The sequence below is a fragment of the Rutidosis leptorrhynchoides genome, chromosome 7, assembly GCF_046630445.1.
Source record: "Rutidosis leptorrhynchoides isolate AG116_Rl617_1_P2 chromosome 7, CSIRO_AGI_Rlap_v1, whole genome shotgun sequence".
NCBI classification, from domain to species: domain Eukaryota; kingdom Viridiplantae; phylum Streptophyta; class Magnoliopsida; order Asterales; family Asteraceae; genus Rutidosis; species Rutidosis leptorrhynchoides.
Genome location: NC_092339.1, coordinates 340,958,895 through 341,030,983, shown reverse-complemented (window position 1 = coordinate 341,030,983; position 72,089 = coordinate 340,958,895). Strand labels below are relative to the sequence as shown.

At 33.7% G+C, this 72,089-nt stretch overlaps 6 protein-coding genes and 1 long non-coding RNA gene across 8 annotated transcripts; 3 read left to right on the top strand and 4 right to left on the bottom strand.

The window, feature by feature from the left end:
* Positions 1 to 33,295: 33,295 nt before the first annotated feature.
* On the top strand, positions 33,296 to 35,977 carry LOC139857324 (probable UDP-glucosyl transferase 73B6). 2 transcript variants are annotated; one of them, XM_071846061.1, is made up of 2 exons: positions 33,296 to 35,071; positions 35,847 to 35,977. In XM_071846061.1, the coding sequence occupies exon 1, from the start codon at positions 33,419 to 33,421 to the stop codon at positions 35,060 to 35,062; it is 1,644 nt and encodes a 547-aa protein (XP_071702162.1). In that variant the 5' UTR covers positions 33,296 to 33,418; the 3' UTR covers positions 35,063 to 35,071; positions 35,847 to 35,977. The 2 variants fall into 2 exon arrangements, with proteins under 2 accessions (XP_071702162.1, XP_071702163.1); XM_071846062.1 differs by lacking the exon at positions 35,847 to 35,977 and adding an exon at positions 35,735 to 35,845.
* LOC139860352 (UDP-glucosyltransferase 29-like) lies at positions 35,689 to 37,110 on the top strand. The gene has a single exon (XM_071849118.1). It carries the CDS (start codon positions 35,689 to 35,691, stop codon positions 37,108 to 37,110), a length of 1,422 nt encoding a protein of 473 aa, XP_071705219.1.
* A 1,003-nt stretch (positions 37,111 to 38,113) lies between these two features.
* On the bottom strand, positions 38,114 to 39,853 carry LOC139860602 (uncharacterized). The gene is made up of 3 exons (XR_011763233.1): positions 39,818 to 39,853; positions 39,470 to 39,662; positions 38,114 to 38,596 (listed from the first exon to the last, which is right to left on the bottom strand). It is a non-coding gene; the product is annotated as an uncharacterized lncRNA (long non-coding RNA).
* A 5,136-nt stretch (positions 39,854 to 44,989) lies between these two features.
* LOC139858386 (uncharacterized) lies at positions 44,990 to 46,594 on the top strand. The gene is made up of 2 exons (XM_071847241.1): positions 44,990 to 45,374; positions 46,051 to 46,594. The coding sequence occupies exons 1-2, from the start codon at positions 45,028 to 45,030 to the stop codon at positions 46,544 to 46,546; spliced, it is 843 nt and encodes a 280-aa protein (XP_071703342.1). The 5' UTR covers positions 44,990 to 45,027; the 3' UTR covers positions 46,547 to 46,594.
* A 672-nt stretch (positions 46,595 to 47,266) lies between these two features.
* Positions 47,267 to 50,846, bottom strand: LOC139857760 (MOB kinase activator-like 1A). The gene is made up of 7 exons (XM_071846598.1): positions 50,803 to 50,846; positions 49,210 to 49,258; positions 48,884 to 48,992; positions 48,691 to 48,784; positions 48,021 to 48,154; positions 47,586 to 47,749; positions 47,267 to 47,498 (listed from the first exon to the last, which is right to left on the bottom strand). The coding sequence occupies exons 1-7, from the start codon at positions 50,832 to 50,834 to the stop codon at positions 47,427 to 47,429; spliced, it is 654 nt and encodes a 217-aa protein (XP_071702699.1). The 5' UTR covers positions 50,835 to 50,846; the 3' UTR covers positions 47,267 to 47,426.
* Positions 50,847 to 51,350: 504 nt separating this feature from the next.
* Positions 51,351 to 54,219, bottom strand: LOC139860351 (uncharacterized). Its single transcript, XM_071849117.1, has 2 exons — positions 53,048 to 54,219; positions 51,351 to 52,683 (listed from the first exon to the last, which is right to left on the bottom strand). The coding sequence occupies exons 1-2, from the start codon at positions 54,217 to 54,219 to the stop codon at positions 51,351 to 51,353; spliced, it is 2,505 nt and encodes an 834-aa protein (XP_071705218.1).
* A 14-nt stretch (positions 54,220 to 54,233) lies between these two features.
* On the bottom strand, positions 54,234 to 55,169 carry LOC139860350 (uncharacterized). The gene has a single exon (XM_071849116.1). It carries the CDS (start codon positions 55,167 to 55,169, stop codon positions 54,234 to 54,236), a length of 936 nt encoding a protein of 311 aa, XP_071705217.1.
* Between the last annotated feature and the right edge of the window lie 16,920 nt (positions 55,170 to 72,089).

The window sequence follows — 72,089 nt, the reverse complement described above, 5'->3', positions numbered from 1 at the left end:
AATTATTAAAGTATGAATTATTAAAGTTAAAGTAAAATAAAAGTAAAGTAAAGGTGAAGTTAAAGTATAGTAAAAGTATAAAACTATATACGTATAATACGCGTATAAATATATATAATATTAATTTAAATCGTTATATATATTTAATAAAATAAAATATAAATATCGTTATCTTTATCATACTGGTTAAGTAATGAGTTGTCAAAAGTGGTTCTAGATATTTAAAAAAGATATATACGTTTTAATAATAAAGTTCTTTTTAAACTGAAAACGTTTTTTTTTTTACTTTTGAAACTAAATCAAATAAATATGATAATTATGTTTTCCAAAACTAAATATATTTAAGAATCATTTTGTTAAAAAGTTAAAATAATGAAAATCGTTATATCACAAAACATTTTAGAAAAGTAGAATTATATATATTCATAATAGGTTTCAAGTTTTTAAATTACAGTCTGTTGGTGAAGCATGGGATAAAGTCCAAAGGTTAAATAAACGTATGAAATCATCTTAATGAAAAATGTCGAGTTACTTAACTTGTCGATATCTAACATCTAAGTTATTTACACTCCACGTTCTTATTTTCATATTAAATAAAATGAAAATTAACATAGTTATCTTATCAAGGTCACGAGGAAAATATTATAAAACATGCCTTGGAAATTAAACAGGAATTTCCACTAACCCTTGTCTAGTTCCCGTTAATTGACACATTTGTTCTTATTTATAAATCACTTTACCATTTTCCGAATGTTGTCAAAAAGAATAGATTTCTTAAATCACAGTGGACCTCATAACATAGGCCCGTAATCATATCATAATGTATCTGATAATTCAATCATTTGATATTATCTCTTAATTCTGTCGGTAAATATATCGAAACAAATACGTTCATGTAAAGTATCATATATCTAATACTTTGTTAATGTTTTCAGTTAATATTATATATTATATATACATATCTATATACTCATAATTGTTCATGAATCGTCGAACACGGTCAAAGGGTAATTGATTACATGAATGTAGTTCCAAACTTTTTGAGATTCAACATTACAAATTCTGCTTATCGTGTCAGAAACATATAAAGGTTAAGTTTAAATTTGGTCGAAAATTTCCGGGTCGTCACAAACTCTGAATCTAGCAATACAGCTAATGGCGCAAGAAATCGTGTAGGATGCTCCTACAAGGAATTCACTGCCTGCAAACCTTCAGAATTTGATGGGACCGAAGGACCAATCGAATTGAAACGGTGGACCGAGAAAGTTGAATCGGTGTTTGCCATAAGTAAGTGTGCTGAAGGAGACAAAGTGAAGTACGCTACGCATACCTTCACAGGTATTGCGTTAACATGGTGGAATACCTTTCTAGAGCAAGTGGGACAAGATGCTGCTTACGCGCTACCGTGGTCAGCATTCAAGCACTTGATGAACGAGAAGTACCGTCCGAGAACCGAGGTCAATAAGCTCAAGTCAGAACTTAGAGGGTTACGAACACAGGGATTCGATATTACTTCGTACGAAAGACGATTCACAGAATTGTGCCTATTGTGTCCGAGAGCGTTCGAAGATGAGGAAGAGAAGATCGACGCGTTTGTGAAAGGGTTACTGGAGAGAATCCAAGAAGATAAAGTTCACACGAGCCTGCCTCCATACAAAAGGCATGTAGGATGGCTCACAAACTAGTGAACCAGATTGAGGGAAGAATTAAAGAACAGGCGGCCGAAGAGGCCAACGTGAAGCTAGTCAAAAGAAAGTGGGAGGAAAACGGTGATAAGAGTCACCAAAACAACAACAACTATCCCAACAATCGCAACATCAATCGCAACTACAACAAACGGCAAAACAACAACAACAACAACAACAACTACTACAACAATCATCCCAACAACAATAACAACCGCAGCAACGACAACAATCAGAAGCAGCTATGCCAAAGGTGTGAAAAGTATCACTCAGGGTTCTGCACCAAATTTTGCAACAAGTGTAAAAGAAATGGTCATAGCGCGGCGAAGTGTGAGGTCTACGGACCAGGGGTTAACAGAACGACAGGAACAAATGGTGTCGGAACAAGTAATGGTGGAGCAAGTAGTGTCGGAGTAAGTTATGCTGATGTAGTTTGTTATAAATGTGGAAAAACGGGCCACATTATTAGAAATTGCCCGAACCAGGAGAACATGAATGGACAAGGCCGCGAAAGAGTTTTCAATATTAATGCGGCAGAGGCACAGGAAGACCCGGAGCTTGTTACAGGTACATTTCTTATTGACAATAAATCTGCTTACGATTTATTTGATTCGGGTGCGGATAGAAGCTATATGAGTAGAGATTTTTGTGCTAAATTAAGTTGTCCATTGACGCCGTTGGATAGTAAATTTTTACTCGAATTAGCAAACAGTAAATTAATTTCAGAAGATTATATATGCCAGAATCGAGAAATTAAACTGGGTAGCGAAATATTTAAGATTGATTTGATACCAGTAGAGTTAGGGAGTTTTGATGTAATAGTTGGCATGGACTGGCTGAAGGAGATGAAAGCAGAGATCGTATGTTACAAAAATACAATTCGCATTGTACGAGAAGAAGGAGAACCCTTAATGGTGTACGGAGAAAAGAGCAACGCGAAGTTAAATCTTATTAATAACCTGAAGGCACAAAAACTAATAAGAAAAGGTTGCTATGCTGTGCTAGCACACGTTGAAAAAGTCAATTCCGAAGAAAAGAACATTAATGATATTCCCGTCGCAAAAGAATTTCCCGATGTATTTCCGAAAGAATTACCGGGACTACCTCCACACCGATCCGTTGAATTTCAAATAGACCTTGTACCGAGAGCTGCACCAATAGCTCGTGCTCTATACAGACTCGCACCCAGCAAGATGAAAGAACTGCAAAGCCAACTGCAAGAACTATTAGAACGTGGTTTCATTCGACCAAGCACATCACCATGGGGAGCTCCTGTTTTGTTTGTCAAGAAGAGGGATGGTACATTTAGGTTGTGTATTGACTACAGAGAGTTGAATAAACTTACCATCAAAAACCGTTATCCACTGCCGAGAATTGACGACTTATTTGATCAACTACAAGGCTCGTCGGTTTATTCGAAAATCGATTTACGTTCTGGATATCATCATATGCGAGTAAAGGAGGATGATATTCCAAAAACTGCTTTTAGGACGCGTTATGGTCATTACGAGTTTATGGTTATGCCGTTTGGATTGACTAACGCACCAGCTGTGTTCATGGACCTTATGAACCGAGTGTGTGGGCCATATCTTGACAAGTTTGTCATTGTTTTCATCGATGACATACTTATTTACTCAAAGAATGATCAAGAGCACGAAGAACATTTGAGAAAAGTGCTAGAAGTATTGAGGAAAGAAAAACTGTACGCTAAATTTTTAAAGTGTGCATTTTGGTTGGAAGAAGTTCAATTCCTCGGTCACATAGTGAACAAAGAAGGTATCCAGGTGGACCCGGCAAAGATCGAAACCGTTGAAAAGTGGGAAACCCCAAAAACTCCGAAGCATATACGTCATTTTTAGGATTGGATGGTTACTACAGAAGATTCATCCAAGATTTCTCCAAAATAGCAAAACCCTTGACTGTATTAACGCATAAAGGGAAGAAATTTGAATGGAAGGATGAACAAGAGAAGGCGTTTCAGTTATTGAAGAAAAAGCTAACTACGGCACCTATATTGTCATTGCCTGAAGGGAATGATGATTTTGTGATTTATTGTGACGCATCAAAGCAAGGTCTCGGTTGTGTATTAATGCAACGAATGAAGGTGATTGCTTATGCGTCTAGACAATTGAAGATTCACGAGCAAAATTATACAACTCACGATTTGGAATTGGGTGCTGTTGTTTTTGCATTAAAGACTTGGAGGCATTATTTATATGGGGTCAAAAGTATTATATATACCGACCACAAAAGTCTCCAACATATATTTAATCAGAAGCAACTGAATATGAGACAACGCAGGTGGATTAAACTGTTGAATGACTATGATTTTGATATTCGATACCACCTGAGGAAGGTGAATGTGGTAGCCGACGCTTTGAGTAGAAAGGACAGAGAACCTATACGGGTAAAAGCTATGAATATAATTATTCGTACTAACCTTACTACTCAAATAAAGGAGGCGCAACAGGGGGTTGTAAAAGAAGGAAAGTTGAAGAATGAGATACCCAAAGGATCAGAGAAACATCTTAATGTTTGAGAAGACGGAACCCGATATAGGGCTGATAGAATTTGGGTACCAAGGTTTGGAGAAGTGAGAGAAATGGTACTTAAAGAAGCACATAAAACTAGATATTCAATACATCCCGGAGCGGGGAAGATGTATAAAGATCTCAAGAAACATTTTTGGTGGCCGGGTATGAAAGCCGATATTGCTAAATATGTAGGAGAATGTTTGACGTGTTCTAAGGTCAAAGCTGAACATCAGAAACCATCAGGTCTACTACAACAACCTGAAATTCCGGAATGGAAATGGGAAAACATTACCATGGATTTCATTACTAAATTGCCAAGGACTGCAAGTGGTTATGATACTATTTGGGTAATAGTTGATCGTCTCACCAAGTCATCACACTTCCTGCCAATGAGAGAAGATGACAAAATGGAGAAGTTGGCGCGATTGTATTTGAAGGAGGTTTTCTCCAGACATGGAATACCCGTCTCTATTATCTCTGATAGGGATGGTAGATTTGTTTCAAGGTTCTAGCAAATGTTGCAACAAGCATTGGGGACTCGTCTAGACATGAGTACTGCCTATCATCCACAAACTGATGGACAGAGCGAAAGGATGATACAAACGCTTGAAGACATGCTACGAGCATGTGTTATTGATTTCGAAACAGTTGGGATCGACACCTACCGTTAGCAGAATTTTCCTACAATAACAGTTATCATTCTAGTATTGAGATGGCACCGTTTGAGGCGCTTTATGGTAGAAAGTGCAGGTCTCCGATTTGTTGGAATGAAGTGGGAGATAGACAGATTACGGGTCCGGAGATAATACAAGAAACTACCGAGAAAATCATCCAAATTCAACAACGATTGAAAACCGCCCAGAGTCAACAAAAGAGCTACGCGGACAGTAAAAGAAAAGATATAGAGTTTGAAATTGGAGAAATGGTCATGCTTAAGGTTTTACCTTGGAAAGGCGTTGTTCAATTTGGCAAACGGGGGAAACTAAATCCAAGGTACATTGGACCATTTAAGATTATAGATCGTGTCGGACCAGTAGCTTACCAACTGGAGCTACCTCAACAACTCGCGGCTGTACATAACACTTTCCACGTCTCGAATTTGAAGAAATGTTTTGCTAAAGAAGACCTCACTATTCCGTTGGACGAAATCCAAATCAATGAAAAACTTCAATTCATTGAAGAACCCGTCGAAATAATGGATCGTGAGGTTAAGAGACTTAAGCAAAATAAGATACCGATTGTTAAGGTTCGATGGAATGCTCGTAGAGGACCCGAGTTCACCTGGGAGCGTGAAGATCAGATGAAGAGTAAATACCCACATCTATTTCCAGAAGATTCGTCAACACCTTCAACAGCTTAAAATTTCGGGACGAAATTTATTTAACGGGTAGGTACTGTAGTGACCCGAACTTTTCCATGTTTATATATATATTAAATGAAATTGTTATTTATATGATTAAGTGTTTCCAACATGTTAAGCAATCAAACTTGTTAATACTTGATTAATTGAAATAGGTTTCATATAGACAATTGATCACCCATGTTGACCGGCGATTCACGAACGTTACAAAATTGTAAAAACTACATGTTGTGGTATATATATAGACATATATATATGGTTGACATAAGATTATGATAAGTAAGTATCACACTAAGTATATTAACGTATATTAACAATGTGTGATATACATAAGAAATAAGATTACTAAGTTAAGAAACTCGAAATGATATATATAACGATTATCGTTATGATAACGTCTACTAAATACATATGTATCATATTAAGATATTGATACACTATATTTAACATGATAAAATGATATTTAAATATATCATTAAGTGTGTTAACAATGAACTACATATGTAAAAACAAGACTACTAACCCAAGAATTACGAAACGAGACTTATATGTAACGATTATCGTTGTAACGATATTTTAATGTATATATCATATTAACAGATATTCATACATCATAATATCATGATAATATAATAATTTAACATCTCATTTGATATAATAAACATTGGGTTAACAACATTAATTGAGATCGTTAACTTAAAGGTTTCAAAACAACACTTACATGTAACGACTAACGAAGACGTAACGACTCCATTAGAATGTATATACATGTTGTGTTTTGATATGTATTCTTAAACTTTTGAAAGACTTCAAGACACATATCAAAATACTTCTACTTAACAAAAATGCTTACAATTACATCCTCGTTCAGTTTCATCAACAATTCTACTCGTATGCACCCGTATTCGTACTCGTACAATACACAGCTTTTAGATGTATGTACTATTGGTATATACACTCCAATGATCAGCTCTTAGCAGCCCATGTGAGTCAACTAACACATTTGGGAACCATCATTTGGTAACTAGCATGCAATATCTTATAAAATTACAAAAATATGAGTAATCATTCATGACTTATTTACATTAAAATAAAATTACATATCCTTTATATCTAATCCATATACCAACGACCAAAAACACCTACAAACACTTTCATCCTTCAATTTTCTTCATCTAATTGATCTCTCTCAAGTTCCATCTTCAAGTTCTAAGTGTTCTTCATAAATTCCATAAGTATAGTTTCATAAAAATCAAGAATACTTCCAAGTTTGCAAGTCTACTTCCAAGCTCTCTAATCCATTTCAAGTAATCATCTAAGATCAAGGAACCTTTGTTATTTACAGTAGGTTATCTTTCTAATTCAATCTAATATTCATATTCAAACTTTGATTCAATTTCTACAACTATAACAATCTTATTTTGAGTGAAAATCTTACTTGAACTGTTTTCGTGTCATGATTCTGCTTCAAGAACTTTCAAGCCATCCAAGGATCCTTTGAAGCTAGATCCATTTTTATCATTTCCAGTGGTTTTATACAGAAAACTTGAGGTAGTAATGATGTTCATAACATCATTCGATTCATACATATAAAGCTATCTTATTCGAAGGTTTAAACTTGTAATCACTAGAACATAGTTTAGTTAATTCTAAACTTGTTCGCAAACAAAAGTTAATCCTTTTAACTTGACTTTTAAAATCAACTAAACACATGTTCTATATTTATATGATATACTAACTTAATGATTTAAAACCTGGAAACACGATGAACACCATAAAATCGGATATACGCCGTCGTAGTGAAACCGGGGGCTGTTTTGGTTTGGATAATTAAAAACTATGATAAACTTTGAATTAAAAGTTGTTCTTCTGGGAAAATGATTTTTCATATGAACATGAAACTATATCCAAAAATCTTGGTTAAACTCAAAGTGAAAGTATGTTTTTCAAAATGGTCATCAAGATGTCGTTCTTTCGACGGAAATGACTACCTCTTTAGTAATTGACATGTAACTTAAATTTCCGACTATAAACCTGTACTTTTTCTATTTAGATTCTTAAATTAGAGTTAAATATAAAATCATAGCAATTTTATTCACTCAAAACGGATTTAAAATGAAGAAGTTATGGGTAAAACAAGATTGGTTATTTTTGCTTGTTGTAACTACGTGAAAATTGGTAACAAATCTATATTAATCATATACTAGCTAACTTATATTGTATTATACATGTATTCTAATATATTATGTAATCTTGGGATACCATAGACACGTATGCAAATGTTTTGACATATTATATCGACCCATCTATATATATTATTTGGAACAACTATAGACACTCTATATGCAGTAATGTTGGAGTTAGCTATACAGGGTTGTGGTTGATTCCAAAAATATATATAGTTTGAGTTGTGATCTAGCCTGAGACGTGTATACACTGGGTCGTGAATTGATTGAAGATAATATATATCGATTTATTTCTGTACATCTAATTATGGACAACTAGTTATAGGTTACTAACAAGGACAGCTGACTTAATAAACTTAAAATAGTAAAACGTATTAAAAATGTTGTAAATATATTTTGAATATACTTTGAAATATATGTACATATTTGTTACAGGTTCGTGAATCGACCAGTGGCCAAGTCTTACTTCCCGACGAAGTAAAAATCTGTGAAAGTGAGTTATAGTCCCACTTTTAAAATCTAATATTTTTGGGATGAGAATACATGCAGGTTTTATAAATGATTTACAAAATAGACACAAGTACGTGAAACTACATTCTATGGTTGAATTATTGAAATCGAATATTCCCCTTTTTATTAAGTCTGGTAATCTAAGAATTAGGGAACAGACACCCTAATTGACGCGAATCCTAAAGATAGATCTATTGGGCCTAACAATCCCCATCCAAAGTACCGGATGCTTTAGTACTTCGAAATTTATATCATATCCGAAGGGTGTCCCGGAATGATGGGGATATTCTTATATATGCATCTTGTTAATGTTGGTTACCAGGTGTTCACCATATGAATGATTTTTATCTCTATGTATGGGATGTGTATTGAAATATGAAATTTTGTGGTATATTGTTACGATTTGATATATATAGGTTAAACCTATAACTCACCAACATTTTTGTTGACATTTAATGCATGTTTATTCTCAGGTGAATATTAAGAGCTTCCGCTGTTGCATACTAAAATAAGGACAAGATTTGGAGTCCATGTTTGTATGATATTGTGTAAAAACTGCATTCAAGAAACATATGTCGATGTAATATATTTCTATTGTAAACCATTATGTAATGGTCGTGTGTAAACAGTATATTTTAGATTATCATTATTTGATAATCTACGTAATGTTTTTAAAACCTTTATTGATAAAATAAAGGTTATGGTTGTTTTAAAACTGAATGCAGTCTTTGAAAAACGTCTCATATAGAGGTCAAAACCTCGCAACGAAATCAATTAATATGGAACGTTTATAATCAATATGAACGGGACATTTCATAATGGAATACAGAAAACACGAAGGGGTAGATAATTTCGAACAAGAATATATATGAAAATATCCTCAGAAATATCGAAGATATTTATGATGATATTTTGGAATTTCTAAGTTCGAAGGTTGATGAAGAAAAATTTTCCGCAAGATTTTATCATGACTTCGGAGTAAGATATTCTCTAAAGATTTCGTCGGATCCAGAATTACCTGAATTCTTTGAATATAGGGTTTGGTCCTTGTATTTGTCCTTGGTCTCCTTCATGGTTAGCTCAATCCATTTTTCAGTACCAAATTTTCTATCGAGCGTTCCCAACACTCCATTCTTTATCATCAAACTCTTAGCCATTTACGCCATCTACAAATTTACTGTTTCCTCTGCATTTAATGCAGCCATATATGAATCATCGGTTATCAATCCGAGGTGGTTTCAAGAGAATTGTGTTTTTGGATGATTAAACGCTAATGGTAATATGGTGGAATATAAACGGTTCCCTGATAACAATAAAAGAGTACGCATATATATCAAGGTTATAATAAGGTTGTTTCGGACGAAAAGTCGAAGTTGACTTGATGGAGCTGTGATAAAATTGGCTAATTTGAAGAAGAATTGCAATGTTATTTTCCGTAACAACAATGTTAAAGGAGTTAGCACAGATACGTGTTAAACGTTTACTCGGGTTCCGAGTGTTTTCATGTGCATAACTATATGCATCAATCTTTTCTTCCGTAGATGAAGTGCGATTGGTTCATCCTCTAGATTGAGGTGTTTTCAAGAATTATGAAAGGTTTGAACGCAGATTGTAATCGTCAAGATACAAATGAGGTTTAAGATGAAATCAAGTGGCAAACTTGAAGAATTGTTTAGTTTCATATGTTATAATCAATATTTTAATTTATTTTAATTATCCAATGTTATTAGTCCATAGTCGATAGTCCACAGTTAATAGTCCAATAATTCATATATAGTTTAATATAATATTCGAATTAATTAATATGTATCGTGACCCGTGTACATGTCTCAGACTCGATCACAACTCAAACTATATATATTATTGTAGAATCAACCTCAACCTTGTATAGCTAACTCCAGCATTACTGCATATAGAGTGTCTATGGTTATTCCAAATAATATATATAGATGCGTCGATATGATATGTCAGAACCTTGTATACGTGTCCCGATATTTAAAGTGCGTAAAATAAATAACAGAAATTAAATGACGATAAATAAAATGCGTAAAGTAGATAACAGAAATTAAATGACGATAAATAAAATTGTGATAAATAAACTGCGATAAATAAAATGTAATCAGTTAGCTAGGAACAGTTAGCTGGAAATAGTTAGCGTGGATTCTTAACCAAATTTTTCATAGTTAATTTGTTTGTTTCTAATAAATTTTATTTTGTCCAATATTTTCTTCATTATGCCACTTGTTGGATTCTGATAGGTCAAAATCCAAATATGAAATTGAATGAAAAATAGTTATTTTGTGGTGAACGGATTTGTATATCTGTGGATGTAAATAGGATAGTAGATGACCGTTGAATCAGATTCGAAAAATGTACAGTGTAACTTATTAATGTGAAATCTAAATATTCCTCGGGTATTACCTACCCGTTAAAATATTTTCACCATTAACAGTTTATACAATATAGTTTTTTTTAATTACAATCTTTATGAAAATATATTTTCATATATATTTTCTTCAGATATAATCATGGATTTAATGAGTTAATGTGATATTAATCTCATTTAGTTTTTGGTTGGAACTAGAATAAATAATCTCTAAAACTTTAGAAATTACGTAATCGCCATGAAGAACGAAGATAAATGATGTAGAACGATTCGTAGAACGATGATTATGCTCGAGATACATAATGAGACATTGAGGCGTGTGATGTTGAAACTTGGGTTGTTGGTGGTACTGGTATTGATGTTGGTGATACTGTTGGTGCCGGTGACGTTGCTGAAGCTGGTAAGTTTTGCACCATGTTCTCCAAATTGATTATTCGAGCGCGAAGTTCGTTGATTTCTTATATTATCCCGGGATGATTGTCGATCGGAACGAGCGAATGAATAAGGTTTAGAATTTTAGATAGAATATAATCGTGGCGAGATACTCTGGAAATGAGAGAGAAAATAGTATTACGAAGAGGTTCGTGGGTAAGTGCTTCAGGTTCTTTGCTAAGAGGTGAATTTGGTGGATGGAAGGGATCACCTTCTTCTTGTCTCCAATGATTGAGAAGGCTACGAACCCATCAGATGAATTGGGGATGGCTGACTGGTTGATTCATTCTGGTGACGCTGCTTTTGGAGCTTAGATGAACATCCATGTCGAAATAGCTGTCGGAATAACTATTGGAATAGCTATCGAAATCTGAGGGACTCGAACTGGTTGATGGATTCATCTCGTACGATCAGATGAAGGACTTTCGATAAGAAATAGGTTATAGGATGTAGATTAGTACTCTGCAATACATAATTTACATATGCATATATAATACTAAAATCTCATAAGTTACGGAGGCAAGTCTACAGTAACAGATATGCTAAGATATGAATTAGCAGATACGCTAGGATACGGATTTTGTCTATACACTATTCATGCAATCATTGCAGTAAGATATGTCTAGACTAAGAAGGATAAGCAGGTAATTTTCTAAGGATGATAAGCAGATGATTTCCGACACGAATGATAAGCACAACTTTTGACATGCAGACACGGTCGAAGTCCAGACTCACTAATGCATCCTAACAACTATCAGTTAGACACACTAACGCAAGACCTGGTTCGCTAAGACCACCGCTCTGATACCAACTGAAACGACCCGTTCATATACATTATAAACGATTCACAATAGTTGATTTCATTGCGAGGTACTTGACCTCTATATGATACATTTTACAAACATTGCATTCGTTTTTAAAAGATAAACTTTCATTACATCAAAAGTTGACGGCATGCATACCCTTTCATAATATATCCATCTATAATTGACTTAATAATAATCCTGATGAACTCGACGACTCGAATGCAACGTCTTTTGAAACATGTCATGAATGACTCCAAGTAGTGTCTCTAATATGAGCTAATGCACAGTGGAAGATTTATTTCATACCTGAGAATAAACATGCTTTCAAATGTCAACCAAAAGGTTGTTGAGTTCATAGGTTTATCATAACAATCATTTCAATATATTAATAGACCACAAGATTTTCGTTTATAAATATACGTACACTCGCAAGTGTATAAAGGTATTCTATAAGTTGTTGAGCGCTTCGGTAACCATACTTAACAATTAATTTGGCATATTCCCTTTATTATGAAATCTCCCTACACTGTACCAAGTGTAGTAAAAATGAAGTACTATGCAACCGTTTACGATACTAGAGCGACTAGCCCGGTTGGGGTGGTCAAACCCGATAGATCTATCAATAGGATTCGCGCTTACATGTCCTTACATGTAAATATTAGTTACCAAGCTATTAGGGAAGATATGCAAGGTGGTACAACTCAACATAGAATATATTTTAAGTACTTATGTCTATTTCGTCAAACATAAAAGTAGCGCATGTATTCTCAGCCCAAAAATATATATTGCAAAAGCAATTAAAAAGGGAGCAAATGAAACTCACCATACTGTATTTTGTAGTAAAAATACATATGACGTCATTGAACAAGTGTAGGGTTGGTCTCAGATTCACGAACCTATATTATTCATATATACATTAACACATATACTCGAAATCAAACGGATTATATATATTATTAGTGATATACTTGTTATCTTAACAAATTATATTTTTGTTAATAACTTAATTAATATATTTATTTTATAAGCTTTTAAATAAATACATAATATTTATTATAAGAATATTAATATAATTTTTGTTAAATATATATATTTTTTTATATAACAAATTTTTAATGTAATAATAATAATAATATTAATAGTAGTATTGATAATAATAATATAGTTATATTAATAATAATAATGATATTAGTAGTAAAAATGATGATAATAATAATAATAATGTTAAAAATAATAATATTAATGTTAAAAATAATGATAAAAATGATAATAATTCTAATAATAATAAAAATGATAGTTTTAATGATAATAAAATGATAAATTTAGTAAAAATGATAATTTTTAATAATGATACTTTTTAAAATGATAATTTTAATAATAATAATAATAAAAAATAACAATAATGTATAATGATAAAAATAATAAAATAACAATAATATTAAAAATGATAATAGTAATAATAATTCTAATAATGCTACTTATATTGCTAATAATAATAATAATAATAATAATAATAATAATAATAATAATAATAATAATAATAATAATAATAATAATAATAATAATAATAATAATACCTTAAAAAGATAACAATTATGTCACAAGTCGGGCTCGAACCCGCGACCTCTAGTTCCCCAACAACACCCCAAACCGTCAGACTGTCATTTCATTTCTTATTAAATCGCGTCTCTAAATCTTTATTATGTACTAGTTATCCTCTTCCTTATTTGTAGTCCATTAAAAGCCCAAGAAAATTAGTCCATCTATTTTTGAAAGAAGCCCACTCAAGTTGCAAGTCCACTTAATAGCTTAATCAAGCCCAAGAATTAATTTGTATGTCTCGATCAATCCAGTACCGAAAAAATAAAAATAAAATAATAAAATAGTAGGTCACGACTTAGGTTCTTCATCATCATTTATCATCGTCATTATCCACCGTCGCCATCAAGTTAATCATCAACAGATCACTTGTTATTTATCTTCATCACCATTTAATCGGTTAATTAGAAACAGAAAATAAAAGCGAGCAGGTTGTTACAGTCGAAGAAAGTTAACGATTTTAATGGTGGTTTGTGATGGAAAAACAGAAAGAACGAGAGATATGGGGATATAGAGAGAGAAGAGAAAAATTGATATGGCTCACGGTTGTGATGGTTTTCAACGATGGAAGGAGGGTGATCGAAGGTTGGAGATGATAATGGGTTTAAGGTGGTTGTTGGCGGTTCTTGACGAAGGTGGAAGTGTTTGTAGTCGACGGTGACCATTTGGTTCGGTTTTGGATTTCACGAAAAAAATACAAGGTGGCTGGTGATCTAGTTACATATCAGAGTGTGATATGGGTGGCGTCTGGAGTCTGCACAGTAGCAGATTATTGTTGCAGCGATGGTGGTGATGATTGCGGTGGTTGTAAACAGAAAATAGTAACGACACTTTAGGATGTTAGTGGTGATTTAACGGTTTCAAGTTAGTAATTATGGTGGAAATTAGTGTGGAGTCGTCGGCTAATTGAAGAAGAAGGAGAGGGTGTCGTTGAAATGTCCCATTCTTATTGATTAAAAACGTTCCATATTAATTGATTTCGTTGCGAGGTTTTGACCTCTATATGAGACGTTTTTCAAAGACTGCATTCATTTTAAAACAAACCATAACCTTTATTTCATCAATAAAGGTTTAAAAAGCTTTACGTAGATTATCAAATAATGATAATCTAAAATATCCTGTTTACACACGACCATTACATAATGGTTTACAATACAAATATGTTACAACAAAATAAGTTTCTTGAATGCAGTTTTTACACAATATCATACAAGCATGGACTTCAAATCTCGTCCTTATTTAAGTATGCGACAGCGGAAGCTCTTAATAATCACCTGAGAATAAACATGCTTAAAACGTCAACAAAAATGTTGGTGAGTTATAGGTTTAACCTATATATATCAAATCATAATAATAGACCACAAGATTTCATATTTCAATACACATCCCATACATAGAGATAAAAGTCATTCATATGGTGAACACCTGGTAACCGACATTAACAAGATGCATATATAAGAATATCCCCATCATTCCGGGACACCCTTCGGATATGATATAAATTTCGAAGTACTAAAGCATCCGGTACTTTGGATGGGGTTTGTTAGGCCCAATAGATCTATCTTTAGGATTCGCGTCAATTAGGGTGTCTGTTCCCTAATTCTTAGATTACCAGACTTAATAAAAAGGGGCATATTCGATTTCGATAATTCAACCATAGAATGTAGTTTCACGTACTTGTGTCTATTTTGTAAATCATTTATAAAACCTGCATGTATTCTCATCCCAAAAATATTAGATTTTAAAAGTGGGACTATAACTCACCTTCACAGATTTTTACTTCATCGAGAAGTAAGGCTTGGCCACTGTTGATTCACGAACCTATAACAATATATACATATATATTAAAGTATGTTCAAAATATATTTACAACACTTTTAATATATTTTGATGTTTTAAGTTTATTAAGTCAGCTGTCCTCGTTAGTAACCTACAACTAGTTGTCCACAGTTAGATGTACAGAAATAAATCGATAAATATTATCTTGAATCAATCCACGACCCAGTGTATACGTATCTCAGTATTGATCACAACTCAAACTATATATATTTTGGAATCAACCTCAACCCTGTATAGCTAAATCCAACATTCACATATAGAGTGTCTATGGTTGTTCCGAAATATATATAGATGTGTCGACATGATAGGTCGAAACATTGTATACGTGTCTATGGTATCTCAAGATTACATAATATACAATATAAGTTGATTAAGTTATGGTTGGAATAGATTTGTTACCAATTTTCACGTAGCTAAAATGAGAAAAATTATCCAATCTTGTTTTACCCATAACTTCTTCATTTTAAATCCGTTTTGAGTGAATCAAATTGCTATGGTTTCATATTGAACTCTATTTTATGAATCTAAACAGAAAAAGTATAGGTTTATAGTCAGAAAAATAAGTTACAAGTCGTTTTTGTAAAGGTAGTCATTTCAGTCGAAAGAACGACGTCTAGATGACCATTTTAGAAAACATACTTCCACTTTGAGTTTAACCATAATTTTTGGATATAGTTTCATGTTCATAATAAAAATCATTTTCTCAGAATAACAACTTTTAAATCAAAGTTTATCATAGTTTTTAATTAACTAACCCAAAACAGCCCGCGGTGTTACTACGACGGCGTAAATCCGGTTTTACGGTGTTTTTCGTGTTTTCAGGTTTTAAATCATTAAGTTAGCATATCATATAGATATAGAACATGTGTTTAGTTAATTTTAAAAGTCAAGTTAGAAGGATTAACTTTTGTTTGCGAACAAGTTTAGAATTAACTAAACTATGTTCTAGTGATTACGAGTTTAAACCTTCGAATAAGATAGTTTTATATATATGAATCGAATGATGTTATGAACATCATTACTACCTCAAGTTTAGTAGGTAAACCTACTGGAAGTGACAAGAAATGATCTAGCTTCAAAGGATCTTGGATGGCTTGAAAGTTCTTGAAGTAGGATCATGACACAAAAACAAGTTCAAGTAAGATTTTTACTCGAATTAAGATAGTTTATAGTTATAGAAATTGAATCAAAGTTTGAATATGAATATTACCTTGAATAAGAAAGATAACCTACTGTATATAACAAAGGTTTCTTGATCTTAGATGATTACTTGGAATGGATTAGAAAGCTTGGAAGTAAATTAGTAAACTTGAAGGGATTTTTGAAGTGTTCTTGAAGTGTTCTTCCTATGATGATTATAGCTTGATTCTTGAAGTGATTTTTGATTAAGATGATGATTAACTACTGGAAAAATACGTTCATAATAGTGTGTGTGTTGAGAGAGAATTAGAAAGAGAATTGGAAATGAAATGGAGTGAATGATGAGTGGTAATTGGTGAGTGGTGAGTGGGGTTAAAAGGAGTTCTAGTTAGTTGACTAGCTCATGGTAGAAGTTAAAATTGATTAGTCATACATGACATAATCAAGAGTGGAATCCCATGCTAGTTCCTATTGGTATATACCCATAGTAAGTACGTTTTGAAGCTGTGTATAATACGGGTAAGAATACGACTAGAATTCTTGATGAAAGAAAAGAATGGGAAAGTAAATGTAACCATTTTCGTTAAGTATGAGTGTTTTGATATATGTCTTGAAGTCTTCTAAAAGTATTTTAATACATCTAAATACACTACATGTATATACATTTTAACTGAGTCGTTAAGTCATCGTTAGTCGTTACATGTAAGTGTTGTTTTGAAACCTTTAAGTTAACGATCTCAATTAATGTTGTTAACCCATTGTTTATTATATCTAATGAGATGTTAAATTATTATATTATCATGATATTATGATATATTAATATATCTTAATATGATATATATACATTTAAATGTCGTTACAACGATAATCGTTACATATATGTCTCGTTTCGAAATCCTTAAGTTAGTAGTCTTGTTTATATGTATATAACTCATTGTTAATATACTTATGGAGATACTTACTTATCATAATCTCATGTTAACCATATGTATATCCATATATATATCGTCATATCGTTTTTACAAGTTTTAACGTTCGTGAATCGCCGGTCAACTTGGGTGGTCAATTGTCTATATGAACAATATTTCAATTAATCAAGTCTTAACAAGTTTGATTGCTTAACATGTTGGAAACATTTAATCATGTAAATATCAATCTCAATTAATATATATAAACATGGAAAAGTTCGGGTCACTACAGTCGTGATGGTGTTTGAAGATGGTGTGGAACCGTGGTGATTCTTGGTTACGTATAGGAGAGAGGATGAGAGAGAGAGAGAGGAAGAGTAAGGTGACGGTTATGGTTTATGGTGTTGTTGGGAGGTGAAGTGGTGGTGGTGAATGTAAAAATGGTTTAGTGTGGCGATGTGGGTGGTGGTTCATGGTTGCCGAATGGGGGTTGCCGGAAGTCAAGGGTGGCGATGGAAGCTTTGGTTGACAGGAACAAGAAGAGAATATGGTGATGGTTTGGTCGATGGTTTCCTTCAACATGCTAAGCATGTATATGTATATATAGAAATGAAGCTACTGACCCCATATTAATAATTAACAATAGTGCTAGAGTTGTATATGTATATACTTTGTATGTATAATATTATATATTCATATATATATATATATATATATATATATATAGAAGGTGCAGTGAATTAAATTTCATAAAGGAACAATATAAGTTCAATGGTTTTGAATTATCAAGTGTTGGTTTTAGTTGTTGTCTGGGTGTTAATATATCATGCACCCATGTATATATCATATTAAGATGAAGAAAGAAAACAAACAAACACTGTAATCTTTTGAATATTATATAATTAACTTTTCAAATTTTAAACATGTAAAAAATTCTTAGCAGCCTTCAATTTGATTTTATGTGCCGACACTAGGAATAGTATTTCGTAGTCCGTTGCTAATGAGTGGCGGATAAAAGTCCATAGAAAAATCCCAAATTTTTATAGTAATTATATTTATTTATTTTGGTCATTATGGTATAAAATTCGATCATCAAATTATTAAATAAAAATTACATCAACTGTCCCACTCAATTCTGAGTAAAATATAAAAAGTGTTGAAACTTAACAAATAGTTCCTAAATACATTTTTAATAAGCCTAAAATTTATAGAACTCATTTTCGTATCATCGTTTATTTTAAAATTACATAAGTTCATTTTTAACTCGTTAATTAATTGAGCGTTGCCGTCGTTTACTAAATAACTTCAAAATCCTATATATATATATATATATATATATATATATATATATATATATATATATATATTCTATATACTTTATTTATAGATACTTTGTAAATAAAATTTATTTTTTTACAAAATTAATTATAACAATTACAATAAATAATATTTCATATTATTACACACACACACACACACACACACACACATATATATATATATATATATATATATATATATATATATATATATATATATATATATATATATATATATATATATATATATATATATATATATATATATATATGCATATCTATTTACAAGCAATCATATCGTGAGTCGTCGGAAATAATCAAATGTCAAATGGATTCATAAGAATAGTTCAAAGATTTTGAGACTCAACATTACAGACTTTTCTCATTGTGTCAAAAATACAAAATTGTATTGAGAGTTTGATTTAAAATTAGTCAAAATTTTCCGGGTCATGACAGTCAACTAGAGTTGTATGTTAATTAAATGCATAATGTGATAGGTGCATTATATTGAAGGTTGCGAGCTTGATTCCTAGTTCACCAAGGGCGATAAGGTGAGTGGAGTAATTATATGCGTGCATATATAATGTATTTATTTGTGTAGCATGAGACATGTATTTTCGCATAAATATGTAACGTAATTAATTTCATAAAAAGAATCTATATTTGAATATTAATAATTTATTAATTCAAATTATAATTATTATATTAAAAGTAAACAATAATAATAAAGTTCGTGCAAAGTTGAGTATTTATATTTTTAATAATAACAATAATTATTAGTAACAATAAATGCCTTTTAAATTCTTTTAGAAAATTAAAATTACAATTTAAGAGAGATTAGTATTTTCTTTTATAAAAAATTTCCTATTATTTTTTTAATTAAATTAATATATAATTATGATATCATCGTTATAAAAATTAAGGGATAATTAGTTTAATGATGACATCATCATTTTATAGCTTTATATGACTATATAGATTTGATAATGAAAATTTTGTACCCATTACTAACAAAAATATACACGTCATTCACTCTTATAATACCATATGTTGTAATTATTAATATTAACTATTAAAATATTACAGTAGTAATTAGTAGTATTGACAAATCGTTGATTATTGAAATTTTGTTGATGTGTGCTCATGTGGTACACCTTTATTTAGTTTAATAAAACTGCAATCTTCTTAATTATTATAATTTATTATTATTATTAATAACAACAACAACAACAACATATCCAATCACATGTGTGTGAGGTATGGGGAGGTGAGATGTAGACAATCTTTCCTCTATCCTAGAATAAAGAAATCATTTCTCCACCCCGAGTGAAAAACTCACAAGGGTAGGGAAAGTCCTCTCTCTTTGTTCGACGGATAAAGAGATTTCTTCCAAGAGGACGTCCGGCCCAAAAAGTAGGAAAAAAATAAAAAATAATAATAATACATAAATAAATAAATAAATGAATAAATAAAATAAAAAATAGTAATAAAAATAAATAAAATAAAATAAAAATAAATAAAGTAAATGATTTAAATAAAAAGAATATAATGGATACCTATATGATAAAAAGTAATAAAAAGAGACGCCATGAAAATGGTTGAAGCAAATTCCCATGAGTTTTAAATCAAGCCTGGATTTCAATTTAGCCCTAAGCGGCAGTCAATTCGCCAATAAATCAACGCTTGTTGTTGCCTCAAAATTACAATCTTCTTAATTATCATAATTTGTTACTAATAACAAATATACGTATAAACTAGCTCAATAGCCAGTGCGTTGCACGGTTGAATTAAAATTTTAATCAAAAAATTTCACAATCTTACAAAAACAACGTATGCGCTATTGATGTTTTATGAAATAAGTAACATACAAGTACATTTCAATTTTCAACAATGTTTTCCTCACCTGCACATAAGAACTTGAGAGGACATATTATTAAATAGTATCTGTATTTGTTATAAATTGAATTGTATAATGTATAATTGTATAATTATTATACTGTAATATATAATATATATAAGAATTTTAATTTGAACCTGTAATATATAATATAGTCTTTGAATTCTCCTTGATTAAAATGAGGACCTTTAGTCCTTTTTTCGATGTAACTCTTGATAGTGCGACATAAAGCTGACCGTGACTAAAGACTGGTTTAGGAAGAAATAAACCAACATGCGCTAGAGATTGCCCTTGACTTTTATTTATTGTCATTGCGAAGCAAACCGATATAGGGTACTGACTTCTTTGAAACCGGAATGGAATTCTCTTATCGGATGGAATAATTAACATTCGTGCAATAGCAGTAATTTTGCCAACATGTGTACCCGTTAAATTTTTAGCTTTTATCATTTTGTCCGTTAGCTCGATAATTTGCAGTCGAGTTCCATTGTCAATCCACCTGCTTGATCAACATTTCTTAGCAACATTAGAGGTACCCCTTCTTTGAGAATTAGATTGTGCTTTGGTAAACCACCAAGGTTGATGCTATTCAGGTAATCCGTTGTGTACAACTCACTGTTATAGTGAGAATCTCTTTCTTATTTGCATATGCATAATGAATATCATAGTGACTCACATTAGCAAAATTCTTATTATTATTAGTTAAATACTCGGTAATAATTTGCTAAATTAATAATAATATTATTATAAATATGACGTAACATTTTATTATCTTTAATTTAATATTAAATAATTAAATAAAAGTAATATTATTAAAAAATGGAAAGCAAACTTCAATTGCAAGCAAAGGTCGAAGGCATGAATCACGCTAACTGGACGTACTAATTGTCAAAGTGTAGCGTCAAAGTTATATTCTAACGACATAGACTTTGTTCTTTTCCTTTTAGTGGTTTTGTTTTTCTTTCTTTTTTTATTTTTAACAATTAATATAAACAGGCTAGATCATCAAACGATGAAAAAATCGAACAAAATTACAACGAACAAACGGAAGGGCTCGAAATTAAAAAAACGCGACTCTCTTTGCTGTCTAAAATCGAGCAGAACCAAGCTATTAAAACAAAAGCAAACAACACAACCAAACATTACTCAACTAAGCCTACAGATAACAAACGAACAAAAACACTAAAAAAAAAAAAATTAAAAAAAATAAAAAAATGGCACCACCATCTTATTGGATTGTCTTCTTCATCTTCCTGTTAACCGTATCTCGGTGATCCTTTTTCCGTTACGATTAACGATAATGTAGCTTAAAACGTTAGCGGGAACAAAAACCGCCGTAGAGGGCGCGATCATACCACGATTTACAAGGTTTTGAAAAAACCTTTCTTGACTTTATGATGACCCAGATCCGAAGAACTGAACCCACAATCGTTAACACTAGCTTCCTCAAAAAGATTTTGAATCGATACACCGATATCCTCGTCGTCTACATAATCGATTAAACTAAAGGAACGTGAATCGTCCCTAACCTTCTTTTAGTTCACCAATTTACCATCCTCTTTAGCCACATACTCTTTAAAACTCGCATCCTTAAATTTCCCCTTATTAAGTTTAACCCATTCCCGACAAAATCTTTCGCACAATGCGTTGGTACAATCGCAAAATAATCTACGGCTACTACCAACTTTTGACAGAATAAAAGGGACACGATCAATATCGGGTCGACCAACATGAGCATCACCAACAACACTAGAAGTCACGGTGTCCCAAACAACGCAGTCACCAGCTTCTACCTCCGGAATATTCTTGATGTTTTTATCAAAGTTTTTTTTTAACCAACTTATTCCTCATCGCCTCAAAACAACAACCTTAACCTTAGCACAAACTGTAGCAGAATTAGACATAAGACCATCTATGTTATTAACAACTGATCCAAAACATAATAAATTAAAACAAACTTATTTATTGACCCAAACAAAATACCGGTTTGTGAAACCAGACACGTTACACCATTCGAACTAGATGAGCAAGGACAATAACCAAATCATTTTGAACGGTAGTCGAAATCAAATCACCACAACTCCCTGACCCACATCTAGCCTTAAAACCTTGCATGTATGAACGATCCTTAATCGTATCATAAAGAACCGAATACTTTGTAATGTCATGATTTGCCACCCCTTTAACCAGTTGTTCAGGACCATAAACGATACCCCCCACCTTACTCAACTTCCACCACATCGTCCTCAAGTGTAGCAACACCCTTTTCATCCCAAATATCCACATCGATGCCTAGCCAAATAGCCCGATTAAACTCCACTAGCAACTCCATCGAAAACCCTTTATTATGTAACTTCTTGATACATGTTAGGTCGTTAACCTCATTCACCCAAACTTGAGCATTAACGCTTCCGGTCCAATTATCTAAGACGAGGTCAATTAATTCATGAACGTGTTTAACATTTTTCGATTCGACACAAGCGTATAATAAATCCACGTTGCCGATGGATTCCAACACCTTGGCCACTGAGATAACCTTGCCAAATTGAATGCCAATAATGTTTGCATTAAAATCCGAACAATAATTCACCGAAATTCCAGAAATTCAAGTCAAACAAACCTAAAAAGTTATCTGCTTTACTTGGGAGGGGAGAAACGAGCACAAATTCGTCGCTATTCATGGAAAATTCTACTCCGTAACAATTTGGCCAAATTAGTTTCGTCTGGGCAAACTAAAACGCATCCGAAAATACTAATATTGCAAATATGCGCAATCACAACCTACACTTAGCAAGAAATCGTTTCAATTTATCGACCTTGAATGGGTGTTAACCGATCACAAGAACACATTGATCTAAACACGTGGCAACGGTACAGTTAGGAACAAGATTGATATACCTTTTGGGAGTAAAAAAGCTTCTTTCGATTAGGAATCGTGTCAGTCGACGAGGTCTTGGGCCACCCCCACATAGATCGGATGACTGAAACAACTAAATTGATTCAACTTAGAAACAAACGACTGCGCAGAGTTAAAAAGTAGGACACGAGAACGCATATCATCTTCCAAACTAAAATTTAACCTGTGAAATATCACCCTCTCTTCTCAAAAACATTGCTTAGCATTTTCAAGTATAGTTAGCCAATCCTCCAATAAAAACCATGTATCCAGAGTTCCTAGGTAGCGGTTGATCATTCAGCGGAAAAGATGGCGAAACACCGCCAGTTGATAACATATATTCGAATTTTAACCATCCATCCATATTATTGAAAACAAAAAGAATTGTATGTAATCAAAATTTGAATATAGATCAATTTCGAAAAATGGGAAAAGCTATAAAATAATTTCGTAATTTTTTATAAAAAAAAATCTAAGAATTATTTATCCTCATTTAAAAATTTGAAACAACATACGATTTCAGTGACCTTTCAAATCATATCAAAGATAGATAACACAAAAATACATACTAGTGTATAATCTTTAAGATTAATAAAAGCAAATATAGTTGTATTATATTTTATATTTTAAAAAGAAAACTACTTTATAACCCGCGACTTCGCAGGATTTTAAAATAAGTAAACAAAATATGGTTAGAGGAGTAGACGAATTGTACACATAATTGCGTAAAACTTAAAGCAACATATAACTTGAAAGGTAGCACTATCATGAATTTAATTAACTTTAGGACATGTCATCAAACACCTCCTTCATTATCTACGATGCGATCATTATTATAACTCCTTTGAGCTAATTAGTACTTCGTGTGATTACTAACCTACAATGAATGAGCTAAATAGTGTCTGCACGAATGAATAAAATAATTAATACAGACGACAATGTCTAAATGCGTTAGCAAAACAAAATAATAATTGTTATAATTTTAGGAGTTTATGACTACCTTTAGTGGCCTATTTCCAACTATTAATATGAATGAAGAAAGAAGATAGTATATTCTTATTGAAGAAAAATGGGTGTGCATATCTTTTCATTTCAATCGGTATTTATAACACAATAATATACTGTACATGTTTGAATTATGAGGGTTAGGTGAAAACAATTGTCATCCATAATTGACTTTCTCACAACACTCCCCCTTGGATGACAATTTTATTAGAGAACTACTAGTACTGCCTCGCTAAAAACCTTGCTAAAGAAAAATCCAGTGGAATAAAAACTTTAGCTAAGGGAAAAAGAGTGCAGTATAAGGTTGACTCCCCTCAAGTAGACATCGTTGAGTCGTCACATCATTTGAACTTGACTCATGCCAATATTGTGAACGTGTGTTCTGAAAATAGCAGTTGACAGTGCTTTGGTATAAAGATCAGCAGAGTTGTTGATTGAACGTATCTCATTTCAATCTGGTTGGCCTTTAAGAGATCTTGAGTATATGAGAAGAATTTAGGAGGTATGTGGTTTGTTCGGTCACTTTTGATATATCCTTCTTTCATATGTGCTATGCAAGCTGCATTATCTTCATAGATAGTTGTTGGGCTTTTATTGCATTCTAGTCCACAAGAATCAGTAATGAGTTGCGTCATTGATCTCAACCAAAAACATTCCCGAGTAGCTTCATGTAATGCAATCACTTCGGCATGATTTGATGATGTTGCAACAAGTGTTTGTTTTTTAGAACGCCATGAAATTGCGGTATCTCCATTTAGGAATACATATCCAGTTTGAGATTTAGCTTTATGTGGAGCGGATAAATAATCTGCATCTCTATAACCAAACAAAGCTTGTTTCGAGTTGTTAGAATAAAATAATTATAAATCAGTAGTTCCCTGAAGGTATCAAAATATGTGTTTGATCTCATTCCAATGTCTTTTGGTAGGGGCTGAGCTGAACCTTGTCAACAAATTAACTGCAAAAGAAATGTCAGGTCTTGTATAATTTGTAAGATACATAAGAGCCTCAATTACACTAAAATACGGAACTTCTGAACCAAGAAGATCTTCATGATCTTCTAGAGGATGAAATGGATCAGAATTAATATTGAGATCTAACAACCATAGGAGTACTTAATGGTTTTTGTCTTGTCCATATTAAAATGTTTTAAAAAATCTTTTTGGTATAAGTTGTTTAATGTATAAGTAAGTCATTAGTCATATGCTCAATATGTAAATCAACATACTTGATTTTTTCATTTCAAAATCTTTCTTTAGAAGTTGAATGGCTTCATAGATTTCTTTATTTAAGATAATTGATATAAACAACTACGATCACATATCCGAACATTGTTTTTATAAAACGCACGTGCAAATAAGTTTATATGTATACCCTTTTCTTATCAAGTAGTCATTTAATCGGTTATACCACATACGTCCCGATTGTATAAACCCATATAAAAATCTTTGTGATTTAATGGAATACATTCCCTTGGGTTTTGCATTAGATGCTTATGATACCTTAAACCCTTCAGGTATATTCATGTATATCACTATCAAGTAATCCATACAGATAAGTAGTAACAACATCCATGAGCTGCATTTAAGTAACTACTAGGTTAATTAAGTATCTAATAAGTAATTGTATCCATTACATGAGGATAATTTTTTCTCATAATTCATTTCTGGTCTTTGTGGAAAATCTTGAGTTACAAGTCTAGTTTTGCCTTGTAACTTCATTTGCACATTTCTTTTTCGGATAAAAATTCATTTATATCTCATACGTTTCACATCTTTAAAAGTGATAACGATTGATCCAAAAACTTTTCTTTTATTGAGCGATTCTAATTCAGTTCGTATTGCTCCTTTCCATTGAGCTCAATCATGTCTATTTTGATATTCAATGACAGATTTTGATTCCAGATCATCATCTTTATTCATGATGTCATTGTAAGATTATATGAAAAATAAATATTTGTCATTTTGTTTCGGTTCCATAATATTGCATAATTTATTGCAATTTATGTATTTACATCGTCAATATCCTCTGCAGAAGGAATATTGATTTTTTTGTTCTTCTTGAACACCTTTTTTTTACCTCATTATCAGCTGATTTTCCTTTTCGAGGATTTTTATCTTTGGAACTAATTTGTCTTCCACGTGACAAAAGACTCATGAGTAACATTATTGCCAGCTTTTAGAATTTCAATTCTTGCTAGAGCATTTACTGCTGATATATATGATTTAGTCACTCTTTTTGCACCTGTAAATGCATTGGTTAATTTATTCGCAAGTTCTTGCATATGCATTTTTTTTTTAATTTTTGTTTCGCATTCTTTTTTTCGAGTATCAAGATACCTTAATTGATGTTCACATCATGAAACATCATATTTTTTTTCTCATTTCTCCCCCTAATCTAGGGAACAATTTTTCATTATTATGACAATCAGCAAAAACGTGCTGTAAAAACATTCATGGATTCAATATATCTTATAATTGAAGATGTTTCATATCCAACATATATTTCAATCCTTCTTTGAGGAACTATTTGTTGTGGTGGTGCAATTAAAAATACACTACACAATCAAATGTTCTAAGATGGAAAATATTTGGCTCTCGGCCAAAATTAAGTTGGTAATGGAGAATATTTATGACTTGCACTTGGTTTAATGCGAATTAATGTCGCATCATGTAAATTTACATGTCCCCATATAAATATTGAGAGTTTTGTACTCATTACCAATTGTCTAGTTATTAGCTGCAAGCGTTTATCTATTGATTCAGTTAAACCAATTTTGTGTATGCACATGAGCAACTGGATGTTCAACAACAATCTCTGTAGACATATAATAATCATTAACTGCTTGAGATGTTAACTCACCAGCATTATCAAGTCTCATCCTTTTAATGGTGTAATCAGAATAATGTGTTCTCAATTTAATAATTTGTGCAAGAAACTTTGTAAATGTCATATTACGGCTTGATAACACATAAACATGAGGCCATCCGCTAGATGCGTCTATTAGAACCATGAAATATTAAAATAGTCCACATGATGGATGAATTGATTCACATATATAACCTTGAATTCTTTCAAGAAACATTGGTGATTCTTTCTCAATATTCTTTTCATTAATCACCATATGTGCTTTTCATTAATCACCATATATGCTTTTTCATTAATCACCATATGTGCTTTTTCATTAATTACCATATGCACTTTTCATCATATATCCTTTTCACCATATGCACTTTTAATCATATGTGCTGCGCTTTTCATCATATGCACTTTTCATCATATGCGCTTTTAATCATATGCGCTGCGCTTTTAATCATATGCGCTGCGCTTTTCATCATATGCGCCTTTAATCATATGCGTTTTTAATCATATGCGCTGCGCTTTTAATCATACGCGCTGCGCTTTTAATCATATGCGCTGCGCTTTTCATCATATGTGCCTTTTATCATATGCGCCTTTTATCATATGCGCTTTTCATCATATGCGCTACGCTTTTCATCATATGCGCCTTTTATCGTATGCGCTTTTAATCATATGCGCTGCGCTTTTCATCATATGCGCTTTTCGGTGCTACATAGGTATTTCTCATCTCCGGTTATTATTGACTGATAATCATATCCATTATGATATATATCAGTATCAGAGAAACTTAACAAATTTCTCTTTGATTTGGGAGAAAACAAAGCATTGTTTATCAGAAAATTTGTACCATTTGGTAATATGAATTTTTGCCTTTTCCGTTCCTTATATCAAGTTTGCAAGACCTGATATAGTATTTATAATTCCTTTATTTGATTTAAATCAATGAAATATTACTTAGATTTGATCATAGTGTGTATGTTACCACTATCTGCAATACATATGTCTTTACCATTTAATTGATGTTGTATTTCAGCAGTATTCATACTAAAACTTCAAATAAGATAAGCAAATAATGAGTTATATTTCAGCAAGATAATCAAATTATATTACCTGCAAACAAGTTACAATCTGAAGTATATAAAAGATAACACTTAATAAACATATGCATTATGGTCTAAAACCATTTATTTATGAGTGATACATAACAAGCTAGGCATCATAGAAAATTCAAATCATTCAAGTCTCAAGGTAGCTCAGGGTTTATTTAATCAAGATTTTTTAACAGATTCACTCTCGTTTTCTTTTCTTTTGGGACTTATTTGTAGAGATAAACAAGATGTTCATGTATTCAAGAAATACTAGACTGATGATCCACGTTACCAGATCATTAATAAGAATCTCCGGGATTCTTATAAGAGCGTCTACTAACATCTTCAATTTTATTCTTTCATGGATCACAGTTATTTCTTGATAATTAATATCGTATCTATCTTTGAGTATTTTCCATAATATATTTGGATCTTCGATCATGTAATATGTAGATTCTAAGGACTCGTCAATATGTTTGCTAAGAAAAATACTTGCTATTGCTTTCTCTTGTTCGGAACAATTGTTATTTTCATTCAGGATTTCTAAAATACCGATTGATTCGAGATGTTTTCTACATTCATAACCCATGTTAAGTAGTTGTTCCCACTTGATTCTAAAGGAGCAAATTTAAGCCTTTTCAAATTCGACATTTTCTATTATCAAAAAGATGAACATAAATCATAATCATAATCAACTTCTATTCATAGACAAATAATAAAATGAAATTAGAATCATTTTAAATTCATAAGTAGCAAACAACAGAATAATGGCATGATTACAAATGATAAAACCACAAGAGCCGGATAGAATATAGGTTCACCCAGTGGTATATTAGCAACAATGATGATAGTTAGTATGACCAATACAATAGGAAAAATCATCCTTGTGTGAATCATCTTTACAAAAAACTTTTTGAGAATGGTAATCTGAGAAAATGAAGATTGATTTGTGAAAATGTGAAAAACGGAGATGTTTATTTTATATTTGAAAAATATGGTTGTTGTAACGTCGTCAGTTGACGTTAACAACCGTTTATGTATATATGACTGTTGTAACGTCGTTAGTTGACGTTAACGACTGTTATGTACTCGTTGTATTAATAATAATTTTAATAAAAGAATTTTATTATTACAAATACGATTACTATAAATACATTTAGTACAAATACGTTTAGTATAAATACGAAGATTAAGAGAATAAACATATTATGCATAAATAATAAATTTTAAGAATAAACATTAGTATGCATGAAATAAATAATGATTAAGACCAACGAGCTTCTAGCTCAGTGGTACCCGATGCCTTTGATCCCTGGGCCCACAGTGGGGGAAGCTTGACCAAATAAAGGCGCAGGTTCGATTCTCAGTCTGGGCGCCCCGCATGGAATTATTCTCCCCTCCGGGGGGGGGATATGTGAAGTGCTTCGGGGGACTAGCTAGTTGGGGTAAAAATCGTCTTGCCGTCACTGTGGTTCCCGGGAGGAGGTGCTTTTCCGGCACAGGTCCCTTTCGGGGTGGGATTGGTGGGTGCTACGGCACACAGAGTTAGCGTGTCTCTGCCAATATACACGTTTTTGACCAAATAATGATTAATTGCATAAGTAATCATAAATGTTAGATAACATAAATATAAATGTTAGTGAAGTTAATAAGAGTTAGATTACAGAAATATAATTCAGGCGGTATAACCGACCATATATAACTTAAATAACATAAATATAAATGTTAGTGAAGTTAATAAAAGTTAGATTACATAAATATAATTCAGGCGGTATAACCGACCATATATAACTTAAATAACATAAATATAAATGTTAGTGAAGTTAATAAAAGTTATATTACATAAATATAATTCAGGCGGTATAGCCGACCATATATAACTTAAATAACATAAATATAAATGTTAGTGAAGTTAATAAAAGTTAGATTACATAAATATAATTCAGGCGGTATAACCGACCATATATAACTTAAATAACATAAATATAAATGTTAGTGAAGTTAATAAAAGTTAGATTACATAAATATAATTCAGGCGGTATAACCGACCATATATAACTTAAATAACATAAATATCAATGTTAATGAAGTTAATAAAAGTTAGATTACATAAATATAATTCAGACGGTATAACCGACCATATATAACTTAAATAACATAAATATAAATGTTATTGAAGTTAATAAAAGTTAGATTACAGAAATATAATTTTACTTATGATGATAATAATATTTACCTTACTAATAAATAATAGAAGATATCGTTAAAGAATTTCTTACCTTGATTAGTGACTTGTGCTTGCTTAGATAAATCTTGATTATACGGAGCACTTCGTGCTGATAACGTGTTATAATTTTAGGAGTTTATGACTACCTTTAGTGGCCTATTTCCAACTATTAATATGAATGAAGAAAGAAGATAGTATATTCTTATTGAAGAAAAATGGGTGTGCATATCTTTTCATTTCAATCGATATTTATAGCACAATAATATACTGTACATGTTTGAATTATGAGGGTTAGGTGAAAACAATTGTCATTCATAATTGACTTTCTCACAACAATAATAAGAATTTAAACTATGAATCTAAACCCATTAAAAAGCAACAACATTCTACCATCACATTAAAGCCCCATGGGATTTTTGCAAGACAATTTACTGTAATAAAACAATAGATTTTTTGGAACTATATGTATCCATACAACTTGAACTTTAAATACATGAGAAAAAAATCACGACAATTTTTCTAAACGTTTTGATATAGCCTTGTCATTTCTCTCGTTCCTTGTTCATAGACCTCAAACTCAAGTTTTAGCCATAAAGGATATTGCCAACATGATGAAAAAGCACCTTTCCCCCCAAATGATGAATAAGTAACATGTGAGGTTTATTTTTGGTCTCTTTAACACAAACAACCATGACTTGATACTGCCATTTAATTTAAAGAAACGTCATTAGTCAATACAATCAAATGGCGATTTTATTGTAATATTTCAATAGCTACAATATTCAAAAATTGAGAAAAGAATACATTTCCTACTAAGACTTTTCTAGAAAAAGGAATAGCATGCAGTTGCATTCATGATCAAGTTCCCACAATATCATATATTTTCAAAAGTAAGTGAAGGAATTGTAATTTTATTAATACATGGTTTAGGATTACAAATGTTCAAAAACAACACACCCAAAACCACATATACCCCCTCAGCATTTTGCATTTAAAAGAAGTTGCAATCTTTCATGTTAAACCACATAATTACCCAGTTGGACCAAGAGCTACGGTGCTAAATGAGCACTTACTAATAGTTCTGTTACCATTTTGAAGCTTTGTATGGACCAACCAACATCTTCCTGACTCATTGGTTAGTACATTGTCTATGAGTCTTTGATTTATGTCTCCTATTCCTTCCAAATGGGGATGACGCGAGAAAGCTGTTGAATAAATTTTTTGATGAATAGAACACAGGTGGGAATCCCGACCCATCATCGTATAACTGGGTTGCTTTGGCATTATGTCATTTTAAAGGGTTTACAGTAAAAGGCATATACCATCTAATGAAGAGCGAATACCTCAATTTGAAGACTTCCATAAATCAGATGTATCAACACTCAATTAACTTTCGATTAAGAAACAAAATACAATCAATTATCGAATATATGTTTTGAATTCTACTAAATAATTGAAAAGATCATTGAGAATGACATAGATTAACAGTTTTACCGGTGGTTGGTGATACATGAAAATTGTTTTTCTCACAAATCGGTTGAAGTATCGGGATGTTTTTTTAAGCGTCATCTGAACATTCGCTGACTTGATGAATGCTTATTGTTTTGAAAACAAATCTCCAGAGAAGATTGGCATGCCTCTTTTTTTTTTTTATTATTATTATTTTTTTTTTCTTTTCTTATTTGGTTGAACGGGAAGAATAGGTATGACCCCTATTTCTATTTTTAGTTCCGTAGTTTTTTTTTTTTTGGTTTATTGGAATATGGATGGGCAATCTTGTCAATAAACAATAGAAATGAATGTGAGAGACAATTGATGAGTGATCAAGCTAATCAATGGATGCTATTAAAAAATGAGATTGCATCCAATGGTCCTCTTTTTGCCATGTCAACTTTTAGATAAATGACTAGCTAAAATCAACTTTGTTATTGTTATTATATATAAAATATAGAAATATAGATATAGATATAGAATATAGATATAGATATAGATAGATATCGATATACATACGATCGATTCCACATAGTTTACCTCCAGTAAATCGAATGCCAATTGATAACCATTCGTTTTTCTTTTTAACGGCTAAATTTCTTAACAAAAACTAGTAGAAAAAATGACAAAAATTTACAAAAAATTACATAGCCAAATATTCTAAGAGGGAGCAAATTTACTCTTACTTTTTAACGAAGAAAAATAAAAAAATCTAACAAGATCAAAAAGGTCATCTATTCTAATATAATTCAAGGCAAAAAACATATCGTTTCTGGGTCAATCATAACTATCAAAGAGTCGCTGAGAAGACTCGTAAGATTGTGATACTTGTCACGGTGTGATGAACACGAAAAGATTTAGGTGAATAATACGTTCAAAACCTTAAATAATTATACATTCAAAATTATAGTTTGTAGTATACAAATACAAGAACTATGTACCACATGTCGAATGTTGGTACCTTTCGCAAAAATAAAAGGTTGTGATGCATTTGTTTATCTTCTTAGAAGTTTTTATTAAATATATATAAAAAAATATTAATATGTCGGCATATTATTTACGTCATTGGGCCCACCAGATAGTTCACACTAAATTAGTTAAGCCGTTAATGCTCTTGGTTCTTTCACCCAATCCATGTGTTCGTTGTCGATCGTGGCTTAACCTCGAAGTCATCAACCATAATTTCCACACCTTTACTAAAATCTAAAAACAGAAAATATACACACATCAATCTCTATATATCTATCCATGGATACCCAAACACAGATCAAGAAACAAAAACTTGAAACCATGGAACAAAAAGGCTATATTTTCGTACTACCATTTTTTGGTACAGGTCATATAAACCCAGCAATGGAACTTTGCAGAAACATTTCTTCACATAATTACAAAACTACCCTCATTATCCCTTCACATCTTTCTTCATCTATTTCTTCAAATTTTGAATCATCTTTACTTCATGTTGCTGAGATCCCATTCACTGCTTCTGACCCGGAACCCGGATCCGGTAGAGGGAACCCACTTGATGCCCAGAATAAGCAAATGGGTGAAGGGATTAAAGCTTTTATGTCTGCAAGATCTGACGGATCAAAATTGCCCACGTGTGTTGTTATTGATGTTATGATGAGCTGGAGTAAGGAGATATTTGTTGAGGCCCAAATTCCTATTGTGTCTTTTTTTACTTCCGGGGCTACTTTTTCGGCTATGGGTTATGGTAGGTGGAAAGCTAAAGTTGGTGATCTGAAGCCCGGGGAGTCCCGTGTACTCCCCGGACTTCCCGCTGAAATGGCCGTAACTTTTGCGGACTTAAATCAGGGTCCGAGAGGTCGTCAGAGGCCCGACGGGCCAAGATCTGGACCGCCTGACGGGCCGAGGTCCGGACCACCTGACGGGCCGAGGTCTGGACCACCTGACGGGATGAGGTCCGGACCACCACATGCGATGAGGGGCGGTGGGCGGGGCGGTGGACGTGGTGGGCGGGGTGGTGGACGACCTGACCCGGATGCAAAACCTCGGTGGGTGGACGAAGTGGACGGGTCGGTTGCTTTGCTTTTCAACACGTGTGACAATCTCGAGCGTGTGTTCATTGATTACATGGCTGAAGAAACCAAGCTTCCGGTTTACGGTGTTGGCCCGTTGCTGCCCGAAAAGTATTGGAAGTCAGCGGGCTCGTTGCTTCATGATCATGAAATGAGGTCTAACCATAAAGCGAATTACTCAGAAGACGAGGTGTTTCAATGGTTGGAATCAAAACCGATTGGTTCGGTTATTTATATATCGTTTGGGAGTGAAGTTGGCCCAACTCTGGACGAGTATAAAGAGTTAGCTGGATCATTAGAAGGATCGAATCAGAACTTCATTTGGGTGATCCAGCCTGGTTCAGGGACAACGGGCATTCCAAGATCATTTTTAGGCCCAGTTAATACGGATAGTGAGGAAGAAGAGGAAGGGTATTATCCTGAAGGTTTAGATGTAAAAGTTGGAAACAGGGGTTTGATTATTACAGGATGGGCCCCACAGTTGTTGATCTTGAGCCACCCTTCAACGGGCGGGTTCTTATCACATTGTGGGTGGAATTCAACTGTTGAGGCGATTGGGCTAGGTGTTCCGATATTGGGTTGGCCCATAAGGGGTGATCAGTTTGATAATGCTAAATTGATTGCGAATCATTTGAAGATCGGGTTTGCGATGTCGAGCTTAGCGAGTGAAAGTGGGCGAATGGGAAAGTTTAACAAGGAGATTATAACAGTTGGAATTGAGAAATTAATGAATGATGAAAATGTGCATAAACAAGCAAAGAAACTTAGTAAAGAATTTGAGAGTGGGTTTCCACTTAGTTCAGTTAAAGCATTGGGTGCTTTTGTGGAGTTTATTAGCCAGAAAGCAACTTAACTTGATTATGTAAGAGTGTTTGTGTATTTGGTTCTTGCTTAATTATTTACATGGTATGGATGAATTTTTCTATTGCATATCATATATTCTTGATGCTTGTTAGTTATGTATTTGATTGTTTACATATGTTACTTTCAAGTAGTTTACATAACAAAAAGTTAAGTACTTGCAGTGTATTATGCTAGGGATCTGCATTATCCTGCTCAAAGTAGAGGTCAATAACATCATCTAAAAAAGTGCAATATCACAATTTTAGCAAGATGCAAGTGAATGTAAAACAATAAACTGAAACATGTAAAACTAGATCATTATTGGACAGCTGTTTGATGAAGCGAACAGAAAAACAGGTGTTGAACCAGCAGTTGCTGATGCAGCTTCAAATCCATATAAAATTAGACTTTTTTAAATAAAAGCTCTTAGATTAAAAAATTACTAGTACTAAATATTTTAATCCCCCGCCCCTTTATTTTGGAATTCTGTCCAATACACTGATTCCACTACTACTCCCTCAACATTATTTCATAATTTTCTATAAATCTACACCCAACTACCCATTAATCCATTCAAGATTCAAGATCTTGAAAAAAAAAGAAAAAGCTTCAAACTTTAAACTTCAAACTACAACAATGGAATCATCAGGTGAAATTTTTGTTATACCCTTTTTTGGTACAGGTCATCTCAACCCAGCAATGGAACTATGCAGAAACATCTCATCACATAACATTAAAACAACCTTAATCATAGCTTCACATCTTTCATCATCTGTTCCTGACACTTTTTGCAGTTACTCCCCCTTCATTCATGTTGCTGAGATCTCAGCAACAGCTTCAGAACCCGGATCCGAAACGGGTAACCCGCTTGACCAACAAAACAAACATATGGGTGAAGGGATCAAGTCATTCCTGTCAACAAGATCCGGCCCAAAACCCACTTGTGCTATAGTTGACATCATGATGAGCTGGTGCAAGGAGATTTTTGTCGATCACGAGCTTCCGGTTGTGACGTTTTTCACTTCGGGTGCAACGTTTACTGCGTTGGATCACGGAAGATGGAAGGCGAAAGTAGGCGAGATGAAGCCCGGTGAGATTCGTGAGCTTCCTGGGCTGCCTACAGAAATGGCTGTCAGTTTTGAGGACCTAAGTAAAGGTCCGAGAGGTAGACCGGGTCGACCCGGGCCCGGTTCAAAGCCACGTTGGGTGGACGAAGCGGCCGGGTCGGTTGCATTACTTATTAACACGTGTGATGATCTCGAGCTCGTGTTCATTGATTACATTGCAGAACAGGCCAAGGTCCCGGTGTGGGGCGTTGGCCCGTTACTGCCCCAACAGTTTTGGAAATCGGCTGGTTCAATACTTCATGATCATGAAATGAGATCGAATCACAATTCAAATTACTCGGAGGATGAAGTGATCGACTGGTTGGAAACAAAACCGACTGGATCCGTGATTTATATATCGTTCGGGAGTGAAGTTGGGCCCACAATGGAAGAGTACAAAGAACTAGCAGAAGCCTTGGAGGGATGTAACCATAATTTCATTTGGGTGATCCAGCCCGGTTCGGGTAAAACGGGGATTCCACGGTCTTTTTTGGGAACGGGTCAACCCGGATCCGAAGAAGAAGAGGAAGGATACTATCCTGATGGTTTGGATGTTAAAGTTGGGAACAGGGGTTTGATCATAACTGGGTGGGCTCCACAATTGTTGATTTTGAGTCATCCGTCTACGGGTGGATTTTTATCGCATTGTGGGTGGAATTCGACTACAGAAGCAATTGGGCGAGGGGTTCCAATTTTGGGGTGGCCGATAAATGGTGATCAGTTTGATAATGCGAAACTGGTGGCTAACCATTTGAAAATAGGGTTTGTGTTGTCGAGTTCGGGTAAGTTTAAAAAGGAGGATATAGCAGCTGGTATTGAGAGACTAATGAGTGATGATAATGTGCATAAACAGGCAAAAGAACTTGGTAAAAAGTTTGAAAGTGGGTTTCCTGTGAGTTCAATTAGCGCATTGGGTGCTTTTGTTGAGTTTATTACCCAAAAAGCAACTTGATTAGGTTCGCGAATCATGCCTTCAGTAATCGGATTTGTGTATTTTTATTTATACATAAATCATCTTTGAATTTTCATAATACAGAGTTTGTAAACTCAAAAAGATGCTGTATTTGCGTTTGGTCTTGGTATTTCAACTCGTATTTTGTGTTCTTTATTTGTTTTATAAAAAAAAGGAACAATCTTTATTATTGACTTGATTATGTGCATATTCTTGAAAGGCATGTTATTTATTGTTTTTATGAATTAAGCTAAGAAAAAAAAAAAGAAAATAGCAGTACTTTCAACTAACTTTCACCACAAAAGGTAGTTATGGTGTTTTCTTTTACAATATACAAGCAAATTTCCCAAAGCTATGAATATGATCAATATGATTAGGCTTAGGCAGGACCATATATACCATGTCTTGGTCAAACTTATGGTCAACAAGATCATTTACACGTATAAGATCACAATGTTTAAAGCGCATCAAAAATATTTTTGAGCGAAAGAGGGCGGTAGCCGGTACATGTACCTCTGCTAAATCACCAACACAAAATTTTAAATCAATACTGTAATAGGTGAAGAACAACACATGAATACAAGGTATACAACACCACCACCACCCAATCATAAGGTATACTATCATGCTAATTTAATCTTCTTTGATTTTTACCATGTTAATATTGCATGTATAAGTATTGATCTGCATGCCCAAATAGTGTTTATACAGGGCAAACTTTGTAACAATTATACCTCATGCAGTCCGTATTTTTCCTTAAAAATCGCTAAATAACTACAATACCTACTTTCTATGGTTATTTGTACATAATGCTAAATAACATTGATTTAATAATTAGTTTAACTAGCTTCTATAGTTAGCTTAACTACCTTCATAATTGGTTTAACTACCTTCTATAGTTAGTTGGACATAACCGCTACATAACTACCATAACTACCTTAAAAATGGTGGTGTAACAATTATATGTCATGCAATCCGTATTTCTTTTTTTTTCCATCCATAATTCTTGTAAACAATATTGGATCTCAAATAACATTGATTGTGCATTGTGCATTAACGTATTCAAAACTACAGAAAATATAAGAACTTATGCTCATGCACCAACAGAATTAGATATGACACATACCTTTAATGCGGAAAACATGATTATCGTTAATGCTCTCACGCTTATCTTTAGTAATGTTATAACACGGTAGGCCTCCGCCTGTAAGGTACAAAAACGTGTTTGAATCTTGTCCTTCTTTGATACTGGAAGCAACTTCAAAAAGTCAACATTGAAACAATGTCACCAATCGTATCTTTCCATTGATCGATCTGCACAAACAGTTTGTTCCAACAGTTACTGATATGTGGCATCCCTGCTTTACTCTCATCATCATCTGTATGAGTTCTAATGGTAACAACTAATTGTCTCCTGCTCTAGCAGCATCTGCAACTCGGACATTAATTTTTGTGCTAATTCTGCATTCTGCATTACTTGCACATCCTGCATGATATCGTACAATACAATACAATACAGTTCATATTGCACGCGATACATGTAAAAATTCAGCAGTCTTCCTAGGCTACTATATAAAATCACCTTACATGCTCTCGGGTGTTTAAATTCACTCCAAATTCATTTGCAACATTCCTGAGAAAAATCATTTACAAACCAATAGAGACTAAATGCCATGGTTGCAAACGACCCCTTTTCGAGCCGTTGCAGTGGTTTGGTGACGAGTCCATCCCGTCTCGCAGAAAAACGTCCAATAAGTCGGCCAACGGTCAAACAGATCAAAGTCAGTCAACAGTCAGAAATAGGTCAAATCGGTTAAAATTATCGGATTTTTGTTTATTTTATTTGTAATAATAAATCAAATGTGATAGCGATTATAGGTACAAATTAGTGAACGGAAGATTTTGGCTTTTAATATATATATATATATATATATATATATATATATATATATATATATATATATATATATATATATATATATATATATATATATATATATAACATATTTTTATAAAAAGTCAACGTTAGTAAACGTCTGTCTCGACCCCGTCTTGACCATCTTGACTCTCTAAGATCCCGACTGTCTCGAACCCGTCTTGCGCCTTTTTCAACCTTGATAAATATCCAAAATAATGAATAACCAAAGCTTCCCTAGGCAATGATAAATGGCTATGGCTGAATATCTAAACAAACCAAGGTAGCTACATGACGTGACGTGATCGTTTATGAGGTATATAACACGCGGGTTCAAATTTCTATGCCAATTGCATGCAACAGATTTCTTAAATTAGATAGTAGAGCAACAAGTATATAAGATAGTTGGAACATAAAATATTCTTCACGGTGAGGTGAAACTACCTGACGTGAAACTATCTTGACAGTGGCACTTGGAGAAGCATGTAGCAGATAGTTTTTGACTTCGGTAGGCATGTTTATTTCCTTTTTGTCCTACCTCCTCTGAGCGTAAGTCTGTTGGATAAATCTTGAGACTTGTTAACTTAGCAAATGGAGAAGGTAGATGTGAGACTAGCTGCACATTTGATGCAATAACCTGAAACGTCATATTATACAAAATGAACATGATGTATAAAAACAGAAATAGTCAAATGAATTAGAATGAGTTTATATATCAAATTTTATAAGTTATTTTATCTAAAAATACAATACAATTTTAAGCCAACTACAACATAAAAAAAATACAATAACCTGAGAAAAATTTGATGCGATACTAGCTGCACATTTTTGATGCAATAACCTGAGAAAAATTATACAAAATGAACATGATGTATACAAACAGAAATGGTCAAATGAATCAAATGAGTTTATTCATCAAATTTAATATTTAATATGATTTCATCTAAAAATACAATATGATACAATTTTAAGCGCATAAAAAAAAAAAAGAATGAGTAAGGTTGAGAGTTGTATATCTCATTACTTCTCCCCGAGATCTCGTTTTCGGAAGGCAGCCGAGATGAGATGTCCATCTCGCGAGATATCTCGGTCAATGGGGTTAAACTTGGTCAAAGCCACGATTTCTCGGATTTTCGCGCTCATTTCTCAGATTTTCGAGTAATTTCTCGGATTTCTACCAGTGGCGATTCCAGGATTATAAGTCAATGGGGTCCCGAATTTTTTTTTCAGTACTATATATATTTGAATACTATTTTAGTAGTTGTTTATCTTAAAAAAAACTACAAATTCGAAATATGTATGTGGTCCGAATAGTTAAAATTAGTGATGTCCTATACAATTTAAAAGAAACACTATAAATTTAAGAAATATATGGGGTCGTACATTTAAATTTAGAGGTGTTCTATAAAATTTAAAGGGTATTTTCTACTAAAAAATTCCAAACTAGTGGTGTCCCGTGACCCCACGGGTAACCACTTAGATTCGCCATTGATTTCTGCGCTCATTTCTCGGATTTTCATGTATAAGTCAACGTCCGAGATCTCCTAAAAATGTCGAAACGAGATATCTCCAAAATCTGAGTTCTCCAACCTTGAGGTCCTTCTTCTAAAATGTGTTAAAAATAAAATAGTGTTAATAGATAGATAAACACATACACATTAAAGAGCAAATACCTCTACAATTTCCTATCAAGCTTAAGAAATTTGATGTTGCAGAATTGTTGAAACAAGTGAATGATTTTAGGAACATCTGCCTCATCCGGACGACATTCATATGTGATTGAGGATAATGCAGGGGCAGAAATCATAACATCACCTCGGCAATTTACAACAATCAGATCCTTCTGGTGAGGTGCAACCACACTAACAACAACAGGATACCATTCTCCATTCTAAATCTTAAGAAAAGAAAGTTGATGTGATCTTAATGTAACCATAAGATCCAATTAAACTGAGATCTTTGAGAGACTATGAAATAAAAAGAGAAAGAGGGTATTCGATCCTCCTTCCGCACAAAGACATAATAGTCATCTACTGAACATTGTGCGAAAACGCGTAATCCATAATTGTTCCGACAAACGATTGGCTAATTTCTCCACGAAAATAGACACAAGTACGTGAAACTACATTCTATGGTTGAATTATCAAAATCGAATATGCCCCTTTTTATTAAGTATGGTAATCTAAGAATTAGGGAACAGACACCCTAATTGACGCGAATCCTAAAGATAGATCTATTGGGCCTAACAAACCCCATCCAAAGTACCAGATGCTTTAGTACTTCGAAATTTATATCATATCCGAAGGGTGTCCCGGAATGATGGGGATATTCTTATATATGCATCTTGTTAATGTCGGTTACCAGGTGTTCACCATATGAATGATTTTTATCTCTATGTATGGGATGTGTATTGAAATATGAAATCTTGTGGTCTATTATTAGGATTTGATATATATAGGTTAAACCTATAACTCACCAACATTTTTGTTGACGTTTTAAGCATGTTTATTCTCAGGTGATTATTAAGAGCTTCCGCTGTCGCATACTTAAATAAGGACGAGATTTGGAGTCCATACTTGTATGATATTGTGTAAAAACTGCATTCAAGAAACTTATTTTGTTGTAACATATTTGTATTGTAAACCATTATGTAATGGTCGTGTGTAAACAGGATATTTTAGATTATCATTATTTGATAATCTACGTAAAGCTTTTTAAAACCTTTATCTATGAAATAAAGGTTATGGTTTGTTTTAAAAATGAATGCAGTCTTTGAAAAACGTCTCATATAGAGGTCAAAACCTCGCAACGAAATCAATTAATATGGAACGTTTTTAATCAATAAGAACGGGATATTTCATCACCCACCGGTTGGCGATGGTAGGTGTAATTCCGATTACCTATTGAGTTCTGCTGTTGTCCGTTTCCTTCACGATCTTTTGCCCTAAAAATTTTGAGTAGCGAACCTTCAATCGTTATCGTTTCCAGTCTCCTTAACAACGCCTCAGATTGTTGAACGTTGCCAAACCTAACGAATCCAAATTTGCATCCATTCTTTAGCCTCTTACTGGCCACATACACGTCACGAAGATCACCATATGGTTTGAAGGTTCGCCATAGATCTGTGGTTCCCCAATTGTCCGGGAAGTTGAAAAACATGAACGAAGTTAATTGAATGCCGAATAGTCTCCATAGCCGATCTTGAAGTCCCCCATTGTACCTATTCCAATCAGATCTTGCTCCGCCTCTCTCTCTCTCTCTCTCGAAACAATTTTTCTCTCTCCTCACACTCTCTCTCACACACTCACCCATTTTTGACTAACTTTAGAGATTCACTTTAGATTCATGTATCTGAAGGGTTAACAATTTTGTAAAAACATAGATAATTTTAGATTTATTTTATGAGGAATTTATTTTTAAGAGTTTATTATTTTGATAAGTTTATTTTTTTTTTGTAATCTATCAAACAAAACTTATAACTTGTAGCTTAATAAAATCATAAGCTCAAATAGATAAAATTGCGTCGTTGATCCATCAACTTTGTATTAAACGTTGTAGTTGACCTTAAACTTTTTTTTGACTCTGTTGACCTCGAACTATCAACATATCTCGCGGATGACTTGGTGCTAACAGAATTTACTTTTAGTCCATCTATATTTAATATATTTTTCCCTCTTTTCAACTTCATCTTCACTTATTTCTAACTAGTTCCCCAAAATCACAATGGACTTTTTGAGACTTGCAATAGTATATTCTCCATAGCCTAAAGATACACGATTATAACAACACCAATCAAAACCACAATATGTGATCACATTCAATATTCAATAACCTAACAAAAAGATAACATAACATTCATATATAAAAATTAAAGTCCCGTCGCATCTTCACTACTCATTTTTGAGCTTTTTTCGCTAAATACTCAGCAATCGCATCTTCACTAGTCTTTTTAGCCTTCTTTTTCCTTTTAAAACTTCAACGGTCATCAGAATCATCTTATAAATCGTTAAAATCAAACTCCTGTTAAAGGCGGCTGTTTCCTGCCAGAAGAATGACTTCGTCATCGTTGTCAACATGAAGAATTATCTGAGTTAAGAGATTGATGGTGAATCTTCATCACTGTCATCAATTTGATTTCTTTTTGATTATTTACTTCTTCAGTTACTACTCATTATCGATTACAACAACAACAACAACAAAACCCAATACCACATAAGTGGTGTATGGGGGAGGTGAGATGTAGACAATCCTTCCCCTATCCGAGAATAAAGACAAGTCATTTCTCCACCCAGAGTGAAAACACTCTCAAAAGTAGAGAAAGTCATCCCTCTCTCTATTCGACGGATAGAGAGATTACTACTCATTATCGATTGTGTTCTTTAAATTCGTGAAGATTTGGGATTTGTGTTTGTCGATTTTAAGAATTTGATGGTATCATGGCAAAACTGTGATAATTTAGAAGTCGACGGATGCTGGAGAGAACGCCATCAGAGAGAAATGGAGCTGAAGGAGGTTGAGATCCGGTGGTGTGTAGATTGTGGTTGCGAAGAAGATAGTTGTTACGAAGATCTAGAATATGCCCCTTATGCTCTTTTTTTTTTTTTTTTTTTTTTTTTTTTTGCTAAAGTCAGGCGATAAGCACGTTTTCTAATTTGGGAGATGTTTACATGTACACGGACTAAAATACCCCTCATGTGATGTGTACGTGTTATAACTCAACAGTCAAAAGTTAACTTTCGTTAGCACTAAAGTCATCTGTAAGATATGGCGATAGTTCCCGGTCAACGAAGTCAAAAAAAGTTTAAAATGACCTATGACATTTGGTACAAAATTAAAGGACCAACGGCAAAATTTTGTCGCTAAAAAATTCTCATAAGCTTTTTAACTGTATGAGGATCTACTCATTTTGAAAAGAAGTAACCCACGATGGATCCCAATAATGAAATGGGCACATGTATTTCTAGCCATGAGTCGTGATGTGGGACCCAAAACACGAGAAATAGCAAGTCAAATCTCAAATCATCGTCGTAACCACAGCCATAATTGAATACTTTTTAAGTTTTTGATACAATAAAAACTTTTTCTTTCAAATATTTTCTTTTTGTCACTTTCGCTTTTTTCACAGTCGGCATCTGTTTCTTCTCGATCCCACCGTTATTCATTCATAATCTATAGTACTTTTTTTTTATTCCTTTTATACCCTTCTCTTCAATCTTGATTTGAGTAATAATTCAGGATCATATCGTGATCATTAAAACAACTTTCAATCAAACGTTCGATATTACTCACGTGTAAGTTCATGTATCCTTTTTCTGTAAAGATTTAGTATTTAACTAATTAATCTACTCCACCTTTTTTTTAACTGGGTTCTGTATTTTGGTTAACTAGTTTTGTTTATTTACATGATCCGATTGTTTATTGATTTCAAGATTCCATTTTTATTTTTGTTATACTAGCTACACTTTTGATACTCATGTTGTACAAGAAGCTATCTTGATTTATTTATTTTACTTTCAAGTTTGAAATAATAATTATAATGTGTTTGAGTCATCCTAGTTGTACTAATTGATAGATGATTAGGTTTTCAATAAGAAGATCTGTATGTTTCTTGATTTCGAGCTTCCATTTTGGACCATGGTACTTGTTTGACTTTTTGATAGTTGAATATTAGGATGATATTCTAGAAACTGGAATTGATTAAATTAAATTCCATGATTAATAATGATATAATTTATTTATTTATTTTTATTAAAGTTTTTAATTTGTTGAAACAGGAACCAATTTGGTTGATTTGAGGAACTTCCAAGAAACAAGGGTTATAAACTTCTTTGGCTTTGTATTGGGTGTGCTAAATCCCCAATTTGAATGACATAGGAGTGGAAAAATTTAATTTTGATATCAGTTTTTGTGAGTATAAAATAAACCCATCTCAAAAGTTTACTTTTTTATTTGATATTGATCTGTAATTTGGTAACAGAATTAGGGTAGATTGGTATAGAGACATGGGATCTTTTAAGGGACATGCAGTTCCAGGGACACTGTTTCTTGTAGTTGGTGTATGGCACATATGGTGCAGTGTGGTCCGTTATGCGTCTGATCTGAACTCGTTTCGTGTTAAAGTATGGAACCCAGTTCCAGGTTTTAATGGCAAGTTGAAGTATTTAGAGCTTTATGTTATAGCAATTGGAGCTTTCATTGATATGTGCATAGAGCTTTTGTATTCGACTCATCTTAAGTTTTTTGTTAATGGCGTTTTGAACCCACATCATATGAATGATTTTGAACATGGTGGAATGCTTCTCATGTTCTTCATCTTCAGTATCGTTGCTCTACTCTCTGAAAAGACTAGGTTCGTCTTCATTTCGTTTTGTACCTTGCTTATGCTTTTTGAATAGTTTGCTATTTTGAATTTGTAGCACATGTTAATGACTTTATAATCCCCTAGAATAATCCCTTTAAGACCATTTAGCCCATTAATACCTAAGTAAACAGGCCCTAAGTTGTTTGACTAGATAAGGTGCAATTTCATACCTAGCAAACGGTTCAGGTTGGGTCTGTTTGGGTAACGGGTCAAGACGGTTTTGGGGGTTAAAATGGGTCATGGGTTAAATGGGTGAGTTTTTTAAACGGTTCCAAATGGGTCAGGTTGGGTCGATGCAACATGTGATGATGTAGATAGTATATGTTAAAATGAAGTGGGACCCACCCCCGTGTTCATGTTTTTTTCGTGTGTTTCTTCTGATAATTTTTCCATCATGTTATATCAATGTTTGCATCGTATCTATGCACACTAAGCACATTAGATTCGACTTAGGATGCAAACCAATCATAACTTATGTATCTTGAATCGTCAAGTTTTAGTCTTTTATATTATTTTTAGAAGCGTTTCACTTAGTTATTGAAGTTTATCTTTATTTCATATGCGTATATATAGATCGTTGTAGATTTCAATATATAATAACGTTTGAATTTATGAGTTGTGAGTTACAAAACTTTGACTTTTGACTTTTTTGGTCAAATTTCAGCTTCCTACCCTTACCCGAAGGTGCCCTATGCTTAATATCAGCCGCAGCATTTTGTGCAGAGTACCTTTTATTCTTCTTCCATTCAACAACACATCAAGGGCTAGAAGGTCATTACCATTATCTCCTTGTTCTTCTCGTAGCCCTTTGCATATTATCTATCGTTGCAGGGGCCATCGCCCCCACTAGCTTTGCAGCTGATCTGTGCAGCGGCATTGCTATAACCCTTCAAGGTTTATGGTTCTATCAAACTGCCTTCACTCTTTACGGACCCTCAATGCCAGCAGGATGTAAGGTTGAAGAGAATGAGGTCACATGCTCCTCACATGACCATGAGGTTCATGGACAGATACTGGCTAATGTGCAGATGTTTGGGCTTGTTTTCTTGGTTCTTGTTGGCGTTGTTGGGTCGTATATTTTTGCGGTTAAAAGATATGGGAAGAGTGAGTATGGAATGGTTCAAATGAAACCTCTTGATGGATTTCATGATCAGATATAATGGGTTTTGTCTTAAAGTTTTGACCTTTTTTTTTATCAGAAGAGTACTTGCATAGTTGCATATGATCAGGTGTAGATTTACTTTCTTGATATGTAAACCTAAAACTTTTTCTTGATTATAATTGATAATTGATTAAATTGAATCCATACTGCATTTAGTTAGATGGAGTTGGAGCTGTAATTGAGTAATGAAATGATACAATACACACAAGCAACTTCATTTTTTAGATTTGGTATGCCATATTTGTAGCTGTCTGAAAGACGCGCATGTTTTCGAATTAACTAAATTAGAGTCCGTATGTAAAAGAAAAATATGGCTAAAATTGTGAAAACTCACAAAAGTTGCTTTATCAACAATTTAGTTCACAAGAGTTCGCACGTTCTCATTAGCAATATATCTTACAAAGTATCAAGGAAAAACGTCAGACTTATAACCTGATTAAGTCCGCATACATCTGAATAAAAATATTCATATTCTCCAGATGACGACTATAATAAGGAAAACCTTATTCATTTAACCATTTACCTGTTTACATTTTACATTTAAATAATTTTTGCCTTGTTCAAGATACGCCACTGTTGTTTATGCTTGTCATCGGATACTATTCAAATATTTAAATTGTAGATAGAAAGCAAGAGCAGCACCCGAATCATAACCTAAACACAGGCCAGATGGTGGTCTTACATCATTCTTTCTTAAACGATTGACAGAAAAAAGCCAAACACGCAAGAACATACTTAACAAGAATTGTTGTACGAAACTTATGTTTTTTCAACTAAGACGATACAAGCCAGTAAGCAACCTTAGTTACGGTATACGACGTCGATCACAATACTTGTAACCATATAACGAAAGTTAAAGATATGGTAACACATATTTTTCAGTAAGTAACAATGGATTCTATAAGCTCATGAAGTGGGGCCAGTTCCTTCTTGTCAATCAACGAAAACTCCTGCATTTAAAAAACACGATTACCGTTTCAGAACAATGTATATGAAATAAAACGAATGAGATATTGTCGCGTTTGGTAAGAACTTACGCATGTAAATAATATGAAATGCTTAAAACATGTGTTTAAATGGGCTTCCTCTTTAAGACTGACAATCTTCTGAAAATGTGTATGGTAGATATGAGCATATACACGAAACAAGCGTTTAAATATTGTTTTCACAACGTCCCTGAAATTGGCGGGAAATGGTGCTCCTGTAAAGTAATTCAAAGTCATCGTTACAATCTTAAATCGATAAATAGTAAATTGGTGCCACTCTACCTAACTTTAATCAATTGTAATAAAGATAAGGATTTTTCTAACGACAACCCTTATCGTTAAGGTGTGCATAAAATGCTTGTAAAGAAAATAACCTTCAAATTAAAAATTAGTAATAACCACCATGTACTACTCATTAATGCATGTTAAGGGCTGTCGTTAGGAAAATCCTAAAGATAATGACACAAATTAAACACAAGTAATTACCAAGCCTTTGAGGAAAAATTGACTCGTCATCTAGCTGTGACTCGATCCAATCCATCAAGAACTCGACATATTTTGGAGCCGAAACTTCGATAGGTTTCTTAATTTGGACACCATCTGCCCATCGGTATTCATACCTGAGTTTTGTTAACGTAAAATTAGAATATATCTCCATAAACTATTGAGAGTCCTCCAGTAGCAAACTTTCCTATATAAGAGCATTAAAATTAAATAGATACTAAAATACACTACTACAATATATAACTACATGTTTTTTTTTTGAAAGGCAAGTAGTCGGCATCGAATACTCTCATTTACCACGCACACACGCACTTTCGGGAGGAAACCCGAATCACATTGCAGGAACCCGATCCTTAAACCATCCCGAGGGGCAGGCGGACCGGGTTTTCATCCTGAATGGATCCGGGAGAAAAAACCCCCTGGGGTCAATCTGGAGCTCCATCTTTCAGGCAGATTGATTAATAGGATGGGCAGAGCGAGGCTCGAACCCATGACCTGAACCGCAAGCCCCACACACAAGGTGTGGGGATACCTTGTGTGTATGGTAGTCACGGACCTAAAATCTCTGTAACTACTTGATTAAGCTAATAATGAAACTTCATACCATAAGAGATGGTGTGAAAATTAAAGTAGCAGTATAGTTAAAACGTACTTGGGACCCGCAGTCATAGTTGGGCAAATCTCCGGCGTACAGAACTCGGTTAAGGTGCCATATAAAAGGTTAACCTGATTAAAGAAATCCACAGCTGAAAATTGACAATCAAAAGTCAAAAGTCAAAAGTCAAAATTGAAAATTGAAAATCAAAAATCAAAAGTCAAAAGTGTGGAGAGGCAAGGATATTAACTGTTGACAGCAAGCCATTCATTAATATCTTCCCCAGGAGGAAGTCTCACGGCTTCTCTTAGATTTCCACTACCTAAAGTAGCATCAATGTGCTGCCTTAATTGCGCACCCTATAAAATAAAATTACGATTTTAATGATTTTCCATAATTGTAACTTGTAAAGAGTATATATAAAGCCGAAATATAAGTATATCTGTTCGCATACATGGTTGAAAGAAAATTTTAATTTAATAGTTGATTACAAAGTTTTGTGAGTGTAACTATATACTAATGCACTAGTACATGTTAAAACAATGAAAACGTATATGATATTGTTGGAAGTATAACCTTACTCCCAGAAGGTGCACTCTTCTTTGGACGAAATGTCCTCTGGTTCCTGTAAAAATTGCAACAGTTTAAAAAATTCACTCAACTAAAAGCTTTCACACATTCAGTATCGCTAAAGATAACACATTCGATTTGAAATGCAACCAATAAAAACTAAGACTGTAAATGAGCCGAGCTACTCGAGCTCGACTCGTTAAAAGCTCGATTCAAGCCGAGCTAAACGAGCTCGAGCCCAAGCTTGAACTTAATTTAAAGCTCGTTTAGTAAACGAGCTCGAGCTCGTACTTCATATCTTGAGCTCGAACAAGCTCGCGAGCCTAAACGAGCTTTTCATTTATAAACACCAAAATATTAGGTTTTTTTATAATATACTCGTAATATATAATTATATAGTAGTAATAATTAGTGTTACATCCATAATAGTTGAAAGAATAATAGTAAATCTCATTATATGTGGATAAAAATGCAAAAACAATAAATATGAAATATAATAAATTTAAATAATATAAAGAAAAAATAAGATTATGTAACTAACGAGTCGAGCTTGAGCTTGTAAAATACCAAACGAGCCAAGCTCGAGCTTAAAAAATTAGGCTCGAACCGAGCCGAACTCGAGCTCTAAGAAATTTAAACGAGCCGAGCTCAAGCCTGGCCGAGCTCAGGCTTGATTTAGCTCGTTTATACCCCTAATAAAAACTTAAGTATAATAAATACATGATTACCACTTGCTAAAGATTCATGGGAGTTATAGTTGCTATGATTAGGAAACTTGATTTCTTTATACTATTCACATAGTTACACAACTTTTATATGATCTATGTATTAGTAACGGTAAAGGAGCCAATTCATACGTAATGTCCTAACTAATAATTCTTTCAACCCATTTCTTCTCGAAATTGGACTATTGAATGACTAAGATCTTGAAGTGTAAAACTCCAACATAAGCATCAATATTTTAATCAGAAACAAATTTTATACAGACATTCAAATTTTATACAACAACAACAACAACAACAACAACAACAACAACAAAACCCAATACCACATTAGTGTGACATCAAATTTTATATTATACAATAATAAAATATATCTTAATATTCTAAACAAGAGTATTTGCAATTTTGTACATCTGAAAAAAAAAATTATACAGACATTCAAATTCAAATTTTATATTACATAAGCATCAATATTCTATACAAGAGTATGCAATGTCTAAACATATCATATTTAATCAATATATCTTAATCTGAAACAAATTTTATATTACATAGCATCAGCACTATATGATCCCTATTACTAATACTAAGCTAATCAGTAAAATCTTTGAGATCAAACTAATGTCTTCCTAATTTTAAACTTCTATAAATCAATTCTAAGCAGATTCAATACACATTTATTTTTATAGTAAATTAAACATACAGAGTACCAAATTAACGATCAAAGACTTAGTATTTGCAATTTTGTACATCGAAAACCTCAAAAGTTTCAATCTTTTTTCTTATTAAAACTAGGGAAAGGTAGAATAAGTTAATTGAGCATCAATTCAATCAAGAAAACTTAACATTATTCATAATCATGGTGAATCAGAGATACCCAGATAGAGAAAGGGAGCAGAATTGCATCATAAATCCTAAAAAATTCAAATAAACACAAGAAAGATGCATATAAAATATGATCAAAGCCCTGAAAAATCAAGATACAGAATTGGGGGAAATTTAATGTTACCTGCCAAGACCAAAGAGGCTCATGATTATTAAGAGCGCACTCAGAAAAATTGAAAAGGAAAAATGTGAATTTGATTGATTTTGAAGGAGAAATTGAATTGATGAATGTTGAAAATCGGTTGTCACGCACTGGGATCGCATCCAAGGCCCACTTCGTGAATGGACAAGTGTGTTTTAACAATAATATTTTTTGGGTTCTTATTTTTCGTAAATTTTCATTATGATAATAATAATCATATCATTCATTAATCATATACTCCGTATAATTTTTTTTTTTTTTTTGAAAAGCAAAAATTTTATTAACGAGAAAAATATACATCATGTACATCAAATCGCAAGGCAATAAGATGCCGAGCTAGAATCCTATGACTATTTACATCGCAACATTATCATCAAAAATCCTTACAAGAAAAAAAGTTACAACATTAATAAGGATTGCGCATTATGTAACCAAGTATGCCATTCGATCCTTTGTTTCTTACAACGCTTCGCGACCCATTCATAGCTCTTTACTTGAATCTCGCTAAGTGCATTCGGAATAGTCCAATTGGTCCTTTTGAAAACCTTTTGGTTTCTATTTCTCCAAATGAGATAGCAAGTAGTCCATTCCACCGCTTGCCATACTTTGGTACCCAAATCGGAACAAGACGAAGGAGCCAAACCACAAAGAAAATTATCAAAAGTAAGATTAGTCGAATCAAAACCCCACCATTCTCGAACCCTTCTCCATATTTCACGAGCGTGTTCACAATAAAGAAGTGCATGGGCGACCGATTCAACATGAGATTCGCAAAGAGGGCATAGAGTAGTATGGAGATCGATTCCTCTTTTATCAAGTTCGGACAAAACGGGAATTCTCTCCCTCTTAGCTCTCCAAATGAAAACCTCCACCTTTTTCGGAACAAGGTTGTTCTTCATACTTGCCAAAGATGTGCCGTTCATGTTGTAGACTTTTGTCATGATATGTTTCGTTAACTTTTTTGTTGTAAAGGAACCATTTCTACTAAGCTTCCAAATAAATGAGTCTTCCTTATTTGGTTCCATCTTGAAATCCGCAATTAGCTTCTCGAGAGCATCTAGTTCTGTTTTGGTTCTTACGGATATTGATCGCGTCCAAGCTCCACTTAAAGAAACTGTTTCGTTGCTGTAATTTAGTCGATTGGAAACGAGAGCAATGGGGTTTGATTCGAGCCTCACTAGTCTTTTGAAAACTTCTTTAAGTGGTTTGTCCTTTATCCAAATGTCGTCCCAAAATTTTGTCTTGTTTCCATTACCAATCTTCCTCGCGAATGACGTTTTAAAGTCCACACCCAAGTTGTCCATTTCGAAACCTGCTTTAATAATGTTACTCCAAGTAGAGTTAGTAGCCAAAAAATTCCCACCCGAATTTGGTATTCCCGAGTCCCCATAAATACTTTTAATAACCTTAACCCACAAGGAGGTAGTGTCGGATAAAAACCTCCACCACCACTTGCCTATTAAGGCTAAATTTTTGCAATTAAGAGATCCCACATTAAGTCCGCCATCCGCATAAGGGCGGATGACATCATCCCATTTTACCCATGAAATTTTAGAATTATTTCCCGACCCGCCCCAAAAAAAATTACGTCTTACACACTCGAGTTTTTTAAGCACGGATGGCGGGGCACGGAAGAGCGAAAAGAAATACAACGGGAGGCTATTCAAAACCGCATTCACGAGAGTTAAACGTCCACCAAAAGAAATCGTACGCGCTTTCCAATCCGACAACCTTTTTTCAAATTTATCAATTACCGGTTTCTAATTAGCTAGTTTCCTCATATTTGCACCAACCGGTAATCCAAGATACGTCATGGGGAAACATCCCATTTTACAACCAAACAAATTAGCCATCTCTTCTACCTCGCTTTTGTCAACATTTACCCCAAATAAATTGCTTTTACTATAATTAACTTTAAGTCCGGAGCTTAGTTCGAAACACTTAAGTAGCTTCATTAGATTCTCGATATTTCCAAAGCTCCAATTCCCAAAAAAGATGGTGTCGTCGGCGTATTGAAGATGTGAAATATGCACCTTTTCTCTACCAATCTCAACCCCTTCAAAAAGGTTCTTTGCTACCGCCGATTTAGCCCAACCAATTAAGTCCCTCGGCCTCAATAATGAAGAGGAAGGGTGAAAGGGGGTCACCTTGTCTAACACCCCTCCCAAGCATAAATTCTTTTGTTGGGGACCCGTTAACAAGAACCGATATTAATGCCGATTTGAGACATGAAGCAATCCACCCTCTCCATTTAGATCCAAACCCCATCAAAACCATCATTTCCTCTAAAAAATCCCAACTAATGCTATCAAAAGCCTTCTCGAAGTTAACTTTAAACACCATACTTTTTAGTTTATTGGCCTTCAAAAATTCAATGGATTCATTCGCCACTAAGACGCCATCTATAATATTTCTCCCTTTAATGAAGGCGCTCTGTTTAAAACCCACAAGATTTGGAATAACCTTCTTAAAACGATTTGAGAGCAATTTTGCGATGATCTTATAAAAGCTACCGATAAGACTAATCGGTCTATACTCATTTAAACTTATTGGGTTAGCAATCTTTGGAATTAAAGTGATAAACGAGGAATTACAACCCGTAGAAATAGTACCCGTTTTCCAAAAGAATCGGATAGCTTCAATTAAATCGTCGCGTATTATTGCCCAAAATTTCTTAAAAAATCTCATGTTAAATCCATCCGGTCCCGGGGCTTTGTTACTTGCGCATCCTTTTACAGCATCCCATATTTCTGTCTCATCAAACTGAACTTCCAAGTCTCTGACTTCGCTGGGAGTGAGTTTAAAACTCATTGTTGTGTCACCAGCCTGCCCGATATTATGGGCCTGTGAAACAGGAGGCCCAACTGAATGTATAGCCTGATCAGTAGGCTTCGTAGCAGGGACAGGCCCAGATGAGTTAGCGGGCCTTGGGCCAGAACAGTGAATCTGATCAGATACAGCAAGAAAATGTTTGAAACTTGGCCTTCTTGACTTATTAGGGTTGAAAATATTTTTGAAGTGTTCAAAAACAGCATCTTTCACCCGATTCGGCTCCTCAACCCAAGATCCGTTTAAATTAATGCCTCGAATATTGCATTTGTTGTGTTTCCTACGTATCGAGGCGTGAAAAAATTTTGAGTTTTCATCTCCTTCCAACGTCCATTTCAATCTAGCCTTTTGTTTTAACATGCTCGCTTTGATATTTTCTTTCTCAACCCAACAACGTCTACACTCAAGCCATCTTTTTCGATCTGAATCCGTAATCATATTCAACTCGGCTTTTAGTTCCTATTCCGTTGCTTCTTTTTAAAAGCCTCAATTTCTTTATCTAGACCGCCAAATTTTCTCGAACTCCAATCTTTTAAGGCTAGCTTAACATTTTTTAGCCTATCTCTAAAGTTGCAATCTTTTCTCGACCCCCGAATTGGTTGCATCCAAGCCTCCATTATTATCTTATCAACTTCCTCACAATTGAACCACTCATCAAAAACTTTAAATGGTTTAGGACCATAATCGATAATCTTGTCTCTCAAAATCAATGGGCAATGGTCCGAGAGGTGTCTATCCAAAGCAATGACCGAAAGATCGCTCCACAATTGAAGGAAACTATTATTCACCAAGAATCTATCAATCTTACTAAACTTCAAACCATCATCGCTAATTCTTGTGAATTTTCTCCCATTAATATCGATTTCAATCAAACCACATCTAACAATAAACTCATTAAATATATCAGCCCTACCTTGAATAAATTGAGAATTAAGCCTATCTTCCGCCATTCTAACCTCATTAAAATCTCCCACAAGAAGCCAAGGTGCATCAACACTATTGATTAATTGTTCAAGTGAATCCCACAAAGCTTTCTTGCCTCTATCATTATGTGGTCCATACAAGTTAACGATAACCGATTCTTGTCCCGATCTTACCCACCTACCCCTAATTGCTATAAAGTTTTCACATCCGTTACAATCAATAATATCAAATTCGTTTGAATCCCAAATACAAAGTAGACCACCCGAGCTTCCTGTTGCCTCCTTTTGAACATACCCAAAATTAGGACCCCCCCACAAGGCATTAACCCATCCATCTTCAATTGTTCCACATTTAGTTTCTTGAAAAACTGCCACAAACGGTTTCTCACTAATACAAATGTTTCTCACCCACCCGAATTTACCCTTAACCGCAAAACCTCGAACATTCAAAGAAAGGACTTTCATTAAAAAAACAAAAGATGCGAAATAAGTAAGAACATAGACTTACTGAGTGTCTGAGGAATGCCAATCAAGACCAATCTGTTCCCCATAACGTTTCAATTCATCCATGTTTATAGATCTAGAGGAAAAGCAAGGTTTCTGTTTTTTCGACCCTTTCCTTGATCTGAAACCACATCCCTTACACATGAATCTGCTAGAATCTCCACAATTAACACCAGTTCTCACCCTGTTCTTCAGATTCATAATTCTAGACGATGCCTTATAATTACACATGATTTTCCAATAGCATTTATTGCAATTCGAAACCTCAGCCGTTCTAGAGCTTTTACTTTCTGAATGTTTTGGTTTATTCTTTGGCCGTTGGCGTGACATAGAAGGCTTTTTATTCTTCTGCTTCATTGCTTTGGTATCCCTTTGGGTTTCAGCAGGTTCACGAAAGAAATCCCCATTATGGGAATTCGAAGGTAAAAAATCCTTCTCAGCCTCTTCTGTGTTAAAACATTCCCCACTATTCCCACCATCTTCTCCCAAGGGGTTCGATCCAATCTTATTCTCCAGGGTATCAGCTACATGAGTGGTGCTATTATCCGAATTAATTGAATCTTTCTGTCCAGTAAATTCTTTAGGCCCAAAGGAATTGGATAGCCCGTTTACCTTATTTGTCCCCTCGTTGTTACCAGGTGAAAAGTTCGGCCCAACACATGCATAATTCAGCCCATTAAACATTCTTGAGCCTTCGTTACCTCCCACATTACGAATCCCAGTGTCATCAAAACCGCCATAATTTTTGTTTATATCTTGTGGGTCCCTAGGGTTACCTGGACAGTCACTTAGGTTAGGGCTTCCAATGTCACACTTTGCCTTGGAACCTGCACTTTTGATCTTGGGACTCAATTGCTTTTCAGAAAAGACAGCCGCCTCATTAACTTCATCATCATTACCCTTTTTGGTTTCTATACAACATGACCCTTCATCTTCAACAATTACTGGATCTCCGATCACCGGTTCACATGGAGGTTCCGGTGACGTTTCTTCATCTGGACTGCTATCATCATTATCATCATCGCTCTCGCCATCATCATTATCGTTTTCGCTGTTAAGGACCTCATTCAAAAGGCTATATTCATCATCATCTTCTGGCCTGTTGCAATCTTCATCCTTTTCTTTCTCATCATCTGACCTTAAGGAATCCGAATCAACATAATCCGATCCCTCACTGGATTCATCGTCTGAGTTATACCATTGATTTTTAAATCCGCAGTCACAGATTTTCTTCTTTGTTTTGTGGTTAACAGATTCTTCCACCACATTAACGAAATAGACTTTGGACTTGTAGATCAATTTTATGGCCTCATTGACGATTGGGGGTTCATTGACCTTGACAAAAACCCTCCCTTTTACAAGGCTCTTGGTTTCATTAAAATCACAATTCTCCAGTATGTAAACCGTACCCCACCATTCTGCTATGGACTTGAAGGTCTTTTCCGACCAGCATGGTAACGGAACCCCTGTAATATTAAGCCATGACATTCTACCTTCTGGCCAAGCTCCAAAATCCCACAAGCATATTTTATGTATCCACCTGTTGAGTTTCTGTTTCTCCTCCACTAATTTTTCTGCTGCTTCCTTGCTATCAAAGATTAACATAAAACAAAGACCATTAAGTCGCTTGACATCAACCTCATCATACCCCTCCTCCTTCAAAATTGAATCCAAGTTTTTAAAGACACCAGAGGTTTTTGCTTCTCCCATTACAGCTCGCTGCAATACATATGTATTGTCTGAGTTCTCTTCATCCACCCTGACATGAAGAGTTTTTATCTTCTGCTCCTTTTCTTGACCATTGCTTCCTGAATCGACTTCCTGTTTCCGTCACACCCCCAAAATGGACCAGGGGTAATTGTGACCAATCATATCATAACACAGTTGTATAAGCGAGAACGACTCTAAATGAGACGTTTTATTTATTAAATAAACAGCGAAAGCATTATTCAAAGTTTTACATCATAAGAGTACAGTAAATGGAAAATGTCTTAAACAAAATGATAAATATGAATGATGGACTCCATGCAAGCAGCAAAGCATACATCAATCATCTAGTAGCAAGTAGCAACTAGCTCAATCATCACCTGAGACAAAACACGCTTAAAGTGTCAACCAAAAAGGTTGAGTGAAATTCATAGGTTTATAAATAATATCCAAAGTTTTAGACCACAAGATTTAGTTTAAAGTTGATTGATATAGAAATATCAATCTAAAAGTGTTGCTGCATTTTGTAATATCGCTACTAAACAAGTTTACCCTATGACACCTTGTACTGTCAGTGTCGTGGAATCATTATTATGTAACCAAAGACCAACGGTCGAATGGTTAGAGACGTTACTCTCAATAGGCCTACTCACAATAATTAAGTTTGCATTTAAACGTAGCAATTAACGATATTAAGGTAGGGATTTAGCATGAATCAAAGCATGACAGCATAGTTAACAATTTAGTACTTGTGTCTAAGCGTAAAACAGTTATAAAGCAAGCATGTGTCTCACCCTAAAAGTTATAAAACAGTTATGAAACAGTAAAAAGTGGGGCTATGAAGTTCACCTTAGTAGCACACGAAAGAATTGAACGGAAAGACGTGACCGAGATCTCAACCTAGAGATAGAACGTATGATCAGACATTGCCTAACAGACAATAGTATATAGTACTATATTGATAGTAATGGTTCACTAAAGAATTTTCATTTTCGGAAGGTTACTATTTATGGAAAGTTTCTACTTATAGTAATTTTCCAATTTTATAAAGTTCGGGTTAATCTTTTGCAAGATGTTGTACAACTATACTCAAACTTCGTTGCTATCAAATAAGTCAGGAATGACCAGATGTAACCGGGGGCCCAGGATTCTTGACCAGAATCTAAGTCATGGCATTCGAGATCCACAAGCTTACCCATAAATGGCAACCTAGACATCATTCACTTACGACCGTGAGTAGCGATGAAGTTCACATGAATTATACATTATCTTTGATTAACCTTCACTTTAGGTGTATACACACAACGAATTATTAATGTACTTAATAATTATATATGTGATAATATAACCTAAGTTTATTTAATATTTAGTTATTATACCTTAGTATGTCTTATATATATTAAATATAATTACCTTTAAATAAATACCTAAATTACTTCAAAAATAATAGTGTTTTATTAATCGAACATTATTCAAAAATGTCTAAATAATAAATTAAATATCTAAAAAATTACATATATAATTTTTATAGTCTTAGTTAATCATATAGATTAGTAGAAAAATTTAAGAAAACGTTTTTATTATATTTTTGTATTTATTTTTGTTTTTACCCTTAATGTATTCACAAAACAATTTTAATTCTACATAATTACTAAATAAACCCCGATAATTATTTTTATAATTTTTATAAGTTTCTATCAGTCTAATAACCTGTAGAAAAATATTTTTTTATTATTTTATATTTATTCTTAATTTACCTTCGAATTACATAATAATAGAGTTTAATTATATAATAAATACCAATTTGACCCAAGTAATTATTTTTATAATTTTTTCAGATCTATATAAGTTTTAAAAACTCAAAAATAAATTATATATATTTTATTTTTGGTTAAAAGTATTTACTACGAATTTTACATTGTTTTTACGTTTAAACACTACATAATTCGTATTTAATTATAAATAATATTCCATAAATTATCAAAATTATTTTTATGCATCATAACACTTATAATACTAATTATAACATATAAACATAATTAATTTCGAATTTTACAAAGAATATACAATAAATATAAATATAAATGACAATATTGAAAAAAATTTAATAAAAATAGAAAGTACCTCAAATTTTCTTCAAGGTTTTGAGAGAATAACTTAAGTTTTTGTGTTTGGCAAGAAAAAATGAATGAGGAGCCATGTATTTATAGGTAAAAAATGGTTGGTGAAAAGAAAAAAAATAATAAAATAAAGGTGCCAATTTTGACAAAATAATAAAAACATGTTAAAAATATTTTTAATAAGTTTTTGTTTTTGAAAATATTTAGTCAAAATTCATGGGCTCATTATTTAATTTATATAAAAAAAATCTTATTTCTTTTTATTTTTATTTTTTTATAAGCTAAAAATATATATAATGATTAAAATAACTTATCATTTAATTAATAATTATGTTACATATAGTTTTAAATATAATACGCATTAATATTAACTAAAGTTATTTTATATAATTAGTGTAAACTTTAGTTAACAGAATGTGTCGACTAAAAATAAATATTTGATCAACGTCGAATTTAATTATATATTACGTATGGATAACAACCCTATAGGCAAATTAGTCAATTCAAGTATGAAAATGTGAGGGTTGTTATAGTACCTCCCCGTTAAAGAAAACTTCGTCCCGAAGTTTCAAGTAGACTTCTCGGATGCATCGGCGGTTGAGAAGAGGTGGGGATATTTCCGTTTTATTTGGTCTTCACGTTCCCAGGTATACTCGGGGCCACGTCGTGAATTCCAACGGATCTTAACAATGGGAATGTTGCTTTATTTTAAGCGTTTAATCTCACGATCCATAACTTCAATAGGTTCTTCGATGAAGTGCATTTTATCATCAATGCGGAGATCATCCAAAGGAATAACAAGTGGGTCATCAGCAAGACACTTTTTCAAGTTCGAGATGTGAAATACGTCGTGTACTCTACTAAGCTCAACAGGTAGTTCTAATCGATACGCCACGGGACCAATTCTCTCAGTAATCTTGAAAGGTCCAACAAAACGCGGACTTAGTTTGCTTCATTTACCAAAACGAATGACGCCTTTCCAAGGGGATACTTTCAACATGACTTTATCACCAACTTGGAATTCCAAATCCTTTCGACGTTTATCAGAATAGCTCTTCTGTCAGCTGCGGGAAGTTTCCAATCGTTTCTTAATCTGTACGATCTTTTTGGTAGTTTCATGTATGATTTCAGGACCAATCAATTGTCTGTCCTCTAGTTCATCCCAACATAGGGGTGATCTACATTTTCGTTCGTATAAGGCTTCAAAAGGTGCAACCTTAATACTTGAGTGGTAACTGTTGTTGTAAGAAAATTCAGCCAAGGGCAGATGTCTGTCCCAACCTTTGCCGAAGTCGATAACACAAGCACGAAGCATATCTTCAAATGTTTGAATGGTTCGTTCAGTTTGGCCATCAGTTTGCGGATGATAAGCGGTACTAATGTCGAGTTTAGTTCCAAGAGCAGATTGTAAAGTTTTCCAGAATCTAGAAGTGAATCGACTATCGCGATCAGAAATGACAGAAATAGGGACTCCATGTCGTGAGACAATCTCTTTGATGTAAAGTTGTGACAATTTCTCCATCTTATCAGTTTCCTTGATCGGTAAAAAGTGTGCAGATTTAGTAAGGCGATCCACTATGACCCAAATAGTATCATTGCCACTAGAAGTCTTGGGCAATTTAGTAATAAAGTCCATAGTGATACATTCCCACTTCCACTGCGAAATATCTGGCTGTTGAAGTAAACCAGACGGCTTTTGATGCTCGACCTTAACTTTCAAACAAGTAAGACACTTGCTCACATACTCAGCAATATCAGATTTCAGATTAGGCCACCAATAAAACTCTTTCACATCATGATACATTTTACTAGAGCCTGGGTGAATAGAATACCTAGTCTTATGTGCTTCATCCAAGACTAGTTCTCGAAGATTTCCAAAGGTTGGGACACAGATTCGGTTATTAAAATACCGTGTTCCATTTCCCTTGAGTTCAAGTTGCTTTTCAAGACCTTTTAGTCCCTCGAGTTGAACATTTTCTTCCTTCAATGCTTCAAGTTGTGCTTCACGGATTCGAGTTGTAAGATTAGTCTGAATAACCATGTTCAAAGCTCGAACTCGAATAGGTTTATTACGCTCCTTTCGACTGAGAGCATCGGCAACAACATTTCCCTTACCGGAATGGTACTTAATCTCACAATCATAGTCGTTTAGTAGTTCAACCCATCGTCGTTGCCTCATGTTTAGTTGTTTCTGATCGAAGATATGTTGAAGACTTTTATGATCGGTAAACACCGTGAATTTAATTCCGTAAAGGTAATGTCTCCATATCTTCAAAGCGAATACCACAGCTCCTAACTCCAGGTCATGTGTGGTATAATTCTTCTCATGTTTCTTAAGTTGTCTAGATGCGTATGCAATAACTTTTTGACGTTGCATCAATACACAACCGAAATCTTGATTCGAGGCATCACAATAAACTATGAAATCCTCGTCTCCTTCAGGTAAAGATAGAATCGGGGCTGTGGTCAATTTCTCCTTTAAAATCTTAAACGCAGATTCTTGTTCTTCAGACCATTCAAACTTCTTCCCCTTATGAGTTAACTTAGTAAGAGGTTTCGCCAGAATAAAAAATCCTTCGATAAATCTTCGGTAATAACCAGCAAGTCCCAAAAATTGGCGAATATGCTTCGCATTCTTAGGCGCTTCCCAGTTCTGAATAGCAGTGATTTTTGCTGGATCGACATGTATTCCTTCACTATTAACCACATGTCCGAGAAATTGAACTGTTCGTAACCAAAATTCACATTTGGAGAACTTGGCATATAATTGTTCATTCTTTAGCAATTCTAAGATCAAACATAAATGTCGTTCATGCTCTTGCTTGTTCTTGGAATAGATTAAGATATCGTCGATGAAAACAATCACGAATTTGTCAAGATAAGGTTTGCATACACGGTTCATAAGATCCATGAATACAGCAGGTGTGTTTGTTAAACCAAAAGGCATAACAAGAAATTCGTAATGTCCGTAACGAGTTCAGAAGGCAGTCTTGGGAACATCAGTTTCCTTGACTCTCAACTGATGATACCCTGACCTAAGATCAATCTTCGAATAGATACTTGACCCTTGCAGTTGGTCAAATAGGTCATCAATACGCGGAAGTGGATAACGGTTCTTGATAGTTAACTTGTTGAGTTCTCGGTAATCAATACACATTCTCAACGTGCCATCTTTCTTCTTAACAAAAAGAACAGGTGCTCCCCATGGAGATGAGCTAGGACGAATGAATCCTTTCTCTAAGAGTTCTTGTAGTTGGATGGATAATTCTTTCATTTCGGATGGAGCTAGTCGATATGGTGCCTTTGCAATAGGTGCAGCACCGGGAGTTAGATCGATTTGAAACTTGACTTGTCTTTGAGGTGGGAGACCAGGGAGTTCTTCAGGAAAAACTTCAGGAAATTCTCTAACCACCGGAACATCTTCAATTCGTTTCTCTTCCGGTTCGACTTTCTTAACATTAGCTAAGATGGCTTGATACCCCTTCATCAGGTATTTACGGGTTTTTATACAAGAGATGATATTAAGTTTAGAACCACTCTTTTCTCCTTGTATGATTAGGGTTTCACCATTCTCAAGAGGAATATTAATGGTTTTATCATAACACATGATTGCAGCTCTCAACGGGGTTAGCCAATCCATCCCTACAACTACATCAAAGCTTCCTAATTCGACTGGCAGTAAGTTGATCTTAAAGTTTTTGTCAGCTAGAATCAGATCACAATTTTTATAAATATTGTCTACTTTCATAACCTTACCGTTTGCTACTTCTACAAGGCGCTTGATTTCTAAGGCTTGTGGTTTTTTAGTGAATAAGGCACAAAATTCCGTAGACACATAACTTCTATCAGTACCGGAATCGAATAAAACAGTAGCATAGCAATTGTTAACAAGGAACGTACCCGTTATAACTTCATCTTCTTCACGGGCCTCTTCGGTAGTCATGACAAATGCTCTACCCTTAGCATTACCCGCTGTTGCAGTCTTGTTCTTAGGGCACTGGTTTCTGAAATGCCCAACTTCCCCACAACCGTAGCAAGTAGGCACGGTTGGATCAGTCTTTGCAGCTGGAGTGTTGGTTGCAGGCAGCACAACCTTACAGTTCTTGGCTAAGTGGCCAATCTTCTTACACCTACTGCACTCAACAGTGCACCTCCCATGATGATGCTTATCACAGCGATTACATAACGGCTTTGTTCCAATATAACCACTTTTTGTAGCATCACTAACCCTTTTGTTTGAACCCTGACCCGAACTCTGAGCAGGCTCAAACTTCCTTTTATTATCAGCAGCTTTTACTTCGGTTTGCTTAATGGCGAGCTTCCTTCTTTTCGCCATTACCAAATTTTGAGCCATCAATATCACACCATCGACGGTCTCTTTACCAGCAGCTATCACATTACCCTGAATCTCATCAGGCAGACCTTCAACATAACGTTCAATCTTCTTGTGTTCCGTAGGTACCATGTCAGGGCACAATGTAACCAACTCTAAGAAACGGTTGGTATAAGCCTCAATGTCAGTACCCTTTACCTTGAGTTCCCAGAACTCACTTTTCATTTTCTGGACCTGATTTCTTGGACAATACTTGTCCGTCATCATTCTTTTTAGGACAGTCCATGGGATGGCATTTGCAGCATCAAGTCCCACAGTTTGAGAGTATGCGGTCCACCAAGTCAATGCACCGCCAGATAAAGATCCTGTAGCAAACTTAACGCGATCAACATCGGCACAATTGCACATCCTGAAAATAGACTCAAGTTTTTCGAACCACCGGGTTAGTTCAACCGGTCCCTCAGTTCCTTTATAGCTTGGAGGTTTGCAATTTGAGAAATCCTTGTATGAACAAGTTTTGGGGAGATTCTGTTGACCGTTGTTGCCATTGCTGTGGTTGCCCTGGGCGGCAGCTAAAAGTATCTGAAATTGCTCGGCAGAGAGAGTGATGTTGGGAATAGTGTTGTTGTCATTTGTTTGCGCACCACTAGTCATTTTCTTCAATACATAAATAAAGTATTAATTGAAGAGTTATGGTGCTATAAATATAAGTTTGCAATTATGATTCATAATAATCACACAACACACACATATAGATATGGTGAGATAAGACAAAAAATTTTTATAAACAAACACTTGACTTTTATTAATAACGAATGGATAAATTATGCTTATTACACAGAAAACGATGAGTAGGCAAAGCCTTTTATATGAAAAACACTTGAATTTTTTTTTTTTAATAACTAAGTTAGTTGTGTTTAAGTCTCTTGGAGGGACTAGGGGTTTCAACAATAGGTGTCTCAGGTTCCTTCCTCTTCTGAGAGGGAGCTAAGACAACAATGGGCTCAGACTCCTTCTCGGGTTCTGATTCTTCTTCTTCAATGATTTCCTCCATGATTTCTTCTTCATCATCATCCCCATCATAGTCAACATCAATTTGGGATTCTCCAGCAGGTGGTGAATATGGTGGAGTAGCGGGCATATAGACTGGTGGTGCAGGTGGTGTAGTCGGAACATAAACTGGTGATGCAAGTGGAGTAGCAGGTGCGTAAGTTGGTGAGTTGCCTGATCCTTCAGTTTCAGAATCAGAGATGATGATCGGATTACGTTTGACTGATCCTTCAGTTTCGGAGTCAGAGATGATGATCGGATTATGGTTAGACATCCTAAAAGAAAGAAGGAAAGAGAACTAGAATGATTCTAAGGATGACATAAAAGCACGAGGTAAGATATAAGGGAAAAGCACTTAAAACTAAGGCAGGAAAGGTTATAGTCCTAAAGATTGCTAAGGTACCCTAACTAGCACATAAGGCACACATAAAATGCAATCCTGGTTCTCTATAACAAACATGCTCTGATACCAATCTGTCATACCCCCAAAATGGACCAGGGGTAATTGTGACCAATCATATCATAACACAGTTGTATAAGCGAGAACGACTCTAAATGATACATTTTATTTATTAAATAAACAGCGGAAGCATTATTCAAAGTTTTACATCATAAGAGTACAGTAAATGGAAAATGTCTTAAACAAAATGATAAATATGAATGATGGACTCCATGCAAGCAGCAAAGCATACATCAATCATCTAGTAGCAAGTAGCAGCTAGCTCAATCATCACCTGAGACAAAACACGCTTAAAGTGTCAACCAAAAAGGTTGAGTGAAATTCATAGGTTTATAAATAATATCCAAAGTTTTAGACCACAAGATTTAGTTTAAAGTTGATTGATATAGAAATATCAATCTAAAAGTGTTGCTGCATTTTGTAATATCACTACTAAACAAGTTTACCCTATGACACCTTGTACTGTCAGTGTCGTGGAATCATTATTATGTAACCAAAGACCAACGGTCGAATGGTTATAGACGTTACTCTCAATAGGCCTACTCACAATAATTAAGTTTGCATTTAAACGTAGCAATTAACGATATTACGGTAGGGATTTAGCATGAATCAAAGCATGACAGCATAGTTAACAATTTAGTACTTGTGTCTAAGCGTAAAACAGTTATAAAGCAAGCATGTGTCTCACCCCAAAAGTTATAAAACAGTTATGAAACAGTAAAAAGTGGGGCTATGAAGTTCACCTTAGTAGCACACGAAAGAATTGAACGGAAAGACGTGACCGAGATCTCAACCTAGAGATAGAACGTATGATCAGACATTGCCTAACAGACAATAGTATATAGTACTATATTGATAGTAATGGTTCACTAAAGAATTTCCATTTTTGGAAGGTTACTATTTATGGAAAGTTTCCCTTTATAGTAATTTTCCAATTTTAGAAAGTTCGGGTTAATCTTTTGCAAGATGTTGTACAACTCTACTCAAACTTCGTTGCTATCAAATAAGTCAGGAATGACCAGATGTAACCGGGGGCCCATGATTCTTGACTAGAATCTAAGTCATGACATTCGAGATCCACAAGCTTACCCATAAATGGCAACCTAGACATCATTCACTTACGACCGTGAGTAGCGATGAAGTTCACATGAATTATACATTATCTTTGATTAACCTTCACTTTAGGTGTATACACAACGAATTATTAATGTACTTAATAATTATATATGTGATAATATAACCTAAGTTTAATTAATATTTAGTTATTATACCTTAGTATGTCTTATATATATATTAAATATAATTACCTTTAAATAAATACCTAAATTACTTCAAAAATAATAGTGTTTTATTAATCGAACATTATTCAAAAATGTCTAAATAATAAATTAAATATTTAAAAATTACATACATAATTTTTATAGTCTTAGTTAATCATATAGATTAGTAGAAAAATTTAAGAAAACGTTTTTATTATATTTTTGTATTTATTTTTGTTTTTACCCTTAATGTATTCACAAAACAATTTTAATTCTACATAATTACTAAATAAACCCAAATAATTATTTTTATAATTTTTATAAGTTTTTATCAGTCTAATAACCTGTAGAAAAATATTTTTTTTATTATTTTATATTTATTCTTAATTTACCTTCGAATTACATAATAATAGAGTTTAATTATATAATAAATACCAATTTGACCCAAGTAATTATTTTTATAATTTTTTCAGATCTATATAAGTTTTAAAAACTCAGAAAAAAATTATATATATTTTATTTTTGGTTAAAAGTATTTACTACGAATTTTACATTGTTTTTACGTTTAAACACTACATAATTCGTATTTAATTATAAATAATATTCCATAAATTATCAAAATTATTTTTATGCATCATAACACTTATAATAATAATTATAACATATAAACATAATTAATTTCGAATTTTACAAAGAATATACAATAAATATAAATATAAATAACAATATTGAAAAAAAATTAATAAAAATAGAAAGTACCTCAAATTTTCTTCAAGGTTTTGAGAGAATAACTTAAGTTTTTGTGTCTGGCAAGAAAAAATGAATGAGAAGCCATGTATTTATAGGTAAAAAATGGTTGGTGAAAAGAAAAAAAATAATAAAATAAAGGTGTCAATTTTGACAAAATAATAAAAACATGTTAAAAATGTTTTTAATAAGTTTTTGTTTTTGAAAATATTTAGTCAAAATTCATGGGCTCATTATTTAATTTATAAAAAAAAATCTTATTTCTTTTTATTTTTATTTTTTTTATAAGCTAAAAATATATATAATGATTAAAATAACTTATCATTTAATTAATAATTATGTTACATATAGTTTTAAATATAATACGCATTAATATTAACTAAAGTTATTTTATATAATTAGTGTAAACTTTAGTTAACAGAACGTGTCGACTAAAAATAAATATTTGATCAACGTCGAATTTAATTATATATTACGTATGGATAACAACCCTATAGGCAAATTAATCAATTCAAGTATGAAAATGTGAGGGTTGTTATAGTTTCTTTTTCTTCTCATTCAACATCTCTCTCAAATCATCATTACCTTTCCCTTTCCCGATAACCTCAGCAAATCTTCTACCATCACTAAAACGATTGAACCCATTAAAACTCCTCCCATAATCTTTTTGAGCTTGAAATCCGTTAGTCTCCTGTTCCACCGTACGTTTTGGTGGCCTGTTTGTTGCCATAAACACTTTAATTTGTATATCATTGAACTTTACGGTTTCTAAGGATTTTAGCAAAGTCTCTGCATTATTCACATCCGCAAACCTAACAAATGCAAATTTCCGACCATTAAGTAACCTCTTCTTGGCAATATAGACATCCCTAACCGCCCCATATTTCTTGAAAAGTTTCCAGAAATCGATAACTTTCCAATCATCGGTGAAATTGAAAAACATGTAAGAAGTCAATCGGTTTCGATTTTGACCCTCGTGAATGTTTCTTGAGTAGTGCCCGTTGTAGTTTCCATGACGTCCTCCCGCCCTGCTCGATCCGTGCCTTGCTTTGCCCTTTCTCTCTCTAGATACTCTCTCTCACACATTCTCTCTCGATATATTGAGTTTAGATGAAAATTAGGAGTAAAATGTTTATACTCCGTATAATATAATATATAATAAATAATAATAATTATTATTATTATCTTTCAGAATTCAGATCTATGATTTACAGCTGGTGATATAGTATTTTATTATCACTACCATGTTATGTTATAGGTTATGTAGGTATATATTGTTAATCAAGTGAACTTTAATGCTTAATAATGGTGTTAAGGTTATGTTAGTATATATTGTTATTCAAGTGAACTTTAAATGGTAGACAAGTGCTAAAGGCCGTACTGTGTACGATTTCACTACAAAATTCAGCATTTAGGAGCATTGTCGATACACTCATATTGAGGTTTATGTGAGAATTGAAGCCCCTTTAATGAGCTCTAGATTTATAGTGGCTAATTATTGGTATGTCACGAACTTCTTAGAAGCATCAAGCAATATCAGTAGTACAAGGCTAAACAACAACACTTTTTTTCTTGAATATTAGCAGGAGCACGAACAAAATAGCACCAGCTGAACAAGTAGCAAAAGCACGAACATAAACAACATAAAACATAACAATTTTAAACAACGTAGATATTCAATGGCCATGTTAGCCATTCGGATTTCTTGTTCTTTAACCTTTTCGAATCCACTCAAATTAATTAACTTGACTTTCATTGTGTACTACTAGAGCGTTTCAATTTTTACCTTGAAAACCCATACTTGCGATTATTCAAAGAAAATATGTACACACCCATTCTACAACATACCAGAATTTTGTTTCATAGCTTTTCATAGTCTCACAGAGCGTGAAGCGTTTCCTCAAATGATTTCATTTATTTTGAGATTTGCAAAATTATCAAGGTTCCACCACTTGAAAATTCGCTCCCATAATTCTAACGAATGCTTGCAAAATAATGGAAATTCAACTCAAGTTGATTTCTAACCGTTTGAAGAAACCCCCCTCCTATGGCTTCAATGGCTTTCAAACCCGAGAGAATTAGGCTACCCGGACTCGTTCAATTTTGATCCGGGCTGATTTTATGCGATTGCCTTGTAAATTGTATAGTTTGTGTACCAATAGTATAGCAAATGTGATCTATTTGTGGATTTGTTTTGTAGTCTTTTTTTGTTGCAAAAACAATTGTACAGTTTTATATATATAATACATATGAGCCTTTCAAGAAACACAAAAACTCAAGTTGTTTTAATGGATCTACTCATGTGTGAAGAACTTGATGATCGAATGGAATCAATGACTTTCCAACCCTATTATTGTCTACACTGTTTAAGCTCATATTTTGTTTCTTATTCGTTTGTGTAATAAGTGTGTAGTGTCAGTTTATATTAAACTGTAATGCTTGTGCTGTAAGTTGCATACTCTTCAACTAGTTGTATTGTATTGTGGCCTCCTGGGTCGACATGTTGGCCCTATCGTGTTGTATTGGGTTGGGCTCAAAGCTTGGCTTTTTCGTGTGTTATGAATATTCTGGCTTTTCAAAAAATATAATAATAGAGTAGATACAATAAAATTAGTTAAATATTAATATCTATTACAGATAGTAACATGTATAAAAAAAAAGGCACCAAGTATATGTACATATGTATAAAAAAGGCACCAAGTATGTGTACTTATGTATAAAAAACGCACCAAGTATAGGAACATGGATTGAAGAGATATCTCTTCTACGCTCCATACCACTTGCTGACGCTCCTTACCACTTGATGGATCCTTTGGAGAGTTTATTACTCAACATATTCTCACAAATTATTAGATGTCTATAAATAAAGACGAGTTAAATCAGATGTATGTGTGTGTGGGTGTGGGGGGAATGAAATACCATTTCATATACATCTACACCCCTTTACAAACCAAACCATATAGCAAAACTAAGAATCTAGCAAGTGAACTTGTCCGTAATGCAAAATCATTTCACAATTTCTCATACAAATATGTCATAACCATACATCACTTTTAGTGCCCACATATATATCCGGTCCTTACAAGGATAAGTGGCGTAAAACCAATTACACTCGAAGTGTCATATGTGTTATCAGATAAGGAATCGCCACCCGATGCGATAAATATTCCCAAACCTTCATATTAACCCAAATCATATAACCCCTATCGTTAGTGATACCGATAATCAAGTCAACAAAATATGGTCATTAAAATTCACATTATTGCAGTGTTGCAAAAGTCGGCCGACTTGGCCGATGCGTCGTTTTTTAGGCATGGCCGATGCGTCGTTGCTAAAAAGTCGGTCAAAGGTAAAAAGTCGGTCAAAGTCGAAAAAGTCGGTCAAATTCGAAAAAGTCGGTCAAATTCGAAGAAAGTCGGTCAATTTTTTTTTTAATATTGTTAATAATTGTTAATTGTTCATGTTTATCGTAAATATAGTTTATATTTTAAGATTCGATCTATATAATATTATATATAAATATATATTTAATAAAACTATTTTAAAAAGTCAACGTTAGTCAACGCCCGTTGCGTCGCCGTTGCGTCCGACGCGTCATTTTTTAGGCATGCCCGATGCGTCCCCGACTCGCGTCCCCGACTCGCGTCTTTTACAACCTTGCATTATTGTCTTGTAATGTAACGTATTATCACAGAAGATAAGGTAGTGTTCACAAATTCATTTATACTCGTCTATTCTCACGATCCAGAATTACTCACTATTTTTTATTTTGTTATATGTAAATGTGAGTATGTGACTTTGTTACATAGGGCAACACAATCCTTACATAAATACTATAAATACTCCGTAAGTTGGTTCTATTGATTGATATATGATTTTTATAATTTATATAAATAAAGTCGCATAGTAAGCATTACGTCGGGCAAAAATATCGAACTACAATTATAAACTTTCTATTTAAATCCGGCCTTTGTGGTAACTTTATTAGAGCACTACTAACGGTTAGCCCTTGGCTCCCCCTTTAGCTCCGTCTTCCTATCACCCCAATATTAGCAATTAGCCATTGCGTAGTCCTTGATCACCCGTGCTTCATTTGGTCGTTGCATAGCAAAATGGATCACAGAACACTTGTATTAATTTGTTGTACATTTTGCCTTATTACTTGTACCCGTAAATAATTAATTAATTTAGTGGGTGTGAGGAAGCGTGTGATGAGTACATCATGGTTGTTAGTATTTAGTGGTTGGTTAATGATGAAAAGAAGGTGTTGATGTGATGCTTGTGTGACACTCCGTGATGTGATGATATTGTGTCATAGGTTTTGTTATTATTAGGAAATAAAATAAAGTAAAATAAATAAATAAATAAGTCGGGTCAACTATACGAAGATCATTCCAACATGCTTTAGATTAATTCCTAATCTCAGCCATTCCCTTCTCATCGTTTCAGTTCAATTCCAATTTGCGGTTAAACTTAAGGATCCTTCCGGTATGTTTTCTTCTTTTACTTATTACTGTATTCATGCGTTTAGGGTTTTGAAAAAATATTCATAGAAGTTGTTTTATAAACGCAATTTGCATGACGATCCATAATTATAATTATTATTGGTAAAATCAACAAACTCAAGAGGCATTACAGTATATATCTGTTTCCCTGTTATAATTATTACTATTACTATATGTTAGTTTATTCCCATTTATATGACTAGGACATTACTTATTATCAGAGTTTTATAGTTTAGAAAACTTGCCCACTCGGGCCTGAATAGGAAAACTTTATTCGTTTATTACATATTAGAATTCGAATTTGATGACCATAACCAAATTGCTTGCTGAATTTGTCCCTGTTTAAAATTAGTTTGTTTGAGCTACACTTAAGTAGTGTTGGTACTGAATGGGAAAACGTTATTCCTTTATTACTTATTAGAATTAGAATTTGATGATCATAACCAAATTGATTGCTGAATTTGTTTTTTGTTTTAAACTAGTTTATTTATTATTTATTTAAGTTACACTTAAGTAGTGTTGTGCGTATTGTTTGTTTGTTTTTGATTTAGTATGTCCTGATTCTTGCTTTATGTTTATAGTTTGCAGCTTAAATAGTGATAATGGAGGTAGAAGGCGATAGACTAAGCAGCTTGCCAACGATCTCATCAATCAAATTCTCTCTAATAACAACCACCAAATATGCTATTAAAACTAGTAT

What these genes read in the sequence shown, in the direction of transcription:
- LOC139857324 (XM_071846061.1), top strand. Translation starts at nt 33,419, where the DNA reads ATGGATACCCAAACACAGATCAAGAAACAAAAACTTGAAACCATGGAA.
- LOC139860352 (XM_071849118.1), top strand. Translation starts at nt 35,689, where the DNA reads ATGGAATCATCAGGTGAAATTTTTGTTATACCCTTTTTTGGTACAGGT.
- LOC139858386 (XM_071847241.1), top strand. Translation starts at nt 45,028, where the DNA reads ATGGGATCTTTTAAGGGACATGCAGTTCCAGGGACACTGTTTCTTGTA. An exon ending in CTACTCTCTGAAAAGACTAG is followed by an intron (nt 45,375 to 46,050) that starts GTTCGTCTTCAT and finishes GTCAAATTTCAG; the next exon opens with CTTCCTACCCTTACCCGAAG.
- LOC139857760 (XM_071846598.1), bottom strand. Translation starts at nt 50,834, where the DNA reads ATGATGCAATTCTGCTCCCTTTCTCTATCTGG. An exon ending in TGAATGGCTTGCTGTCAACA is followed by an intron (nt 48,785 to 48,883) that starts GTTAATATCCTT and finishes GTCAATTTTCAG; the next exon opens with CTGTGGATTTCTTTAATCAG. An exon ending in AATTTTTCCTCAAAGGCTTG is followed by an intron (nt 47,750 to 48,020) that starts GTAATTACTTGT and finishes ATTACTTTACAG; the next exon opens with GAGCACCATTTCCCGCCAAT.
- LOC139860351 (XM_071849117.1), bottom strand. Translation starts at nt 54,219, where the DNA reads ATGATTACGGATTCAGATCGAAAAAGATGGCTTGAGTGTAGACGTTGT. An exon ending in GAGGCCGAGGGACTTAATTG is followed by an intron (nt 52,684 to 53,047) that starts GTTGGGCTAAAT and finishes ATTTGAAAAAAG; the next exon opens with GTTGTCGGATTGGAAAGCGC.
- LOC139860350 (XM_071849116.1), bottom strand. Translation starts at nt 55,169, where the DNA reads ATGAAAGTCCTTTCTTTGAATGTTCGAGGTTTTGCGGTTAAGGGTAAA.